We start from the raw sequence: 72089 nt of genomic DNA on the forward strand, positions 1-72089 counted from the left end.
AATTGTTGTCTAAAAAAACATTTCGAATAAAAAATGCATTACATAATATACTGATCAATGATGTATTATCATAATAGTGTATGATCACATAGAAAAAACCGCAGCTCCATCCTCATCTCTTATGGAGAGAACCTTACGTCCAACCTCCTCCACCATAGAGAGAACCTTGGCTCCGCCTTCCTCACTTGGGGAGATAACCTTGCGTCAAACCTCCTCCACCTTCCTCCCTTGGTGAGATAACCTTGTGTCCAACCTTCTACACCATTGAGAGAATCTCGGCTCTGCCCTCCTCCTGTTTGGAGAAAACATGTTCACGTCTTTTTTTATCTCAAAATGGCTTGCTCCGACAACCACTAAAAGTAAAAACTTTTTTCTAACGTCACAAATTTTTTTTGATAGTAACTAATGTTAAATTTCCCAGTATATTCGTGGAAATGTCTTTGACACACCATGATATAGCCCCTGTCTCTGTAACGCCTCGACCGCCACCTTGCTTAGTGAGCCCATGTCCATTCTCAGTCTATAGACTCACCTTCCTAAGGGCCCTACATCTATTTCGATGGCCGGTTTGTTACGTGGGAAGCTTTAAAAACTTGTTTGCCGATCCTACAAATTAACAAATGATCTTTTTATGTGTTTTGTTCTCACTCGCACAGTTCCGACAATCACTTCCAGGAAGGTCATCCATCATGAAATTCTCTCAGGACCCTTGACCGAAAAAATAAGTGCATTTTGGTGATATGTAGTTAAAATCAATTCTTTTAAACATTTCCGCAAACCAGGGTGTCACAGTCTTTGAGCTCATATGGATCTATCAACAACAATATATGTTTTCCAATATATCTATCTATGTTTGTTGTAAGCTTGTGTTTGATTAGCCTATTTTATCCATTCATTATGTTGATAAGCTTCTACTCGTTATCTCCCTTTGGAATTGAATGAATAATGGTAATAATTATGTTTGCAAAATAAAGAAGAGTTTATGACCAACCAATCAAGGTTGAAAAATTAGAAGAAAATTAATTCGACATAATTAAAAAAACAATATAAAATTATAAGCAAGGTATACATGAATCCCAAATAATTCAAAGATGAAAATATAAATTAAATAAAATAATTTAAAAATACTACAATAACTTTTTTAAAAATACAGTATTAAGAAAAGTAGACGCATATATTATTATTTTTTTGGGTCAACATATTAATCTTACATATTCCCAACTGAAAAAGGAGAAAGTAGAAGAAAATTTTGGTTTAAATAAATAAGAAAAATTTACCTTCCCATTAAAAAAAATTCTCAATTAAAAAAAGTTGAAAGTAGTGTTCTTGAATAACTTAAAATTAAAAATAATTAAATAATATTGTAATTTCGAATTTAATATATATATATATATATAATCTTCTTATAACTATTTTAAAAACTTTGTATTTTTTATAAATTCTGTAACTTTTGATAATTATCTACTTACATTATTAATATTTTTTTAAAACAAAATATTTTATTTTTGTTGTAATGAAATTCATCCTATTAAATATTAATTTTTACACATGTCAAAATCTGAGATTGATAACTTGACACATGTCAAAATCTTGTTAATGGCTAACTTTCAATACCCAACTTTATATATTAAGATTGTCAGTTCTTGTTAATACCCACACTTTTGCATATCAAGGAAAATTAATAGTTGATAAAGTGGGTAGTAATAAATATATTTTAACAGGAAAAAAAATCTATTTAGACTCCTTGATAGTAAACTAGAAAAGAAAAAAAATTAGTAAATAAAAGTAAAAACAATTACCCATAGTTGAATAGTGAAACAACCCGACCTTTTTTTTTTCTTTTTAATAATTAAATACAATATATAATTAATTACCCCATACTACTTAATTAAACAAACCATCCCACACACAGTAGCCAACCAATAATAAACCAACATCCAATTACATGCACAGCGGAAACATATCAATAATACAAAACCAATACAATAACATTTCTATCCATTCTATCCAGCAACCTAACATATCTCTATCCAAGGTTCCATCCTAAACAATATAACAAAGACCAACAACACACAAACGAGACCCTAGTTCATCCTCCTCCTCATCGCCATGATTCCACGTCACATACCTGCACACCACAAACAACAATTGAGATGCGTAAGTATTATCATAAATACTTAGTGAGGCCGTCCTCCCATCTACTGGGTTATACACACAAGCATATGAGACCCTCAAGTTTAAGCAAAACAAACAACACACAACAATACATCAAACCAGGAAACAAGTCTCGACTGAGACCAGTGTTGACCGATGCCTCACGGTGTCGATCGATGCTACAAACAATGGTGTCGACCGATGCTAAACAGTGTCGACCGATGCTAAACAGTGTCGACCGATGCCACTCCAAATGGTGTCGACCGATGCTTCCTAGTGTCGATCGATGCCTCCTCTGCAGACAAGATCTGCGCGAAACCGAACATCGAACTCTCCTTCCCAATCATCTCGCATCCGTCTCAAACTCACCCAATTACCTCAGAAAATCACTGGGAATCACAAAAGCAACAAACCCAAGCAACAAAACAACACAAACAGCAAAGAAAACACACAAACAAGAGAGATCTCATGCTTAGATCAACCATGGTCAAGCACTCACCTCAAGAACAGGAAGATTGAAATGAGAAACGTGGAAAACAACACCCCAGAAGCTCCCCCTTCGTGTCCAGCAACAGCTAACACTTCTACTGCCTCAGATCTCTCCAAAATCTCCAAGAACAAGCCCAGAAAAACTCAAGAGCGTTTCTCTCTCTTTTCTCTCTTTCTTTCACTAAGCGGCGACCAAATAACTTCCCAAAACCCCTTAAACTCGTCCTTAGACGCTTATAACACGATTTAGGGATTTAATTGAACCAAACCGAACCAATTCGGCAATTAATCAAACCGGCCAAACCCAGAAATTAGTGGTGTCGATCGATGCCACTAGGGTGTCGATCGACACTCCTTTCAAAATCACAAAATCCGGTTTGCGGATGTTACAATTCTCCCCCACCAATATGGATTCGTCCTCGAATCCCGCAAAACCGTCCAACTGTCAAGGACCTCCGTGCCACCGTCAACACGGCCCGCACGTCCCCGACCGGACTAAATACCGTCAGCCAAGGTTTCCCGTGCACTGTCACAACAGCCCGCACACCTCCGACTAAACCACGAGGTCTCCCTCTAGTCAATATACTCACATCAAATACACTATTTGCTCACAACTCAGTGCTTCCCCCGTCCGTGGTCGCAACCAACGAATCATGCCGGCTCGCTATCAGGCCAACCGCCTTAAGCTACGGCATCCAGGAAGTCACTCACACACACACTCCCCCCGCTCTCAGGTCGCAACCTTCGAGTCATACCGGCTCACTGCCAGGCCACAGCCTACAGCTACGGTATCCAGGGAGTCTCACATGCCCACTCCCCCCGCTCTCGGGTTGCAACCCTCGAGACATACCGGCTCACTGCCGAGCCACGGCTCACTGCCGAGCCACGGCTCACAGCTACGGTATCCAGGGAGTCTCAAAATCCCGCTCTAAGGTCGTCACCCTAAATGTTTCTATAGACTCAACTCTAGCAACCTAGCAATGCCAGACAACATCCAATCGAGTCTCTAGAACATCCTCCTCCTCATTGCCTTGATTCCACGATCACACTTTGCCTTTACCTGCACCACAAACACAAATTGAGATGCATGAGTATTTGATAAACACTCAGTGAGGCAATCCTCCCATCTAATGGGCTATACACACAAGCAACAATGATTCCAAAGTTCCAAACAAAACACACAAACCAGGAAATCAAACATCGTCTCGCTGGAAGGGAGGTGTCGACCGACACCAGCCTAGTGTCGACCGACACTGGCCTTGGTGTCGACCGACACTACCCCACATTGTCGATCGATGCCCAACTTGCTGGTGTCGACCGACACCAAGTGATGTCGATCGACACTCCCTCTGCAACTGCAATCCGCGCGAAGTCGAGAGTCGAATCTCGCTCCCAAATCTCCTCCAAATCGTCCAATACTCGAAACCCAAGCCTTATTCATCCGTAGGAACCTGTATCAACCAATCCCAGCAAGAAAAACACACAAACAAGCAACAAACAAGCAAGAACAAGGGAATCAAAGGTTTAGATTAGCCATGGTCATGCACTCACCTCTTTGCAGGAAGTTTCTGACCAACAATGGACGAATCCACACTCCCAGCAAGCTTCCCACACGTTCCTAGCCTTGAATCCTCACTCCCACAGCAAGATCTCACCCACAAAGCCTTGAAATCTCACAAAAACTCCCAAAAACTCAAGAACGATGTTTTCTCCTCTTTCTCTTTGTTTTCAGTGGCTGGACAACCACAAAACACGACCTAGGTCGTTCCCCCACTTAAATATCATGGTTTAATGGTTCTCCTCAAACCAAACCGACCAAAAATCGATAATTAAATCGAACCGGTCGAACCGGAAGACAATCGGTGTCGATCGACACCTCCTGTGGTGTCGATCGACACCCTCACCAATTTACCAAAAATTGGTTTGCGGGTGTTACAACCGTTAATGGGAGTCGTTCGACACCGGTGTTGGACCGCATTACAGATAAAAGGCTATCCGGCAACATACTTTTGGATTCGTTAATGGGCTTTGAATTTTGAGTGGGCTGGGTTTAACTGATGAGCATCGACCGACACCACTAATTGGGTGTCGGTCGACATCGAGAACAGACGTAAAAACGCTTTATAACCCTAGCCGTCTTCTTCATTCTTCACCTTCCTCCAAAACCCGACCAAACACTTCAAAACTTCATAACTTCTTCGATTTTGTTCCGTCTTGAGTGATTTTTGGTGCTAACCCACTCAATTTTCCCTTTTTTTTTTCCAGATCCAGTGTCAATTTCCTGGTTTGGAGTGATGTCACTCCAGAAAAAACAGAAAATGACCGGCGGCAAAGCTTCTTCTTCTCGCCAGTCCGTCCACCGTCAGCCACCGCGAGCTCCGGCGAGACCCTCCACCACCTTGCCTGACCTCTCTCTTCCTTCTCCCATTCCATCTCTCCCTCCATGGCCAAAGGAGGAACATGCCAAGATTAGCACTGAAAAGGAATGGGATGATGAACCTCTTGTTGAGGTTGGGAAGCCTGTATTTATCAACAGGCCAATGCTGAATCAGTGGGGGGAGAGTATGAGACAATGTTGTACAATGCTTTGTTAGAAGTTACTATCAAACCCACCAGGTTTGTTGATCCTGCTATTATTCATAGGATGGTAATTTATGCTGAGGTTTTAGGTTTGTTAGAGAAGATGCGCTTGGGAACTGTATGCACTAAGCAATATGATTGTTATCCGGATTTAGCGCGTCAGTTTATGGCTTTTATTAGTATTACTTATGAGGATGAGCAGGATCCGCAATCTTATGGCATAAGATTTTCTGAGATTTGTGATATCTACGAGTGGCCCCGTTTCTTTCAGCACACTTCTCTGCCCAAGCAGTATTTGGACGTTTCTACTCTTTGGTCTTTCATAGGCATTGGAGAGTATAACTCCAAGGAGTCTCTTCAGTCAAATGTCAGACATCCAGCGCTCAGGTATATTCATCGTGCCATTGGCAACACTTTCTTTTGTAAGATGGAACCAGGAAAGATGAGAGCTTCAGAGCTTCAGAGTTGTACTTGTTAGGCCTCGGAGTTGGTGACTTGATTCACCCTTTTACTGAGCGTAGTGATCCTGTAGCTATTAACTTTGGGGGTGTTTTTGCACATCACATGGTCTCTCTGCAGGCCAAGCCGTTTATGGGTATTGGTATTAAGAGTGAGTCTTTGGGGAGCCTTCTTACCGCGATTTTTCAGTTCAAGAACATATCTACCAACGGTTTCATTGTTATCACCAAGAGGAATCTCATGGATGAAGGTTACTTGAAGAGTGCTACTTGGCTGAAACAGGATTTGATGTGGAGGTTTTCTGATGACACTGGAGAGCATTTGATTCGGCTGCCGCGACCTGATCTTACCACCATTGGTGATGATGCGGAGCAGTTACGTTTTACTCCTACTGCTGATGACTTTGTTTCTTGTCCTCCTACTCATCTCCATCGAGTACCGCGGACTACTCCTGTTGTTGCACCTGCGGTTGACCCTGATGGGGGTTTTGAGGTTGGTTCTTCTTCTGGAACCACGGCATTTGAGTTTCCAGAGCCTCCACAACCTTTTGCTACCATGGAATAGGGAGCTTATCAGGAGTACCAGACCTCCACTATGCCTGCCATCTGGAACGCTATTGCTGAATTTTCTAGGTGTGGATGTGATGTTCATATATTTTACCTTGTTTTCCCTTAGTATATCACATCTTTTACATCTTTTGCTATCTATATTGACCATTATTGCATAACTTTAGGACTGTTCATGCATTAGAGTATAGTTGCATTGCATTTGCATCTTTTCTTGCATAAACAGGTGATTTTGGAGCCTAAGGAGCATGGAAGCAATGCTGAAGAGGAGTGAAGCTATCAAGAGGAGAAAGCAAGGAAGTTAGAGCTGAAGAACCAAGGTCCAGAGTTCCACTCGACCGCCCACTGGACCAGACACTCGACCGTGTGCAGAGAAGGACTCGACCGAGTGGAAGGAGCTGAAGAAAAGCCAACTCGACCGGTCACTCGACCGAGCACCTGGTCGAGCTGACCGAGCCGCCTAGCTATTTTGTCTTTTAGCATTTTTAGGGCTTCCACTTCTTTTTCTATATATGGCCTTGTACCCTTCAGCCACCAAAGAGTCCAGCTTTTTAGATATTCTAAAACCTAGTATTTACCCCTTTGGGAATTATTGCTTTTTGCACTTTTATTTTCTTAGATCTTTTACCTCCTTGAAGGACAAAAACAAGAGATTCCTCATATTTGATGGTTTCATAACTTTCAAAATATTGAGAATTCGAGTTTGATTCCTTCTTCAATATGGTAGATCTTTGCTTTATCTTTATATTGATGCAAGTTTCGGTATTTTTTGGGTTTATGACTTTGTTGTTCATCATGTGTGATTGTGAGTAGTTTCTTTAGCTCTTAGGGATGGTTTAGGCTGGATGGATGTTGTGGTTGTTTGATTTGGTCAAGCTTGATTGTTGTAGATCTCTTCTAGGCTAGATATTCCTAATGCTGATCCTATCACTGAGAGGGTAGAGTTTGATCTCAAGCCTCTTAGCATCACACCAATGTCTAAGGTGCAAAGATAAGGCTAGATCTAGAGATTTTCATTAGGCATGCTAAGAGATTAGATGTCTTGTTTGATTATTGACTATAAATGATCTGTTGCTTAATGCTTGCTTGTATAAGTTATTTGCTTTGTGAGAACAAGCCTAGAAATATATGAGCTTGATTGTTTCTGTCATGGGAGTGGATTAACATGTTCTTGGAGATCTTTGTCTAGAGATTAGCTCATATTGGTTGTGGTTTGTTGATTAAGTTAGATAACCACAATCTAAAGTCCAGCCCATGAATCCATCCCTAAGACCTTCCTTGTTTATTGATTTCCTAGCTTAATTCCTGTTGTTTGATCGTTGTTTGATTCGCTTTTGTATTGCTCTGTTTTGCTTGCATTGCTCTGTTTCTCGCGTTTGTCCAGCTCGACCCTGTACTCGATCTACACTCGATCGAGTCCTCGAGCTCATCCCCAAAATTCTTGTTTATGCTTTGTATTTGTCCTGTTTCATTTTAGTTGCATTTTTGTTGCATTCACTTAGTATCCTTTTCATTACTTGCCTTGAATTAGTTCATTACTTGCATCACCATAGCTTCTATTTCTGTTCTTGTTTCATCATAGCTTTGATTAGTCTGTTTTTTTTTTACATTTAGCATCTATCTTAGTATTTTACTTTCTGCATTTTACATTTCATCAATAGGTTGTTAGTGACAAACATCCTTCATATTTGGCTTGACTTAGACATTTATGCACATCCTGATTGCTTGCAAACACTCATTTAGGATTGACATATCTTATACTACAACAGCATAAGGGTAATTGAAACACCTTACACCCACCTGTTCATCATTCTTATCTCATCATCATTCCATCATTAACCAAACATCCATATCCACCACCATAAAAAGATTGTTACAATTTGGCGCCGTTGCCCATTTGAGTGTGTTTTGTGACAATTAGGATCAATAGAAGTCTAAGATTAAGTTTGTTTATCCATTTGTTCGCTACTGATCTCGCTTCTTCTCCTGCTTGTATGTGATTGAGTTTCAGGTACCAGCTCGACCACCAACTCGACCACCACTCGACCGAGTGAGTGATCGAGCACTTGATCGAGTCAAAAGCTGGATACAAATAGACATCACTTCCCAGTCGACTCGACCACCCACTCGAGCCTGTGCTCGACCGAGTGCCTGTTCGAGTCTGTACTCGCGCCTGTTGATGCAAACAAGGTCAAAGGGTCATCACAATCTTCAGAGACTCCTAGATCACATCAACCGACCACCAAGGGACCTAAGACAGCAGAGAACAAGGATCTATCAGGAACAAGAACAACAAGTGCTAATGGAGCAACAAGATCAACAAGCTCCAAGGGCAAGAAACATTGGTGCTGGAGATGCACCAAACACACATAACCAGAGAGCTGGTATTGTGCCTCCTACAGTAGCAAACAATAATTATGAGATCAAGAGTGGATTGATCTCCATGATTCAAGCCAACAAGTTCTATGGGTTGCCAATGGAAAATCCCCTAGACCACCTTGATGAGTTTGATAGGATATGTGGTCTCACCAAGATCAATGGTGTGAGTGAAGATGACTTCAAGCTTAGGCTGTTCCCTTTCTCACTTGGAGACAAAGCTCATCTCTGGGAGAAGACACTTCCAACTGGAGCAATCACCACATGGGATGCTTGCAAGAAGGCTTTCTTGGCCAAGTTCTTCTCCAATGCTAGGACTGCTAGATTGAGGAATGAAATTTATGGGTTTGCTCAAAGGAATAATGAGAGCTTTTGTGAAGCTTGGGAGAGGTTTAAAGGATTCCAGACTCAGTGTCCTCACCATGGCTTCAGCAATGAGTCCCTCCTAAGTACTTTGTATAGAGGAGTGCTTCCCAAGATCAGAATGCTTCTTGATACAGCCTCAACTGGCAACTTCCTCAACAAGAATGTGGAAGAAGGATGGGAATTGGTTGAAAATCTTGCTCAGTCAGATGGCAATTACAATGAGAACTTTGACAGAACAATAAGGTCCACCTCCACTGATCAAGAGGACAAGTACAAGAAGGATTTGAAGATGGTCAATGAGAAGCTTGACAAGATCCTCCTTAGCCAACAAAAGTCCATTCACTTCATTGGTGAAGAAGAGGTTCCAGTTCAAGAAGGAGATAGGAAATTTGCTGAGCTCTGTTATATGCAAAACCAGGGTGGATTCAAAGGCTACAACCAAGGAGGAGGGTTCAAGAACAACAACCTCTCCTATAGAAGCACCAATGTGGCCAATTCACAAGACCAAGTCTATCCACCTCAACAGCCTCAACAGCAAAACAACTATGCACCCAAGCAACAACATCAAGTGTTCCTGCCCCAATTGTGTCCCCCACCAGGGTTTCAGACTAACCAAGGCCAGGCAAAAGACTTAAGAGCAATGATGCAGCAAATGTTGATTGGACAAGCCAATGGCAAGATTGAGGAGGCCAAACAGTTTGCTGAGTTGAACCAAAGGCTCACATCCCAGTACAATGATCTGAACATGAAGTTTGAGGGTCTCAACTCTAGAGTGAAGTTTGTGGAGAGCAACCTTGCCTCTACTTCAGCTCCTAAGCCCAACCAACTCCCTGGAAAAGCAGTTCAAAACCCAAGGGAGTTCACTGCCAAAGCTATTCATATCTTTGATGAAGCAGTCACTGAGGACAGTGATGTTCAAGATGGGGAGGATTGGTCATTTCTTGAAGTTCAGACTGAAGTTTGTGCAAAGCAGACTGAATCCAGTATTGCACTCGACCAGGTGCTCGAGCCAGCACTCGACCGAGTGCCTAATCGAGTGGTCGATCGAGCCAAAGGATCAGAAGCTGTCAAGCCTGCTAAGTACATTCCTCCTGCTTACAAACCGCCTCTACCATTCCCAGGACGTTTCAAGGCACAGAAGCTTAAGGAATTAAGGGAAATCATTGAGAAAAAAGAAATGATGGCTTTGCAACAAGAGGAAGTGAAAGCTTTGAAGGAAGAGTTTGTGATTGAGAAACAAGAGGAAGTGATGGCCATACAAGAGGTTATCATTGCTTACCAAGAAGAAGAGAGAGGACCTGCCTTGGAACAGTATGATCCATATCCTCTCTATAAGGATTTTTTGCTTGAATTGTCAAAGAAGAAGGCTCATGCTCAAGATGAGAAGGATCTTAAAGACCTTGGAGGAGTTATCATCCCAATTAAGCTTAAGGATCCAGGTCCATTCTATCTGCCTTTCTCACTTAGCTATCTTCGCTAGAAACTAGTGCTTATGTGACTTGGGAGCATCTATCAGTGTGATGCCTTACTCTATAGCACAAAAGCTTGGGCACATTGAGTTCAAGTCCACCAACCTTCACATATGTCTAGCTGATGGATCAAACAGAGATGTGGTTGGCAAGTTGGAGAATATTCCAGTCAAGATAGGAAAGGCAAGGATTCATACAGACTTTGTGGTTCTAGAGATGGATAAGGAGCCTGAAGATCCTATCATTCTAGGGAGGCCATTCTTAGCCACTGTTGGAGCTGTTATAGATGTTAAGGAAGGTCTTGTGACCTTGAACATTGCTAAGGGGATAACCATGAAGTTTAACATCTATAACCCAACCAACCTTCCTACCATTGATGATCAACCTTTTACTATCATGGACAAAGGTAGTCATGAAGGCTTAAGTGATGAGGCAACTCCAAAGGCTAAGCTCTCACTTCAAGAGGATTCAGTGGAAAAGCTTAAGGGTTCAGTTCAAGAGTTGACTGGTATGGTGAAGGATCTCCAAGTTAAGCTGAGCAAGAGGTCTTTGAAGAAGGCAAGACCAAGACTCAAAATCAAGAAGAAATATGGTTTGTGTGTTAAGGGTGAAGTGATCAAGGGTCAACTTCACAGTGATCAAGAGGTGCCAGGGAGGATTTCATCACCTCCTTGGTATCCAAACCAAGCCTGAAAAGGCAACCAAAGTCAAGCTTAGTGACTCTAAACAAGCTCACTAGGGAGGAAGTCCCTAAGGTATCCTTTGTAAATATGCTTTATTTTCCTTGTAGTTTTGATGTGTTTTATTTTATGTTTGTGTTGGACAGGCCTTTCAATGAAAGTGTAGATGGGTATGGAGAGATTTGGACTTGGGGAAGTAGATTCGCAAGCCCACTCGACCGGCCCACGACTCGACCGAGCTGAAAAGAAACCAAGGCCCACTCGATTCCCATTTCTCTAGAATGATCGAGTGGAGGGAAGAAAAAGAAGAAAATCTTGAATTTTCAAACTTTGGTCAAGGAGCTCGACCACGTGCGGTCGAGTGTGGGGTCGAGTGGCAGCAAAAAGCAGGTTAAAGATTTCTATTTCAAATTTGAATGGTATGGACGCTCCACTCTTGTCTCCTTGTCCCCTTAGCTTCTTTAAATAGAGCTTGATTCGATCATATACCTCTCACACTCTCTCATTTGCTTAAAAACAAGTTAAAATCAAGTTCAAATTTCTCTCAAAGTTCATCTTTTTGCTCAAGCTTAGCTCTTTTAGTTTTTGGGTCACTAACCTATTAACTTTAAACTTTGAGTCTATTCCTCTCAGTTCTATTCGAAAATATCTTCAAGGATTACTAGGAAGTCTCAACAAGCGGCTGAAAGCTCCCTAGATCGTTGTGATGCTCGTCTTGAATCAAAAGGAGAAACTAGAAGAACCACTCGACCACCCACTCGAGCATGCACTCGACCGAGTGGTGGTCCGAGTAGCCGATCGAGTCGGATTCCAAGTTCAAGAAATCATTCAGCTGAGGAAGATCCTGAGAGAGCTGAAAGTTTAGAAGAAAAGGAGCCAACTCTTAGGGAGATCATGAGGAGAAACAAAGCCAAAGGCAAGAGGCCAGCAGTTGAAACTCCACAAGAGGAGGATGAAAGTGAGAGTGAGGAAGAAGATGAAGAAGAAGAAGGAGAGGATGATGGAGAAGCAGAATCTTGTGGTTTGACTAAGAGGGAACTTTATTAAGACTTCATGATAATGCAGTTCTTGGGGACTAGATACCCACACAAAGAAACCATGGAGAAGCTAGGCATTGATGAAGATGTGGAATATCTTTTTGAGAAGAGCAGCCTAACCAAGTTCATGGGGCTTTGCATGGAGGGTTATAAGGAAGAAAGCTGTGAGTTTCTAGCCACAGTCAAGTTGCACACCTACATAAGGAAGGATGATGTGTTGGGAGCTGGTCATATTGCCTTTACTATCAAGGGGAAGAAGTATGAGCTTCCAATGAAGAAGATAGCCAAAATCTTTGGCTTTGAAGTTGGGAGTAATAGGAGCTTGAGGATACCAAGAGAAGAGCTCTTTGCTGTTTGGGAAACCATTGGAGACAACATCACTTACTCATCCTCCAAGACCAAGAGTTCCAAGATAAGAAGCCCAGTCCTAAGGTACTTCCACAAGGCCTTAGCAAACACCTTCTTTGCTAGGAAGGAAACTGGAAATCTCAATGAGGGTGAGCTCAAGATGATTGATATGGCTCTCAATGGAATCATCCTTAAGGCAAGAGATGGAACCATCATTCTTGGGAGCACTGTGGAGACTGATCTTGTAATGGTGCTCATTGACCACATGATATATTTGAGAAGTTGGGTAGGCAAGCTACAAAAACAAAGGTTCAAGAGGAGCCCTAACCATTGGAGGGATCATCACTCCAATACTACAAGCTGCTAAGGTCCCACTTAGAGGAGAGAAGGTCTTGCCAAGATGGATTGATTCAAGCTATCTCACCTCTACTCTCATACTAGCCAAGGAGATAAATCAAGGAAATCACATTTTCAACTTTGAGCTTCCAACAGTTGGGAAAAACTAGTTTATCCTACCTAACCAAGAGCTCACCACCATTCAAGAAGGAGCAAATATTGACTTTTGGCCAGCTGATGAGTTCTTGTTTGATGGGATAGTTCAAGTAAGAGCTGAAGAAGCTAGAGATGTGGAAATGGCTGATGGGGAGGAGCAGTTTTACTTTGAAGATTATGAGCCTAACCCAAGAGATAGTAGAGGAGTGAGGGAGAATAGCAAGAGGTTGACACTCCTACAAAAGTGGAACAAGTGGTATGGGAAGAAGTTTGATAAGCTAAAGAAGAAGGTGGGCAATATGGCTAAGTCCATTAAGGGCCTAAAGAAGGAGATTGCTGAGTTGAAGAGTGGAAATTCTTCACCAACACCATCTAGTCCTTTGAGGAGGAGTAACTCAACTAGAGCACTTTCAAGAGCTGAAAACCCTGTGGAACCAGCTAGAGCTTCAATGTACGAGCCAATTCAGAGGAAGAGGAGTTCAAGTAGCCGAGAACAACAACTTTCGAGGCACTCGAGCACCACCTCGACCGAGCACCCCAGATGCACTCGGCCAAGTTCCAACCCAGAACACCTTATGGCTTCCCAGCTCCAGCTGTTTATCCAGGCTATCCAGTTACCCTCCTTTCCCACCCCAGTACTTCATGGATCCAGCACTCTTGCACCAGTTCTACCAGCAGCAAGGTCAGAATTTTGGCACTCGCAGTCCAACTCGACCCCCCCACTCGACGGGCACTCGACTGAGTACCAATCGATTGCTATAGTCGAGTTGCCCCAGTCTCCTTCTCCAAGTCATCAACAAGACCCCAACTACACTTTTGACAGCATGAATGAGGATGTGGACAGTTTCTTCCACAATCCTTGAGGTACCACTATCACCTTCCCTTGTAAATACCATAGCATTTCATATTGTGTTTTGTTTTAAGACTTGAATCCTCTTACAAATTTCTTTCACACAGAGGACTGTGTGATTTAAGTTTGGGGGAGGGTTTGAGATAGCATTTGACATTGTGTTTTGTTTTCTTATTTCAAATTTTTAGCATAATCATGTTAGTATTTGCATAGCATCTAAGGCATAGAAAAACCCTAAAAATTTGAAAATTTTTTGCAAAAATCTTTATAAAAAAAAAGTGTTCATGTAGTTGCATTGCATATTAGGATCTTGTTTAGCATGTTTCATGTAGGACTGTCAATTATTTGCATTAGATATCTATGATGAGTTTTGCCTTCTTAGCTTGCTAGATTCACCAAACTAGGATCAATGCCCAAGTTAATAGTACTTTGATGCTAGTTGAGTAGTTAGAAGCATAAGATTTAACCAAGCCTTGAATTCCTGCATTGCATTTTGTCTAAATTGAAGCATGTTGTGATTTGATGCCATTTCCTACCTATAAGAACCTAATATTGACTTTCAATTATCAACTTGTGCATTGCTTTAAACTCATGGATACCATATACATATTTGGATCATCTTTCTCCTTTTTACCACTCTTGTTGATCCAAGTAGCTGATTAAACCATTAAAATCAGTTTCCCTACCCATTAACCAACCCTTCTTTCAAGCCATGTTTATTCTTGTGTGTGTGAGGCCTATTTTTGGGATTGAGCTTGGTAGAAAGTGTTAGGTTTGAACTGACAAGAGTAAAGTCTTGTGTAGTTCTAGTTTGCATTTTTCAAACTAGATAGGACTAGGTGGTTCACTTGTTGGGTTTGGGACTTGGCTGTTTTGAAAAGAAAAGAGGAAAAAGAGAAAGAAAAAGGTAGAGTCTTTAAGACGAGAGTGTGTAAAATCAATGTCTAGTGAAAGGATGGGAAGTATGAGATTGTTTAAATGTGGTTCTAGTTAAAGAAAAGAAAAGAAAGAAAAGAAGAGTCTAGCAAAATGCTTGTATGTCTTAAGAATAAGAAGAAAAGAGAACCATAGCAAATAAGTAAGAATCCCCCATTCCACTAGAAAGATCAAATAAGAAACCTCTCCTAAGACTTTTAAATCAAAAGAGAAAAGGGTGAAAGAGAAGTGAAGAAGTTAAAGGGTAACACTAGGATCATTTGGGTTTAGATTGATAGGATAAACACTTTGGGTGCCTTTTGGATAGACAAGGTTTTGTTCTTGTATGTGTCTAAGTGTTCTTACCTTTAGCATTCTTCTAAAGCTCAATCCATTTTTTATGAGAGAACCTTGATATTGATAAGCCCCACTCTAAAAAAGAGACCATCATTGTCTTAAAACCTTTATCTCCAAGCCAAATGAGTTTAAGCATAGCATATAATTGATTCATGTTCTTGATTAATGAATGTTAAAGGAAATGGTTGATTTGAATGCATGTGGACATCTAAGGCTCAAATCAGTAAAGGTTGTGATAGGCTTGTCTAAAATCTTTAAGTACAGCTCATTCAACTTGCATCATAGTACTAGTAACTTGGACATTGATTCTAGCTGGTTTATTGGCAAGCTTTAGGAGCTGAGATCCCACTTTTAAACCTTACCTACCTTCTATGTCTTGATTATTTGCTTGAAGGCAAGCAAAGACTAAGTTTGGGGGTGTTGATGTTCATATATTTTACCCTGTTTTCCCTTAGTATATTCACATCTTTTGCATCTTTTGCTATCCATTATTGCATAGCTTTAGGACTGTTCATGCATTAGAGTATAGTTGCATTGCATTTGCATCTTTTCTTGCATAAACAGGTGATTTTGGAACCTAAGGAGCATGGAAGCAATGCTAAGAGGATTGAAGCTATCAAGAGGAGAAAGCAAGGAAGTTAGAGCTGAAGAACCAAGGTCCGGAGTTCCACTTGACCGCCCACTCGACCAGACACTCGACCGTGTGCGGAGAAGGACTCGACCGAGTGGAAGGAGCTGAAGAAAAGCCAACTCGACCGGTCACTCGACCGAGCACCAGGTCGAGCTGACCGAGCTGCCTAGCTACTTTGTCTTTTAGCATTTTTAGGGCTTCCACTCCTTTTTCTATATAAGGCCTACAGCCACCAAAGAGTCCAGCTTTTTAGATATTCTAAAACCTAGTATTTACCCTTTTGGGAATTATTGCTTTTTGCACTTTTATTTTCTTAGATCTTGTACCTCCTTGAAGGAGAAAAACAAGAGATTCCTCATATTTGTTGGTTTCATAACTTTCAAAATATTGAGAATTCGAGTTTGATTCCTTCTTCAATATTATAGATCTTTGCTTTATCTTTATATTGATGCAAGTTTCGGTATTTTTTGGGTTTATGACTTTGTTGTTCATCATGTGTGATTGTGAGTAGTTTCCTTAGCTCTTAGGGATGGTTTAGGCTGGATGGATGTTGTGGTTGTTTGATTTGGTCAAGCTTGATTGTTGTAGATCTCTTCTAGGCTAGATATTCCTAATGATGATCCTATAACCGAGAGGGTAGGGTTTGATCTCAAGCCTCTTAGCATCACACCAATGTCTAAGGTGCAAAGATAAGGCTAGATCTAGAGATTTTCATTAGGCATGCTAAGAGATTAGATGTCTTGTTTGATTATTGACTATAAATGATATGTTGCTTAATGCTTGCTTGTATAAGTTATTTGCTTTGTGAGAACAAGCCTAGAAATATATGAGCTTGATTGTTTCTGTCATGAGAGTGGATTAACATGTTCTTGGAGATCATTTTCTAGAGATTAGCTCATATTTGTTGAGGTTTGTTGATTAAGTTAGATAACCACAATCTAAAGTCCAGCCCATGAATTCATCCCTAAGACCTTCCTTGTTTATTGATTTCCTAGCTTAAATCCTATTGTTTGATCGTTGTTTGATTCGCTTTTGTATTGCTCTGTTTTGCTTGCATTGCTATGTTTCTCGCGTTTGTCCAGCTCGACCCTGTACTCGAGCTACACTCGATCGAGTGCTTGCTCAAGCTCATCCCCAGAATTCTTGTTTATGCTTTGTATTTGTCTTGTCTCAACTCATGTTTCATTTTAGTTGCATTTCTGTTGCGTTCACTTAGCATCCTTTTCATTACTTGCCTTGCATTAGTTCATTACTTGCATTACCATAGCTTCTATTTCTGTTCTTGTTTCATCATAGCTTTGATTAGTATGTTTTCTTTACATTTAGCATCTATCTTAGTAGCTTTTACTTTCTGCATTTTACATTTCATCAATAGGTTGTTAGTGACAAACATCCTTCATATTTGGCTTGACTTAGACATTTATGCACATCCTGATTGCTTGCAAACACTCATTTAGGATTGACATCTCTTATACTACAACAGCATAAGGGTAATTGAAACACCTTACACCCACCTGTTCATCATTCATATCTCATCATCATTCCATCACTCACCAAACATCCATATCCACCACCATAAAAAGATTGTTTCAGGCTGCATTTGTCCTACTAGGCGCAGATCACCATCCCCTCCTGCCGGTCCAGGTGCTGATAATGCCTAGCTTCTAATCATGGTTTTCTTTATCTTTTTCCTTTTTAGGTTGAGTCATTTTTCTTCTTGCATTGAGTCAGTTTGAGTTTGGATTTGTATGAAACTAATGAAATATCTATCTATCATGTTGCTTTTAACTTGTGTTTGAGTGCTTCTTAATAGAGTAATCATCCAAGGATTACTTACCAACACAATCTAACTGCAACTAACAAAGGATTTTCGATCATGTTTCTGTCCGCAGAGGGTGTCAATCAACACCTTCATGGCGTCGGTCGACACTGTGAACTTCACAGAATAACATTGGTCGACCCATGGGTAACCTGTAACCAGTTCATCTTTTCATTACAATTTTCAATACATTTTTTTTTAACTTTGCTTCTCTCTTTCTTGATAACACTGGAGACAGTGTTGTTTAAGTCTAGGGGAGGTGTCTACTAACTACTAACTATGTTTTTGTTTCTATTGTGTCAGTCAAAACCGTATTTTGTTTTTATTGAGTCAAATTTTTCAAATTTTTCTTTTGGGAATTATGATATTTAACTAACAGTTTCTGTTCTTTGGCTAACACTCTAATGACTCTTGATTAAGTTTGACCTCAGAACCGAAGTGTGGAAAAGACTATGAGCTGTATGAACAATCCCGAAAGCCTTATTCAATGGATATCTGGTTAAATTAAAGTTTTCTCAATTTTTATCAAGATTTTAACTGGACTTAATCTCTTACTTTGGGAGTTGGAAATCAGTGGACTAGACTTCTTCTTTGGGCCATACAAGACAGTGCAAGTTTTCAAAATACGTCTCCCCTCTCTCTTCCCTTCAGTTCTCTAAAACAAAAGAGAAAGATCAGAAAAAAAATGGAGAAACAAAAAAAGAAGAAGGATATAAGTGAGCTGAGGGATGTAGCGTAAACTTGTGCATACTTCTATAAAAAATTGTTTGATAAAAAAAGTAAAATGATACTCTAGAAAATTAGAGAAAAATGAACCCCTTGTAAGTGAGAAAAGAGATAGGAAAAGAGATGTATGAAGAATGTCTTGGCAAGAAGATAGACCATATGCCGCTGATCGATATTCCCAAGGTAAGAACTCGCTTTTATTTGCTTTAATTTATTTAATGAGATTACAATGGCGAAACTAGAGACTCCAGAGGATTGTGGGATTTGAGTAAGGAATGTTGATGCTTTTTATTGACAAATAGTATGAAGTAAATTTTGAGAGTCAAGGCGATGAAGAGTGTGAAGATCAGTTTCTTGCAGTTGAGTGAGTTCATATGTTTTCAAACGTCTTTCACAGGTCTAAGTTTCTGTTTTGCTTGAAGGCAAGCAAAAGCTAAGCCTGGGGGAGTTGATATATCATGGTTTTTACGGTTTTTAACCATGATATAAGTGTGCCCATAGAGCATCATCCAACTTCTTTGTCCAATCCTTCCTTGTGATACCTACTGTTTTCAAAAGAATTGCCTTGATTTCCCTGTTGGAAACTTCAAATCGACCACTAATTTGAGGATGGTAAGGAGTAGCAACCTTATGCTTCACTCCATGCTTCTTGAGAAGAATCTCAAAGACCTTCTTGATCAAGTGTCTTCCTCCATCACTTATGACCACTCTTGGAATACCAAACCTTGGAAAGATGATTGTCTTAAACAACTTCAACACCACATTTGCATCATTAGTAGGACTAGCTATGGCTTCTACCCATTTAGAGACATAATCAACAGCCACAAGTATGTAGTTATTACCATATGAAGAAGGGAATGGTCCCATGATGTCTATACCCCATACATCAAACACTTCAACTTCAAGAATAGGAGTTTGAGGCATTTCATCGCTCATGCTGATGTTTCCCTTTCTTTGACATAAATCACACTTGGAGATAATCTCTTTAGTGTCCTTGAACATTTTTGGCCACCACAAACCAGCTTGAAGGATTTTTGTAACTGTCTTGAATGTGGTGAAGTGACCCCCATAGGCTGCTCCATGACAAAGTTCTACTACCCTTCTATCTCTTCTTTAGAAACACATCTTCTATAAATTTTGTCCTACAAAAAGCGAAGAGATAAGGTGCATCCTAGTAGTAGTTATTGATGTCCTTAAATAACTTTTTTCTAGCATATCCCACCAATTTTGGTGGCTAAAGACCACAAGCTAGGTAGTTAACATAATCTGCATACGAAGAACTATTCTCTTCTAAACTTATGACCTCTACAAGCTTTTTCCAAGTCTCATGGCTCTTATCTAGAAGTTGAATTGCCATTAGCCGCTATTCCAGAAGTGAATCATTGATTGGAATCTCATTGTCAATCCTCAATCTAGATAGATGAAAAGCTACTCAATTCTCAATGCCTTTCTTGTCTTTAATCTCCAAATCAAACTCTTGAAGCAACAATATCCAACTCTTGAGCTTGAACTCCAATCTAGAGCTTGAACTATTGGAGCACTAACCAACTCCAGATTTGGAGATTTGGAGATTAAAGACAAGAAAGGCATTGATATTCAAATGGTAAACTAGATTTGGAGAGTGTTCCATATAAAGAAAGAGTTGGTTAGTGCTCCAATAGTTCAATATCAATCTGGAGCTTGAACTATTGGAGCACTAACCAACTCTTCATTTATCTTCTTGAAAGCTTGTAGACACTCCTCATCAAACTCAAATGCAACATATTTACACAACAACCTTGTAAGAGGCCTAGCAATCTTTGAGAAGTCTTTTATAAACCTTCTATAAAACCCAGCATGGTCCAAGAAGCTTCTCATTTCCTTGCTGAATTTGGTGGTGCTAGATTGGTCATCACATCAATCTTAGCTCTATCAACCTCAATGCCCTTCTCTGAAATCTTGTGTCCCAACAAAATCCCTTCTTTCACCATGAAGTGACACTTCTCCAATTTGAAACCAAATTGGTTTCTTCACATCTCTTTAAAACCCTGCAAAGATTAGAGAGGCAAGAAAAAAAGAATCTTCATATACAAAGAAGTCATCCATGAATACTTCAACAACATTTTCAATGAGATCCGAGAAAATGGACATCATACACTGTTGGAAAGTAGCGGGTGCATTACATAGTCCAAACAGCATTCTTCGATATATGAAGGTACCGGGACATGTAAATATCGATATACGAAAGAATCCTGAGTAACCGTCTAAAAAGCAATAATGACTATGGTTTGCTAACCGTTCTAACATTTGATCAATAAACAGTAAAGGAAAGTGATATTCTAGAGGCGGCATTAACTTTTCTATAATCAATACATATGTGATGTCCAATTATAATCCTTGTAGGAATTAACTCATCTTTATCATTCTTAAGAACAGTGACTCCTCCTTTCTAGGGTACCACATGTACCGGTGAAACCCATGTACTATCTGATATAGGATATATGATACCCGTATCAAAGAGCTTTAGAATCTCTTTCCTCACTAGATCTCTTAGGTTAAGATTTAACAATCTTTGTGGTTCAATGGAAGTCATTGATTCATCATCTAAATGTATCCTATGCATGCAAAGAGATTCAAAGATTCCTTTAATATTATCTAGTGAAAAACCAATAGCTCTCCTTTAGTTCTTTAATTTACCTAGGAGAGTAACAGTTTATAGTTCACTAAGTTCTTCATTGATAATAACAGGATAAGTAGAGTTTTGTTCCAAGAAAATCATACCTTAGCCCTTTAAGAAGTGGTTTAAAATCAATCTTGGGTGCTTTAAGCTCACTCAAATCATCATTTGAGTCCCATTCAACTGAGTTCACCACCTGCTCTTTCAACTCAAGGAAGCTTCCATTATCACTTGAAGGCTTGCGAGAGTCAAGAATCTTCTCATACCCTTCACTATCTTCCTTTAGTAACCCAAACTCTCCTTGTTTAACAGTCAAAGTGTTTTGGGGCTCATCTTCTATGGCTAACTCTTCCAAAAGCTTATCAGCCAAAACATCCCTTTCTTCAATGTAGAAAGCTTGTCTTTTAATTTTAGGCTTCCTCATCACCTTGTTGATGTCAAAACACAGGGCTTCCTTTCCTAAATTCAAATGAATCTTTCCTCTTTACACATCAATCATAGCTCCTGCGGTTCTTAGAAATGGGCGTCCCAAGATGAGCGGGTCCTTTGGTTCTTCATACATTTCTAATTCAACAAAGTCAGTTGGAATCTCAAAATTCTCTACCATGACAGGTAAGTCTTCAAGCAGTCCTACCGGGGTTCTAACTGACCTATCCGCAAGAACAAGGGAGATTCTACACTCTTTGTAGCGAGTGAAACCTAATCTTTTGGCAACCGAGAGAGGCATCAAGCTCACACTAGCCCCAAGATCACATAAACAATGGCTAAAAGATAAAGGTCCCAATGAACAAGGAAGAGTGAAACTACCAGGATCATCAAGCTTCTTTGCTACTATCTTGTTTTGAATGATAGCACTACACTCATGGGTTAATATAATCATTCCTTGAGGAACTTGTCGTATGATGGGTTCAGCAAGAATGCATCAATGAGTGGCATTGTAATAGCAACATCTTTCATTTGTGCATCAAACATAGCTCTATACTTGTCCACTTGTTGTTTCTTAAACCGACCAGGAAATGACAATCTTGGCTCATAAGGTGGAGGCACAAATAGAGTCTCTTTGGCAGCCATTTGACTCTTCTTGGAAACTCCATCAATGATCTTGTCCTGCTTAGGATCCTCCACCACTTTACTCTTTCCTTTGTCAACCACAACCTCTTCAGCTTCTATGTCTTTACCATAATCTTGCTCTATCAACTCATCTTCAACTTCAATCTCAACCACAACCTCCCCTTCTTTAGGTTCAATGTCCCTATTGAGCTATTGAGTTGACAACTTCTTATCACTTCTCAGTGTTATTGAAACGACCTAACCCTTTTTCTAATATTAATAACTAATAATCTAGTGATCTCATAGTCACTAACATCCTAACCCCAATCAAACAACAGCGGATAACATAAACGATACCATTAAACCAATGAATTAACCAATAACCAAATATCCAACATTAATTCCATAACAAATAAACCAACAAACCAATCTAACATAAAACAAAGAACCAACAATCTTAGACAACTTTCTAAGGATTCAACTCTAGCAACCTACAGAAGCCAAACAACAACCAATCGAGCCACTAGAACATCCTCCTCTTCATTGCCTTGATTCCAGGATCACACTTTGCCTTTACCTGCACCACAAACACAAATTGAGATGCTAGAGTATTGTCATAAACACTCAGTGATGCAATCCTCCCATCTATTGGGCTACACACACAAGCAACTGAGATTCCAATGTCAAACAATTATCAAACAAACATAACAAACCAGGGAAACAAGTATCATCTGCTCGCTGAAAAGGGAGGTGTCGACCGATACCAGCCAAGTGTCGATTGACAGGGGCTATTGGTGTCGACCGACACTACCCCTCAGTGTCGATCAATACTGCTCCATGGTGTCAATCGACACTAACTCCGCAGATGCGATCTGATCAAAGCCAAGAGTCGAATCTCGCTCCTCTTCACCTCCTATATGTCCATAACTTGACCAAAAGTCAGATGAAACCGTAAGAACCCTATAGCAATCATAACAAGCAAGACAAAGGTAATCTCAGGCTTAGATCAGCCATGGTCATGCACTCACCTCTTTTGTAGAAAGTTTCTGACCCAAACTGACGAATCCAACACCCAAGCAACCTTATATTACGTCTCAAGCCCTGGATCTTCACTCCCACAGAAAGATCTCCAAGGAAAAGCACCAAAACTCCAAAATCTCCCAAGAACGCTCTCTTGCTCTCTGTTTCTCTCTGAAAAAGGGAAACAACACTGAAACCACGACCTAGGTCGACTTTCCACTTAAATAACCCCATTTTAAGGTTTCACTTAAATCAAACCAAACCAAATCGACAATTTAAATCAATATGGTCGAACCAAAAATTGATGGTGTCGATCGACACTTCCTTTGGTGTCGATCGACACCCATCCCCAAAACCAACAAATAGATAAGATTTTAAAATTAAACAGAATTATTCTACTGAACAAAACCAGGGCCGACCCATAAATTACCTCTTAATCGATGAATCCCAAAAAAAATTTCAAAAAATCCGAAACTTCGCTGTCCACCAACAAACTTCACAGTCGACCCAGGAACTTTCAAGTGGACTCTTCCTTTTCTTCCCCACTTCCGTTGTTTATTACATCCTTTTACTCTTCGCCAACATCTTTTAGAATTCGCCTCGCTCCATTGTTATTGTCGATTTGATACCTATCAACAAGTTCGTTCTTTAGTTCCCAAATCATACCACAACATAATCGTCATAATTTATTGAACATAACATCTTCTTAAATTAATTCTACCAGAATTGTTGACAAAAGCCACTTGAATCACTACTCCGGTTCAAACGACACAAACGACTCCTTGGTTTCTATTGTTGTTTAGGGTTTAATGTTTCATTGTGTTTTTATTATTAATTATTTTTTCCATTTATAAATGAAAATGACACTTTTGTAGTTACGAAATTAATACATGGTTTAAAGTCTTTTTACAACAAATTAGTACTATTCTAGTAAGTAACACTTTATATGTGCTAGTCTAGTAATAAACCAAAATATATGCACTACTTTAGTAATTCTTTCAAAATGAAATATTTTCAAACCTGCTATATTACTTCTAATAATAAGCTAATAAAAAGTATTTTTAAATAAAAATAGCTGGCATAACGCCTCTAAAGGTATTATATCTAATATATTTTTTTCTATATTTCAAATTTTATTCACAAAAGTATTCTTATATTACTAACCGCACGTTCTAGATATGTTCTTTCTTTTTTTGGACAAAATTCTTCCAAATTTAACAATCTATGAACAAATTAAGCTAGATAAAATTAGTTTTAATAATAAAAATAACTTATATGTATATATATATTATATTAAGTAATAAGCTAATGATAATGCACCAACTACACACAGAAATATAAGGATCTATATATAGATAAACACATAGTAAATTGATAAAAGATTTATTGCCTCTAATTTGGACTTAGTGATAAGAAACCTAATGAATAGGGAAACCCTTTCGTTGCTATATAAACAGTCTTTGTGCCAACAAACTAGACAAACCATACAAAATAAAAGAAAAAAGATAATGAGGAAATTGAAATTATCTTTGATAGCCAATGAGAGATCAAGAAAAAAAACATTCATGAAGAGGAAGAAAGGGATAACGAAGAAACTTCACGAGTTGACAACTCTTTGTGGTGTCCAAGCTTGTGGGGTCATCTACAGTCCGTATATGTCGGTACCAGAGGTTTGGCCATCAAAGGAAGGTGCACAAGAGGTGGCAATGAAGTTTATGGAGATGCCGATGGAAACAAGAAACAAAAAGATGATGGATCAAGAAACGTATTTGCGGGAGCAGATTACCAAAATCAAAGAGCAAGTAGACAAGCTGGCTGTTGAGAATCGGGAGTTACAAGTTAAACGATTTATGTTTGATTGTCTTGAAGGAAAGATGTCGGAGTATCATTATGGTGCAAGTGACCTTCACGATTTGCATCGCTATATTGATCAATATATCAATCAGCTTACTCAAAGGATGCAAATTCATTTAGAAAATGGTGAGTCTTCTTCTTTATCTCCTCTTCCTATTGGAGTTGCGGATATAGATCCTTCTGCTGTTGCAGATTTTGCTGTTGGTGTGAATACAGCCGCGGTAAGTGCTGCTAGAGAGTTTTGTGCTCATATTCCATACCAAAATATGAATATGAATCAAAATCTGCAAGAACCGGTTCAATATCATACTTCGCATGATTTTTATGGTCATATTCAAGGAGTCTACAATAACATGACTTGGAATCATGATTTGAATTTTCATTTAAATCATAACATGAATTTGAATGTAGATCTGAATTCCAATCAGTATCTGAATCAAGAAAACTCATTTAATGATATGATGTTGGCACAAAATGTGGGTTATGATGGAGGACATGCTAGAATTCCTTTGATAGATGGAAACCACTACAACTATCACCAACAACCAACTGGTGATCTTGCCATCACCAATCACATGCCTTCCATCACCTCCTCTACCACCTCTACTACCAGTGTTTATGCTTCATACATTAACAATAATCTTTAATTAAAAGAAGCATATTTTTACTGTAGTTTTCAGTTGTCTGAATTTATGAGTTTTATTTTCTTCATTTCAGAAAAAAATATTTAATGTTGTCTTTATTTTTATTCTTTTTTCAGTTAATTGTTGTTGGCTAAGGGTTCTACCTGAATGCATTTATCTTATTTTGATTATTAAGAAATGTATTTGTGCATCATAGCATATCAATTTTAGTTTTATTGAAGAAGTTTAGTTTTTTCGAAATAAAATAATTAGTTTTTTTGAAATATAATAAAACAATTAATCAGGTACAACCAAAGATGTGGGCAAATTAACTAGAGTTTGTTTTTTCACAAAATAACTTATTCTTATCATCATATTTGCCACCCAAAAATGTGGGCAATTTTTATTTTTATTTTGTGAAGTAGTATGTTTAATCACCATCAAAATTAGTTTGACTTTTCAGAAAACGATGATATTTAGTGCTAAAATTCAAAAAATAAAGAGCATGTTAAGTACCCACATTCGTAGACACATTTCAGTGACCAAAATATCTATTACATTTTTGTGGTTTATTCATTATAGTTCCTTTAAGTCTGGTACTAAATTCAGGATAATGATTCAATGAAACTACCAGACGCGTTTTAAAAATAATAGAATTAAATACTCTATTATATTTAATTACACCCAAAAATAAACCAACAACAAACCAATATGCATAGCGGAAGGAAGATATACCAAACCAATTCTAATTTATTATGAATATAATATCCATTATAACCAATAAAAATCAGTAAACTAAGACCATCTCCACTAAAGAACTTGTATTCTCCACTATAAAAGTCCTAGTTCTGACGCAAGAAACAAAAAATTATAGTAGATCTTACGAAGAAGAAAAGAAACTCTAATTATAACAGTATGGCGTAAGCTTGTGACGTTCTGCAAGTATCTCAGAAAGATACTTGCCAACAGAAAAATTGCAAATGATCCAAATCAGTATGACCTTGAGCATACAAGAATACATGAAGTTCCACTCCTTTTCACTTAGCAATCACGTTGATAAGCGTATGTAAGAAAATGTCAGATCTTAAGCAGAGTGGAGTATTTATAGCTTCACGAAGTCAACCATCACAAAACGAAGAAAAAAGCTGATTCTATAAGATATTGAGGCACTAACAATCCATTACCCAATCGAGGCTAGACAAACAGGGTTCCTAGATTTAGATAAATGTTTTAAAATTATAAGCATAAGAATTTTTATAGAATCCAGTACACAATTGCAGTAGTTTGAGCTAAAATAAAGAGCTTAATTTGCAGTGGTGGGTAGATAGCAACTCATATTTGAAGATCCAAATCAGTAGTACAGAGATAGAACAAAAAAAAGAAAACAAGTCAACAACAACACGAAGAAGAATAAGAAAAAAAAAAATATTTAGGTGACTGAGAAGGGTGCAGAGTGAGATGGTGATTGATTTAAATTACTTATCTTGCTCAACGGGGAAAGAAGGCTGTGATCGGAGACCACCACCATAGAAGTTAGGTGACTGAGAAGCCGACGGAGACACAGTAAAAGGCGTCGATACGTAACGAATCTCCCTCCACCAGTAACACCAACACCTCTGCCTCCACCACCACCACCACCAAGTGAAGTCATCATCATCAGCACCACCACGACGGTTGTTACCAGGAGAATTAAACAACTGAATAGAGATAGAAAAGAACAGAGCTGGGCGTAGATCGAGGAAGTGCAGTGGCGGCGGAAAGCCGGAAAAATCAATCATTCAAGGTGAACTAATTGATTTTTATGGAATTTAGGTGTGAATCGCCGGTTACGTCGAGAGGGAATCGCGAAAAAGGAAAGAAGAAAATGAAAAAAAAAAGTTGTATTTTTTATTTATTTATTATCTAACTAAATATGGGTTGCTTCCGTTGCTATCTTCAGAAACGATTCTACGAGAAATAGGTTATATTTTAAGGTTTTTGATTTATTTTTGAACAACAAAAGTATAAAGTAACTTCCAAACTAGGTTCCAATAATAATAACAATCCAACAACATACAAATTAGACCCTAGATAATTCTGCTCTTTATCGCTATGATTTCACGGCACACATTATCTGCACCATATAGACAATGAGATGCGTGAGTATTACCAGAAAAATTTTATGAGGTGATCCTTCCATCTACAAACTATACACACAATCAATCGGAATAACAACCATAAATAAAACATAAACAAATAAGCCAATAAGCAGAACATCTAAAAACAAATTCATCATCTGTAACGCCCGAACCGTGCTATGGTTGGACAAGCCAACAAACAGCTACGAGCCACTACGATTGAAACTTTATCAAGGTGGTCCGGTCAAGGTTTGGAAGTGTAACGCCCGCAAACCAAAATCCCGGTTTTGGGTGTGCATTGGTTGATGCAAGGTACTTTTTTGTGGGACAGCTTGAGTTAAACGTATGTGTTGCTGCGTTTTGGGTTTTGGAAAACCCTAAGGTCGGCTATAAAAGGAGAATACTCGACATTTTAGAGAGTTTTACCCACTTTTTTTGTTCCAGAGAAAAAAATAAAGAGAAAAAAACATTTTTGAGAGTTCTCTATGATTTTAAGGAGATTTCTAGCCAGTTCTTGTGAGATCTGTCAATGGGAGTGGCGATCTGAAGCTGAATACGTGAGAGGAGCTTGTTAGGAGAGTATTTTCGTGGGTATTAGAATCATATTCGTCATTGCGTGCATGACCATGGATGATCTAAGCGATTAGATTTGTGTTTTTATGTGATTTTGGGTATTGAATGCTTATGTGCTCCTATGTGAGTGTTTATTGTGAGTATTGTGGCCTTTGGAGGTTGGTTTCGGCATCATAGAGCCGAGAGGGGACGGAGGAGATCGTGTGCAGTGATGTGTTGCATGATTGCATTGCATCGATAGACGAAATTATAGATTTGACGGCAAAGCGAGGAATTGCATCGGTCGATGCAAGGAGTCCATCGGTCGATGCAAGGACGTTGCATCAGTCGATGTAAGGAGTGCGTCGGTCGACGTAAGTGCGCAGAGTCAAAGCGTGTGTCCAGAGTTTTCTGGTTTGCTTGTTTCTTTCTGTATTGATTGTGTTTATCTTTTCGCTTGTGTGTATAGCCCAGTAGATGGGAGGATTGCCTTATTATAATACTCACACATCTCATTTGTGTTTTTGGTGCAGTTAAAGGAAAAGTGTGATCGTGGAATTACAGCGATGAAGAGGAGGATGTTCTAGTGGCTCGATGATGTGTTGTCTGGCTTCTGTTAGGCTGCTAGATTCGAGTCGTTAGAATGTTTCTAGGTTGTTGGTTTAATGTTTAATGACTTTGTTGGATGGTTTATTACTATTTGTGATGAATTGATAATTGGTTTATTGGTTATTGGGTTAATGGTATCGTTTTATGTTATTTGTTGTTGTTTGATTTGGGTTAGGTATTTAGTGAGTACGGGATCATTAGTTTAATAAGGTATTAAAAATAAAAAAAATGGGTTGGATCGTTTCAGTTTGGTATCAGAGCCCTTACGGTTATAGGTACGGTTCACTGTGTTTTTGTTGTTGATGTTTGGATTTGCATGTCTTTGATTGATTATGTGAGTTGGTCGATTATGTGTGGCATGGATTCCTAGAACATCCTCTACGAGCCTTCAATGAGATTTCACGGTAAGTTGTGTTCTGTGTATGGTTTTCGATTTTTTTTTTAGCCTCCTGTTCATGGTAGTGTAGTAGTTAGAGGTGGTGCTGTCACTTGTCGTGGATGAGGACGTGGTCGTGGACGAAATCGTGGATGCATACGTGGTCATGGTAGGGGCAGAGGCCTAGTTGTTAGTGCCACCGTGGACCAGAGTGTGATAGTCGAGGGCGTCGACGAGTCGTAGGAATTCCAGGAGGGGTCCACAACCTGGCAGACGATGCTCACTTGTGGTGGAGGTCGATGGCTGCCAGGAGGGTGCAGAGTGAGATGGCTTGGGTTGATTTCGTGGAGGAGTTCAACCGCTAGTATTTCCCTCGAGAAGCACTAGACCATATGGAGGTGAAGCTTCTGCAATTGTCTTAGGGGACTCGGTCGGTTCGTGAGCTTAATGTGAAATTCAGTCGACTTGTGGTATATGGGGGCGAGAAATGGAGTATGAGGAGTCTTAGGTCAGGAGGTTCATGTCGGCGCTTCAAAATGATTTGAGGGTACATTTTGGAGGGCGGAGTTGGTTAAGACCTCAGCTGAGATCAAGGAGAACATCCGTGCACATGTCGTGACGGTCAGTCCAACGGTTCAGCCAAGAAGGGATAATCATCATGGAGGTTCTGGCAAGGGCTGCAAGATTGTGCAGGGAACCAAGAGCAAGTGGGAGGCTATGCAGAGGCCAAGGGGTGTGGGATGCTTTGGGTGCGGTAGCTTGGATCACAAGATGGCGAGCTGTCCACAGAGGAGTGGCCCAACGGCAGCTTGAGTGTGTTTTCACTGCAGGGAGTCTGGGCATATCAAGGCCAAGTATCCCAAGTTGCACCAGATGGCGGTGGCAACAGCGCAGCATGGAGTGTAGCCAGGAGTGATGGAGTGTAGCCAGGAGTGCAGCCGATGGCACAAATCAAGCAGGCGCCGCGGGTGTACTTGACCGTGGAGACCAGTGGAACCATTGTCGATGCGATCACATGTATAACTTCTGAGACTAAGACCTAGTGAATCCTAGTATTTTAGACTAAGACCTAGTGAATCCTAGTGTTAGGTTTCTTAGGACATAAGATTTGTATAGGGACCTTATTAGTGGGCAGGTTTAGGTCCCACGTCATGTTTGATTCTAGAACAACCCATTGTTTCATTACCCGTAGTGCGATGAGAGCGCCAATATCAGAGGAGATCCCGTAGAGTGAGCGGGAGGTGAGTGATGTGTGTGGTTTTTCACTCCAAATCTTTTACCTTAAAAAGACCATAAGACGGCTGAAAGTGCACAACTAATCGGTAGTAGTATTTAAGGATCAATCCTACACAGAGAGAGTTGTTGTCTAGAGAATCCGTCGGAAGAGAAGTAAGGCTATGATTCAATAAAAAGGGGTTTTGGTTGTCACGGTCGTAAGTAAGCAAATAACGTAAATAAAGCAAGTAAAATAAATGAGACAAGCATTGGGCATCAAGAGAAATCGCAAAGGTTTGATGATCTATCTATCTAGGAAAGTTTAGGATTAGTTTGTTTATCTAAGACTCGGACTACGAAACACGAAAGAACCATTAACTTATAGGTCACAAGCTAACCGCCTAAGATCTCTATACTCCGTTACTCAACTATCGCAGGCAACGACGCATAGATCAAATCATTTAAAACAGGTTTGATTCTAATCCATGAAGTTCCATAGGTATGTGGTATGTGCTTCCTATGACACGACACACATCTTAGCTAGGTCAAGCACATATGCAAGTTTTTAGCGACGCACACACACTTTAGATCATACTTAGTTCATGACGCTAAATTAAAGCATTAAGCAAAAACTTAGAATTAAAGTATAAAATAAACAGCATATAAATCTAACAAACCCTAAGAATTGTCACCTAAACTAAGATCAGTTTCCCCCTTTGATTATCCCTTTAAACCCAACTAGAAAACTACTCTAGGATGTTTAAGGGAATCATCAAAGCAAGGTTGAATAAATTCATAAACACACTACAAGAAATATATGTATTCTTAGCACACGAAAAAACTCTATTATATCGTTTAGATAGCGATTTCGTAAACGCTGTCTTTGCCGGTGCTATCTTAGAAGGCGTAAATACAATAGCACTTTTTCTCTATGCTATTATTTGTCACTCTATAATAGCGTCTTGTTATCGTTATATGAAAATTATTAGTAGCATTTCTTATTTGTTATATTATAATTAATAGTAGCGGAATATTTGTACTACGATTTTGTAAACACCAGCTATATATTTTTGCTATAATATATTTTGTATTCTAAATTTTATATATTTAATATATATATATATATATATATATATATATATATATATATATTAAATTTGGTCAAACAATATAAATTTAAATATATATTTTTTATAGAAAATCCATAAAACATATCAAATTTTACAAATATTAATCCAAACCAAATCTTATACAAAAACATCAACTACTCTACTCTACTTTATGAGATAAAGGAAAAGGAGAAACAAACTTCCCCTCTAGATGAAACAAAGTTTATTTTCTAAAGCTTACCGTATTTCTGAGCAATCATCTTCTAAATGCTCCTCTTCTTGCTTAATAGGTTCCCAGCTGATCTTTACCTCTTCTCCCCCGCACAATTCCACAACCATTTTCTTTCCAACAGTACACAACCGTTCTGGTTCTCTCTCCCTGTGAAACTCCGACTGGCGCTTCATTGTCGAAGACTTGTTCTTGCTGCAATTTAAGAAAGTATGACCCAAAATTTGGGAAGATATCTTCTACATCAAGCTGCAAATTTAAATCAACTCAGATGATAGGAATGAAAAAGAGAAAGAAAACCAAAAACTGTAGATAAGTTCTCAAACCAAAGAGCTAACTGTAGATAAGTTCTCAAACCAAAGTTCTAGAAGTCTTTGGTAAAAACTCAAGCTTGGTGCTTGGCTGGTGCTATTCCTTGCTATACTCACTTATCGAACTCTAGTGATCAAAACGCTAAATTCATGTTGAATCGTCGTCCTTAACAGAAATAAACAACAGTTATTAACAAATAAAGCTGCAACCCTTTATAGTACCAAAACATTAAAAGCCAAGTGAATATACCTTGTAAGCACCAGCATAAAACTCATTTCCGAGCATGTCCTAAAGCTCATCACGTAATCAGCTTCAACCTCCAACTAAACACACAAACACATGAAGAAGAAAGAAGTATTAATAGTCTAAATTTACAGATAATGATATAGCAAAGTGATATGCTTTTAGAGAGCTTAGATTGAGTACCTTCGGTGACTTTGGTGACACTGAGGAGAGCCGAGTTGAGCCTTCTTTAAGCCACCTACTACCCCAATAACCTTATGAACACATAAAAAATTAAATAGTCTGAAACTACAAGAGACTAAGCCAAATATACACTAACACGTACCATGGAGATTGTAGTTACCCCGGCATAACCAGCCATACAAGACTCAACCACAATAGCTGACACTTGATCTGAGAGAAACCCACCAAAGAAAAAGAAAAAGAAAAACAATCTTGCACATAAGTACTCAAGAATTCTGAAAAGATGAAATAACAAAGCAGTTCCAGGATTTTAAAAAGAAACCTTTCTCCATCGAGACCAAAACAGATGGAGCTAGACATTTGAAAAAAATGACCAGAGATATACCCACGTGGCAACAAAGCTATTGATGCGCTACGCCTTCCTTCACTTCTCCTTCATCATTCTTCTTCTTCTTCTTATCCTCCCTCATCTGCAATCACACCATTTCCGTTACCACAACATCATTTAAAAATTCCAGAATCAGTTTGCAAAATAGTGTTTCAGATAACTCACAAGCAGATTGATTGTATCAACTAGAATATCAACATTCCACGACTTTGGTGTGGGAAGTTCAGATGTTGAAAAGGTGGTGTTATAGGTCATACTCGGAGCTTTCAGACAAGAGAAACCAACATCATCAAAATCAAGACATACCAATTGGAGAATTCTTGAGTTTCCAAGACGAGTTAAGCAAGAGCAGGCTCATCATTCAATCACTATCAACTGAAAAAAAAAACAAAGCATTGCACTAACATAGTCAAAACAGGGGATGAGAGACGCGAAAAGGCGACTCAGTGGATCAAATCAGCATTGGCTACCGATATCAAGCAGATAAATCAAACTCGTTTTCAGCAGAATCAAAGTGAAATTCATGCTCCTACTGCGGAACAGGAAAATAAAATAAAATAAAAGGGATAACAAATGAAAGCAACTAATAAGCAGCACCTGAAAACATCAGCTTCAAGAACGTCAGAGAGGATAGGTGTGACTGTGAGAACAAAACAGAACTTGACCCATTGTTGCTTGATAGAAAAATCGATTCTTTACTCGACCAAAGTTTTCGGCTGTGCGCCCGAGAACCACACGACTTGAATCGAAGCAGATCTTTCTCGGTTTTGAGATCCCAACGTCTAATTTCGTCGATAAATCCACCGCTTAGAAAAAACTGACCTTCTCCCACGGAAACCAGTTTCCCTTCTCGATCTGGAGATACTTAAAATCCAATAATGGTTGAGACTTGAGAGCTAGGGTGAGTGAAAGAAGTGAGACGGAAGAGGGAGAAGAACAACTAAGAATTTGGGATGTAAGAAACGGATTTGGATATGGACATAGGAAGAGTTTGATTTATGGTTTGAAGGTGGAGAGACGTATCTTATTTTTGTTTAAAAAAATGAAATAATCATTTTCTATCTTTTGGATTCAACACTTAGGGCATCTCCCTATTCCCTCAAATTTAAAGTTTTATGTCCTCCAAGAGATACTTCAATATTTCATAATTTGGAGTTTTAAAACTCCAAATTCGAAGTTTCATCTTTCTTTTTTGCATTTCAATCCCTATATGTATTTCATAAATAATCTCATAAATTATGTTTTTTATCATTTTAGTCCTAAAATTTTATCACTTCAAAGTATTTGACATATATTCTTATAAATTTAATTATTACATATAAAATTAATTAAATATGTTTTAAATAAATTTAAAATATTAATATGATAAAAGTTTTAATGTATTTCTAAGAGTTATAAAATATTATATGTTTTCTTGTATTATAAAGTTATAAAATATTATATGTTTTAGAGTTATACAATATTATATGTTTTAATGTATTATCTATTATAAAATATTAAAATTAACATTTTAATGTATGTTTTAGAGTTATTTATAAAAGTTTTATGATTTTAGAGTAATTATGAATAATATAAGAACTATAATGTAAAATACTTATTTTAAAAACTTCATATATGAAGTATACTCTTAGAGAAAAATAGCTTCATACTTCATTTTTGAAGTTTGCATACTTCATTTTTAAAGTATCTCTTGGAGATGCCCTTAGGCGGAAAAACAAAAAATTTTAGCTAAATGTTACCACTTTATCAAAATTTTGGTTTGTAAACTCGATTTTAGTTTTCCGCACACTTAATTTAGGTATAGTGTTTTAAAATCGCTATTATAGAGTTTCATTTTTAAAATTTTATCAACGATAACACTTGCGAAAACTGCACTATGCTTTTCTGCTATCAATGCCTATATTTCTTGTAGTGACATAAAAGAATAAATAGTAAGAATAAGGTTTAGAGATTAATTCTTAAAATCGAATACAAGATGTAAAGACTTCTCCTTATGAACACTAGTGTATCAAACGAACAAAAGAAAGAGAAAGAGTTGGTGAACTTCAAAGGCTTCAAGGAGAGGAACGAGAGAGAGCTTCTGGTCGTCGGCTGCTCCTCTGGTCGTCTCTTGGCTGCTCCAATGATTGCACACTCTAAACCCTAGGGTTTAGATGAGTATTTATAGGGTTTTGAAGGCTTAGGGTTCTGTACGGGTAAAAACATCTTTTCTTGTTGAGTGCAGGACAAGGGACGGCTGAGGAAGGTTCTGGACCGTCGTGACTCCTCTGGACCGGGCCGCCGTGAAAGTTGCTAATCGGACCGTCATCAAAGTGCACTTGCTTCAAACTTATCTTCTCGTCGGTTTAATACACGTTCTGGTAAATCAGGCATATCTTCCAATTGACTGAACGAAATAGCTTGATTTCATTTGGAGGAGAACGATGACTCTTCCATCTTTCCATAGACACCAATATCGTCAAAATGTGAGTTATGGAAGTTTTTCAAAAGTATCTTGTACTGTAAAACTCTGAATCTATTCTGAAACGTATTTTCCTTATCTTTTGGTCCTTTTTGCTATAAAACCAGTAAAACCTTCTTTAAACCTAAATAATGTCATTAAAGCCTTTAAATCATGTAAAACTCTTCCTAAATTCATACTAACACTATAGCTAAACTAGGTAAATTAATGATGTTATCAGTGAGTTTCTGAGAGTCCTTGGACGGGCGAGGGATGTGGATATTCATATAGCAGGGGAGTTGAGGCCAGCGGATTTGATTATCAGTACCGTGGAGTTGTATGATGTTATCATGGGGATGGATTGATTGCGTCGTCATAGGCTACATCTGGATTTTCATCAGGGTAGAGTGGTGTTTGAGCGTCCAGAAGGGAAGTTGGTATTTGAGGGAGTAAGACCGACTTCAGGAGTCTTGTGATCTCGGACATGTAAGCCGGGAAGATGATCGAGAAGGGGTGTGAGGCCTATCTGGTTACAATCTAGATGTTGGAGTCACTAGGGCAGTCTATGATTGGCGGCATTCAGGTTGTTGAGGAAATTGAGGATATGTTTCAGTCGTTGCATGAGTTATGACCATCGCGGTTTGATCCCTTAACGATTGAGCTGGAACCGGGGACTACGCCGGTATCCAAGGCGCCTTACAAGAAGGCTCCAGCAAAGATGGTAGAGCTAAAGAAGCAGTTGGAGGATCTTTTGAGGAAGGGATTGATTCATCCTAGTATTGCACCGTGGGGAGCGCTGATGTTGTTCGTTAAGAAGAAAAACATGAGTTTGCGCTTGTGCATTGATTATCGGGGTTTGAACTGGGTCACTTTGAAGAACAAGTACCCTTTTCCCATGATCGATGAGTTGTTGGATCAGCTGAGAGATGCTACTTGGTTCTCCAAGATTGATCCGTCGGTATATCATCAGATTCCGATAGATGAAGCAAATGTGAGGAAGACTGCTTATAGGATGAGAAATGGGCATTATGATTATGTGGTGATGTTTTTTGGGTTGGCTAATGCACCAGCAGCGTTCATGAGGTTGATGAACAGTGTGTTCCAAGAGTTTTTGGATGTGTCTGTTATCATCTTCATTGATGATATTCTGGTGTACTCTAAAAGTTCTGAGGAGCATGTAGTACACTTGAGAGCAATGTTGGAGAAGCTGCTGGAGCAAAAGTTGTATGCCAACTTGAGCAACTGCAGTTTCTGGCAGAGGGAGATGGATTTTTTGGATCACATTGTCTGCAGAGAGAGTTTTTGTGGATCCAAAGAAGATTGAGGCCATCATGGATTGGCCTAGACTGCCAAATGCCACGGAGATCAGGAGTTTCTTTGGTTTGGCGGGTTACTACAGGAGATTCGTGAAGGGTTTGGCGAGCAAGGCACGACCGATGACTAATTGACAAGGAAGGATGTTTTGTTTGTTTGGTCACAGGAGTGTGAAAAGGGCTTCACAAACCTGAAGGAGATGTTGACTACTACGCCAGTGTTTACACAAGCATTCAATCAACATCTACAACACAAAGCATACAACGAACCCGTACCTAGAACCGTATGGGCTCTGATACCAAACTGAAACAACCCGACCCTTTTTTTTTTTTTAATATCCTAATATCTAGTGATCTCATACTCACTAGCAACCTACCCCAAACAATAACAGCGGATAACCAATAAAGAATCCAATAAACCAATAACGAATAAATGAATGACATAATATCATTTCAGCAATAATCCAAAACATAAAAACAAAGTCATAGAACCAGCCCCTGTTTTAAAAATCGGGCGCCTAGCCGATTACGCATCCGCCTAAGCGCTGATCGGAGCATACCCGCGGCGATTTTGACCAAATTGGTCATATTAGTCGGTACCCGACTTATTACCCAATTAAGTGATTAAAATCGGATATTCGGCCGATTTTTAAATTTAAAAAAATTGTACTGTACTACAAACTGGCCTTAATTATATCAAGCCCAGTTTTAAAGTAACTAAAATCATGAGATTTGGATTTCTGTATTTTTAACTAAACAAATCCTCCAGAATCCTAAAAATTATTAAAATCCTAATCCACAAAAATGTTTTGAATAACAGTGGATTTTAAAGTAGATTTTTAAATCATCTGTTCAATAACAAAGGATTTTAATGGATTTTAAAATAGTTTTTTAAATCACCAGTTCAATAACAGTGGATTTTAATAGGCTTTTTAAAATCCATGATTGAATAACATAGAATTTGTAAATTTCACACAAATCACTTAAAATGTCAAGTTGAATATACCTCCTAAGTTTCTAGTTATCAGTTCTCTAGCAGCCGATATGGGATACTGCCTTTATATGTTTTTAAAAAACAATTTATTAAATAAAACTATGATCTGTACGCGAGTCAGTGTGTTTTCTTTTAGCACCTACGTGAGTTAATAATGTATGCACAAGGGTGAGTGTTATTTTCTGTCATATTACTATTTTCATAATATATTTTTCTTGTACAAGCTTTATTTTGTTTTATTATTTTATTATAAATGGAGCAATTATATTATAGTGATAGATAACTAATATATTAGAAATATACATTAGTTAGAATCTTACTATATTTTTCAAATTTTGTTTTAACTGAAATTTATACTATAATAAAATTTATTACATAACAACTTAGATTTTTAACATCATATATTTATTATATTAAATTATAAATATATTAATTATTAAAAACTAGTCCCCGATTAATCCCCGATTTTTCTTCTAGGCGCTAACCTCACCGCCCGACTAACGCCTAGCGATTTTTAAAACAGGGGAACCAGCAATCCTAACATCCGTTATAGACCACTAAGTTCCATTCTAGCATCCTAACAAAGACAGAGAGCAAACAACCGAGTCTCTAGAACATCCTCCTCTTCATAGCCTTGATTCCACGATCAAATTTTGCCTTTACCTGTGCCACAACACAAAATAGAGGCGTAACTATTATCAGAAATACTTACTGAGGCAATCCTTCCATCTACTGGGCTATTATACACACAAGCAATTGAGATATCTCTAACCAACAAACAACAAACAACAAACAAACCAGGACAATTGCATCGATCGACACTGATTGGGGTTGCATCGACCGATGCAAGCCTCCATCGACCGATGCAAGACTCACCTGCATCGACTGACACCAACACTGCATCGATCGATGCATGTTTGACATTTAACGAAATCTCTAATTGCATCGACCGACACCTCCACATGGCATCGACCGATGCTCTTAGACCATCTCCAATGGTTTTCCCTATTTTTTCCTCTATAATAGGGGAACTCTATAATAGAGGTGAGTTTTACTCCAATGGTTTCTCTATAAAATAGAGATTGCTATTTTTTTCTCTATTTATAGAGGAACCTTTGTTAAAAAAAAAAATAGGATTTCTCTATAAATAGAGGAAAAAATAGCAATCTCTAATTTAGAGTTGAAAATAGAGGACCATTGGAGTAAAACCATCCTCTATAATAGAGAAACCCTATAATAGAGGCAAAAATAGAGGACCATTGGAGATGCCCTTAGGTCAAATCGCACCGTCTTCGCATTGCATCGATCGACGCACATGCCGAGCATTGTCTTCCCCGAAGCTCCTCACCAGATCTCCGTACCTAAACCACCAACACATGATCCAATGCCACAAAAGAGCCTCTCAAAGCCCCAAGTGACTCATAAATATTCTAACAAGCCAAGGAATCAACCACATAACACATAAACAAGAAAATCAGAGAAATCTCAAGCTTAGATAAGCCATGTTCATGCACTCACCTTTGCCAAAGAAGAATCTGACCCTACACCAACGACTATGCGCTCCTAACAAGTTCCTACAACAATCCCAGCTACAGATCTCCCTAAGAACAGCCACAAATCACTAAACTCTCATGAACGCTTAATAACTTCTTTCTCTCTTACTTTTTTTCCTCTCAAAAACGGCTAATTTCCACTAATGACGACACCAACTCGACTTAAGGGTTTCCAAATCCCAAAACACAGCTAAACACGTGTTTAACTTAAGTTGTCCCGCACAAAACCGACCTTGCATCGACTGATGCAACTCCTCGATGCAACTCCTGCATCGACTGATGCAACTCCTGCATCGATCGATGAACATCCCAAACTAGGAATCCGGTTCGCAGATGTTACAATGCGTCGGTTATAGAAGTGATACAAAGTACGAGCTTTTGACTCTGCGTCAAAAATTTAAACTGTCGTAAAACTCAATAAAACCGATGAAATTATATTGACGTATATGTTAACGTCATTTGATCAACCGAAGCCAATATAATTTGTATCGGACGCTGTTAAGTCGGTCTGAAAACCGACGTCAATACTTTTGTGTCATTTAGTAACTGACGTTATCATAAATATAAAACGTCATTAAAAGCCGGTTATCTTATTGTGAGGGGTGCGTCGGTCGATGCAAGGGGGTCTGCTTCGATCAACACTAGGAGTTTGTCGGTCGATGTAACCTTCGCCAGGTGTCTGTGTCGATCGAGGGTGTCGGTCGACATAAACCTTTCAGCAGGCGGATGACTTTTGCTGTTCCTATTTTGATTGTTATTTGTTGCTTGTTGATTGGAGATTCTCAATTGCTTGTGTATAGCCCAATAGATGGGAGGATTGCCTCACTGGATATTTATGATAATACTCACGCGTCTTAATTGTTGTTTGTGATGCAGGTAAAGGCAAAGTGTTATCGTAGAATCAAGGCAGTGAAGAGGAGAATGTTCTAGAGGCTTGATTATTTGTTCTATGCTGTTGTTAGGTTGCTAGAATGGAACATAGTGGTCTTGAATGGTTGTTTAGGTTGCTGGTTCATTGTTTTATGACTTGGTTTTGCTATTTGGCATTGATGGTTAGATGTTATGGAATTAATAATGGTTATTTAATTCATTGGTTTAATGTTTGGTTATTTCCGCTGTTTGTTTTGAATGTGGTTAGGAGAATAGTGAGTATGGGATCACTAGTTTAATTTTATATTAAAAAAAAAAAAAAAAAAAAAAAAGAAAAACGGGTTGGGTCGTTTCACTCCAACATCAGCCAAACCATGCCCCAAACATCAAAATAACAGGCACACAAGAGAAAAATCAACCACACAATTACATAAAGAGAGATTTAATCGCTTATATTAGTTATGGTAGTGCACTCACCTCTAAAACACAAAGTGTCTAACAAAGAGAACGACACATACAGCCACATCAGCCTCCTAACCGTCACCACACACTCAAATCTCCTTCTCCATAAATCTTCCAAGAGCAGGAACATAAAACTCTCTCTTCGATCAAATAAACTCTCAGGAAACTTTCTCTCTTCTCTTTCACAAAGGAGGAATAAAAAGAGACTCCTAAACCCCTAAAATGTTGAGACTCCCTTCTTAAACCAAGTCCTAAGGTTTTCTTTCAACCACACCAAATCGGAGAAACATAAATCAAACCACAATCCAAATCAGCTTATGGTGGCAAGCGATACCACCTACCACCTATGGTGTCGATTGATACCCCCAACCAAAAACCAGTTCGCAGACGCTACATTTTTCTTTGTTAACTAGTCACTTTTAATATCGTCGGTTTTTATTTGAACAAATTAGCAACAAAAACACAAGCGAATATTATTGACAACAAAATAGAAACTGATAGTAAAAATATAATGTAAGTGTATGTGGGCAAGCTCAAGTTGAAGATGAAGTTTAGGAAGTTGTACAAAATATGTCTGCACAAGCTTCTGTCTCGGCACAGGCATCTGATGTATGCTCAAGACTCTGTCCTACAAAAGAGCATCAAAGGCATGTTGATCTTGTCTGTATGTCTTGGTTTTGAAGATTTATGAAGATATATTTAAGCCACGTTTTGGGATATTACTTGGAGGTAAAGCACGAAGAAAAAGGAAGCACGAAGAAAAAGGAAGCTTGAAGATATTTAGAAGATTTAATGGAATTAGGAAATATTTGTTTAACAAAGAATAAAGTTAAATGGAATATTTCCTCTTGATTTTAGGAAAGTTGTTAGCCTTGGGAGAGGCACGAAATCCCTTAAATATAGAGGGTCTAAGACTTAAAAACTTATTTCTCTAGAACGTGAAAAAAAAAAAGGAAAAACCTTGTAAGCCTTTTGGCATCTTTGGAGAGAAAAGGGTGAGGGTTTTGTTTCTAAGTGAGAGTTTTGGGTGTAGATCATTGCTGTTAATCTTAGGGATATCTTAGGGAGTTGGAAATATATTGGAAACAAGCTAAGAGAAGATCTTAGGGTTGTGTAAGTCCAATATTGAACGCTAACTGTCATTTTGTTCAAGAACTATTTTCAACAAAGGTTGAGGACGTAGGCATTTGCTGAGCCTCATTAAAAATTGTGTGTCTCCTGTCTCTTCTACATTAACAAGTGGTATCAGAGCGGGCATCTGTGCAGAGTCTAACTCAACTAACAGGTGAAGATCTTGGGAAGAAGAACATGGAGGCACAATCAATATTATTCATGGCAAACAACTTATTGATGTTAGATCCAAATCATTATGGGATGTGGAAGGTGTTGATGATGCATATAATTAAAGGAATTCATAAAGATGCATGGACAGCAGTTGAATGTGGATGGGAGTCGCCAAAACAGGCTGTTGTTGTTGTAGATTCTGACGGGAATCAAGTGGCTGTTGAAAAACCCAAAACAGAGTGGTCAAAGTCTGACAAAGCATTGTCCACACTCAATTCACTGGCACTTTAAGCAATATTTAATGGCGTTCGCAGGGATCAGTTCTCATTGATTCAAGGTTGTACATCTGCTAAAGAGGCTTGGGAGATTTTGCAAAATATCTTTGAAGGTACAACAAATGTGAAACGCACAAGGTTATATATTCTTGCTTCTGAGTTTGAGAACCTTAGAATGTATAAGTTTGAGAACATTACTGCTTTTAGTGGTAGAATATATGCTATTGCGAATAAAGCTAGAGCTCTTGGAAAGAATTAATAAAACAGGAAGTTGGTCAAGAAATTGTGGAGGGGTTTAGCTCATAGATATCATCCTGTGAAAATTGTGATGGATGTTGCTCTTGATATAGACAATATTTCTTTTGAGGAGGTAGCCAGTAAATTGTTGAGCTATGAGTTGCACTACTTATCGTCTGATGTAGGTAAGAACACATAAGGGATTGATGTTTGTTCAGTCTGTGATAATGAAGAGAACACAGAGGCTCGTAAAACGGAAGAACTTGAGAGTCTTGTGGTGAACAAAGGACGCAAAAGTTTGAAGATTACAGCCGAACAGAAAAGGAATAAGGTTCAGTGTCATGTGTGTCAGGGCTTTGGTCATTTTAAATCAGATTGTCCTTCAGTGAGGAAGAAAAGGATCAAGAGTCCGCATTCGCCAGAAAGGAAGAAAACACACACAAAAGCCTCAAACAAATAAGTTAAAGTTTGTTGCTCTTTGTGGCTCAATGGAACTTGCTGCTGATAAGTTGGAAGTGAAGTCTGATAATGGAACAACTTGTTGTACGAATCAGGACTCTGAGCCAGTAGAAGAAGAACTTAATTTATCGCTGAATGATCAAATCAACACTCTGAGGAAAGATTTGATACAAAGGAAAAAGGAAATTCAGAGGCTTGTCATAGAGAAGAATGACTTGTCAAGCAAAATTTCAAATCTGGAAGAAGATCTAGCTCTGGAGAAAGTAAAGTCTTGTGATTTAGAAAAATGTTTAGAAGATCAGTTAAGAAGCATCAAGATGTTGAGCAGAGGAACAAAGGATCTTGACAAGATTCTGACAACTGGTAGAACATGTAATGTCATATGGGATTTGGGTTACCATGGAAGTGATTCTAGTACAACTACTCAGTTTGTTAAAGGAGCAACCTTGGCTTCAAAGTCTGTAGATGCAAGTCGCTGTCTATCTCCATCAAAGGTCCGAAACGTTTTTTTCAGCAAGGAGACAGGTGACAACCGGCTGAAATCTTGGCAGGAGTCTGTACACAACAACTTTAAGAGAAGAGTGATTGGTTGTTGGTATTGTAGGAAACCTAGTCATATCAAAGCTCAGTGCTACAAGTTCTTGAAGAGGGTAACACAAGTCTTGAGAAGGAAGAAATATTACAAAGAGGGTCAAAGATTCAATCAAGTTTGGATCAAGAAGCATGATTTATATCGTCCTGAAGACTACACAAAGCATGCATCAAGGGACATACGTTTGTATTCTAACAGTGGCTACTCAAGGAATCATAGAGGTGTTCGAAGCAAGAGACGACATCTAAGACATGTGCATGAGAAATTCCAAGATTCAGGTCAATGGACAAAACGTTGGAGACCGAGATGTTGAGCCAAAGGATGTCGTCTCACAGACCAGATAATAAGAAGAAAGACAACTGTCTGTTTGACGACTGATCTGATGGTTTGTCAAGGTAAACTTGAGCTCTTAAAGTTTTTTTATGAGTTTTTCATTCAAGCAGGGGGAGATGGTGTAAGAAGAATATGATTCTTGATTATGGGGGAGTTTCCATGATGTTGTTTGATTTTGGAGGAGTCTTCAAGAGGTTGTGTTATGGATTTCCAAGAATCATGAAGTGTTGTGCTTGAGTTATAAAACTCAGTAAAAAAGGGGGAGAATGTAAGTGTATGTGGGCAAGCTCAAGTTGAAGATGAAGTTCAAGAAGCTGTACAAAATATGTCTGCACAAGCTTCTGTCTCGACACAGGCATCTGATGTATGCTCAAGCCTCTGTCCTACGAAAGAGCATTAGAGGCATGTTGATCTTGTCACTGTGTCTTGGTTTTGAAGATTTATGAAGATATACTTAAGGCAGGTTTTGGGATATTACTTGGAGGTAAAGCACGAAGAAAAAGAAAGCTTGAAGATATTTAGAAGATTTAATGGGATTAGGAAATATTCGTGTAACAAAAAATAAAGTTAAATGGAATATTTCCTCTTGATTTTAGAAAAGTTATTAGCCTTGGGAGAGGCACAAAATCCCTTAAATATAGAGGGTCTAAGACTTAAAAACTTATTTCTCTAGAACGTGAAAAAAAAAAGAGGAAAAACCTTGTAAGCCTTTTGGCATCTTTGGAGAGAAAAGGGTGAGGGTTTTGTTTCTAAGTGAGAGTTCTGGATGTAGATCATTACTGTTGATCTTAGGGATCTCTTAGGGAGTTGGAAATATATTGGGAACAAACTAAGAGAAGATCTTAGGGTTGTGTAAGTCGAATATTGAATGCTAACTGTAATTGTGTTCAAGAACTATTTTCAACAAAGGTTGAGGACGTAGGCATTTACTGAACCTCATTAAAAATTATGTGTCTATTGTCTCTTCTATACTAACCTGTAATACAAGTACTCGATCTAGGTAAATTTTTGTTATAAAAATCATATACTTTATAAATAGTGCAAACTTAAAAAAAAATAAAGAAATCAGGTAAACATTTTAAAATATATAACCACATTATATAAAATATGCTTTAGACCTCATACATTCTAGGACTGGCCCAGTGTACAAACTTTGAACCTACTAATGTGTAATTTGTTCTATAGATTGACGCAAGTATTTATTGTCATATTGGATTGTGATAAATTCAGAAGGTTTTCTAAAATACAAAATGTTGAATTTGTGGATAAATCTTATTTTTCTTAATAGATTTCTAAACAATATTTAATGTTCTGATTGGAAGATTTACATACTATTTATTGGCATATTGGATTTTTAAAGTTTTGGAAAGATATCCAAGTCTAAATAGAAAAGGCTGAATTGGTGGGAAAATCTTATTATTTTGAATGGATTTATAATTTCTAAATACTAATTAATTTTTTCTGTTACTTATTCTAAATATTTACATAAGTCTTTATTGTCACATTGAATTTTAATGGATTTCTAAATATTAGTTTATATCCATAGGTTGAATTTTAAAATCATTATGAATTATCAAGTTTTTATAAATCTTATATACATTTCCAAATTTGACCCAAAAATATATATATATATATATATATATATACATTTCCAAATTAATTAACATATACAAAAAAAATACCCTCTTAAGATAATTTATTTTTGAACAACTTTTTAAAAATATATTTAAAGATATGTAGGGTATGTGTGTCTTAGTAGTGAAATTAACCTCGAAATAATATATTTCCCTCTGTTTGATTGGGATTTTTAAGGCATCCAATTAAGAATAATGATGGTCATGGATAAGAAATAAAATTATTAAAATCAGCCCAATTACGCACGTTTTCTATATACCCATATATACAATTGTCGGTTCTTGTTAATACCCACACTTTTGCATATCAAGGAAAATTAATAGTTGATAAAGTGGGTAGTACCCTTCCTGCTGGAGGATTTTTCAGACCGAAGCGCTTTTTCGAATCTGCTGGAAGATTTTTCAGTGCTCCGGTCTTCCTACCCTCCTTCACCCTAGCTAGGATCCCACGAGACTTCAACACAAGGGCTGATTGCCTTGCTCGGTCTTCAAGACCTTTACTTTCTGAATCTACTTTTGTAAACTCTTATCTTCTTATTTGGGCCACCAATCTTGGAGTTATCTTTTAATTTTATTAATGTTTGGTCGAAAAAAAAAGTGGGTATAAATATATTTTAACAGGAAAAAAAAAATCTATTCAGACTCCTTGATAGTAAACTAGAAAAGAAAAAAAAAAGTAAAATAATAGTAAATAAAAGTAAAAACAATTACCCATAGTTGAATAGTAAATTTACTTCTATAGATATAAATATTTCTTTCCATTCAGTTATTACCAGTTATGATATCTTTTAGAAGGTATGATATAGATTTGTATATGTTTGAATTGTGATAAAATTTCTTTTTTTTTTTTAAATTGTGATAAAATTTCCTTATCTTAAACAATCAGATTATATATATATAAGGAGCACTAGTCCCTTCAAAAATTATAACAAATATCAAAAACAAAAGCAAAAAAAAAATTAAAAAAAAATAATGACGAGAAAGAAAGTGAAAATGGCTTTCATTGAAAATGAGACAGCAAGAAAATCAACATTCAAGAAAAGAAAAAGAGGTGTTCTGAAGAAAGCTCATGAGTTGGCAACTCTATGTGACGTCCCCATCTGTGTTATCGTCAACAGTGCATACGAGTCGAACCCGGAGGTGTGGCCATCGAGAGAGGCGGCTGACAAGGTTGTGTCCCAATGGAGGATGATGTCGGTGATGGACCAAACCAAGAAGATGGTGAACCAAGAGTCCTTTCTCCAACAAAGGATCACCAAAGCCACCGAGTCTTGGAGAAAGGCCCGGAGAGAGAACAAAGAGCTGGAGATGAAAAACATCATGTTTGATTGTCTTAGTGGCAAAACTTTGGTTTCTCGTCTCCCGAAATGTGATCTTCGAGATTTTGGTTCTGTCATTGAACAACATCTCAAAGATGTTACTCGTAGGATGGAGATTCTGAAGAGGAATGATGATGAATCATCTTCGTCCCTTGTTCCTATTGATGTCGCTACAACATCAAGTGTCATGCCTATGATTGAGATGGGTTCTTCATCATCAAGTGTCATGCCTATGATTGAGATGGGTTCTTCATCATCAAGTGTCATGCATATGATTGAGATGGGTTCTTCATCTGTTGGATTTCATGATAAGATTCGTGATCAAATTCAGAAGACTTTGAATATGAAGAACACCAATAAGGATTTGGATCTGAATAAGAAACAGTGGTGATCAGAATTTGATTGTATCTTAAGTTTTCGTTATTTAAATTTTCAATAAACCTTTATATTTGAGTTATGTGTGTTTTAGTTACATGTTTGGGTTGGTCTTGACATGTTGTTGTATTTTGTCATGAATGAAATTTCATTTTCTCTATTTAATAAATGTTTTGCCCATGATGTTATCTTGCTAACGAAGTTATTTATTAAACTTTACCCATAAAAACGATCGAAGTTGGATAAACTCTTACATCAAATAAGTACTTAAAACATGTTTATCAGTGAATCTAAAAATCAAGAGCTAGGATTATGAGAGACAATTTTATTAATCCCCAACTTTTGGTTGTTTTCTTCAATGTTTCATTAATTTAATTAAGGATATATAATCTTCAAAACTATAAAATAATTTTTAAAACTGTCAGTATCTTCGGGTTGAATATGATTTTGTAAACCAGAGAAAATGAAAGTCAAATTTAAAACTTTTATAAAGGTTTACTAACACTAAAACTAAAACTAATTTAGCTAAGTTAACGTAAATAGGAACTAATCTCGCCAAAAAACAAAGAAATTACAAATTCTCTTGGCAATTTAAAAAGTAAGATTGACCAAAACATGTAAATCGAGATTTTTACAATTCTTTACTATGTTTTTTTATAAAAAAAAATATTTATTCTATAATTTTTTTGGGCTAAGTTAACGTAAATAGGAACTAATCTCGCCAAAAAATAAAAAAATTACATATTCTCTTGGCAATTTAAAAAGTAAAATTGACCAAAACACGTAAATCAAGATTTTTACAATTTTAAACCATTTTGAATATAGAAAAATTATTATATTTTAATTACTATAAAAATCAAGATTTGTTAGTTTCTACAATAATTTCTTTATTTTTGAATTATAATAACACACGATCGTATATTCACAAAATACACACATTTTTAAACATTTTTATATAGGGAAAATCCCACAAAAAAACCTCAAAGTGACACCAGCTTCCAGTTTAAACATTGAAGGTTTTGTACTTCCACTTTTATACCTTAAAATGATAATATTGCTAATATAATACCCTAAATTAGCTTATATGTTCGTGACATCACAAAATTTAACAGAATTTCAGAATCTGTTAACAGAACTGTTAACAAAAGTTATCTCAGTTTAATTATTCGATTTATTGGCCACGTGCATCTGTTTTTTTTTTTTTTAATACTACTACATAAAACAAAATTTTAAATAAACTACAATTATTAAAAATGCTAAAATCCCCAAATCGTTTTGGGGGAGTTCATAAAAAAAAAAAAGACTCGACGAAAGAGAGAGACGTAGAGTAGAGAAAAGGAGAATCAAAGAATATAGCATTCCACTGATCGAAATGGGGTAAGAATTGTTTCAGCCTATCAGTTTTAGTTGATTATTACTGTTTATGATCTTCCCAATTGATTAGAAAGATTTCTGGGTTTCTGATTTTGACTTTTGCGATGTAATGTATCGATTGAATTCGTGTTTCTGGGTTTGAGTGGGTGGTTTCGTATGAAAATTGCAAGTGTTTTCATTTTTTTTTCCTTTTTACGAGACTAGAGATTGATGTTCTGCTTTTTTTTTTTCATTTTGTTATTATACAGTGAGGAGATGATTAAACTAACAATCCACTATGGTGGAGAAATGAAGAAAGTAGAAGATGATTACAACTATCTTCATGAATTAGGTTGTAAAATTGTCTTCTGGAAATTGGCAGAGGTTGGATGGATGAAGTTTGAAGACTGCTGTAGGTCTGAATGTGTTAAGGCCCCAATAAGTATCATTTGGTTCAAAGATGCAAGAGAGGAGATGAAGATGTTGCAGTATGTGTTTGATAGCTCAAATTTTGACATGCCCGAGCTACATTCTTCTGCAAAATCAACAGGTGAGATTGATGTATTTATTGAGCATGGTTGTCCAGATCATTTGATTGGTTCTGTTGATGGAACAAGTATAATGGCTGAGGGGATGGGAGAAAAAGGATATGAAGCTGATGAAGATGAGAGGATGGAAGAAGAAATGGATTATGAATCAGGTAATGATGATGACAGGCCGCCAAAGGAAGAAGATGACCCTGAGGAATCTGAAGATGAAACACATGTAGTTGAGAAAGAGGTTGATAACAATGAAAAAGAAGTAGTTAGTGGAACTGATATGTTGAATGAGAATCAGAATGAAGGTAAGGGTCAAACAGAGATCGATGATGCAGATGACGTTGTGATAGATGCAGGAAATGGGGCTAATGATGATAGGTTTCAGACAGTGTTTGACGAAGGTACAAAGACAACTGCAGAGTTTGATGAAGCTATGCGTAAATTGGCTGAAGAAGATGCAAAAAAAAAAAGACGAAGAAGAAGAAGAAACAGATCCAGAGTTTGGCTTAGAGGATGTAAATTATCCAGATACTCCAATAGAGTCAGAAGAGGAGTGGGAGCAATGGAAGAATCCACAACGAGAAAAAAGAAATCAGAAGTATCATGGAGATTTAAATACGAAGCCCTATATCTGGTTGTTTCAAACATTCAACAGTGGATTGGAGTTTAAAGATCAATTATTACGTTATTCTTTGAATACTCAATATGATATAAAGATGGCCAGGTCAGAAGCAAGTAGGATAGCTGCCATTTGTCGCACAAAGAAGTGCAATTGGAGAGTGTATTGTTCAGTGGAGCCTAGATTGAATAAGTGGATGGTGAAGGTATGTCACTACAAGCACAATCATGGAAAATCAAGTCGGGTATCAATGTTGAAACAAGGTGTGATTGGAGGGTTGTTTAGAGAAGAGATAAGAAGGAATGTTAACTTACCAGCTGCAGCGATAAAAGACATTATCAAGGAACGCTATGACATTGTTGTTAACATATCAAAGTGCTACAAAGGAAGACGAATTGCTCTAGATTCAGTCCTTGAAGCTCAATCAATACAATTTGGCAAACTATGGGATTATGAGAAAGAGCTTAGAAGGTCTAACAAGGACATCACTACTGAGATATTAACAGTTGACATCAATGGTAGACAACAATTTAATGGTTTCTACATTTGTTTTAAAGAGTTTCGGGAGAGTTGGTAGAAGTGTTGTAGACCTGTGATTGGCTTGGATGGTTGCTTTTTGAAGTGGGATTTAGAGGGTGATTTACTTGCAGCTATTGGTAGAGATGCAGATAACAAGATGTATCCAATAGCTTGGGCAGTTGTAACAGGGGAAAATAAAGATACCTGGGGCTGGTTTTTGCAGAAGCTTAAGTTGGATTTAAACTTGGGAATTGGCAAAAATCTTACCATCATTTCTGATAAACAGAAGGTAACATTTTGTTTTACTTTGGAAATTTATTTAAGAAAATTATTTTGATTGACAATTCCTAAACCTTAATGTCTTGACAACTATTTCAGGGTCTTGTTATTGCGGTTGCTGCTGAACTTCCTCAAGCAGAGCATCGTATGTGTGCAAGACATATTTATGCTAATTGGAAGAAGTCTTTCAACAGGTCAGAGTATAAAAACTTGTTTTGGGGTGTTGCTTACAGTTACCATGAAGGAGAATATGAAAAAAATATGCAGATGGTACATGCATATGATCCTGCTGCATATGAGGCGTTGCTTGTGATAGAGCCAAGAAGGTGGTGTAGAGCATTTTTCAACCCGGAATCTCATTGTGCTGATGTCCACAACAATCTCTCAGAAGCTTTCAATAGGACTATTAAAATGGCCAGAACAAAGCCTGTTATAACAATGTTGGAGGATATACGAAGACAAGCTATGACAAGGATATCTCGCAGGTGGTTAAAAGCATACAAGTTAGACTCTCATCTCACACCTATCACACTTGCTATATTGGAGAAAGCAAGAAAGGATAAGAAGTATTGTAATGTATTGCAAGACATTACGCAGCAGCAAATACTTGTATGAAGTTACAGAGTTCAACATTGGTTATTCAGTTGATTTGGCAACACATCAATGTGCATGTCGCCGATGGGATTTGACAGGTATTTTCTGTGAACCTGAATTTGAGTTTAATTTTTTGATGATATTAATATAAGTCTCATTAACTATGTTTGTTAGGCATATGATGCAAACATGCTGTATGTGTTTTAGACGACAATCAAGATAATCCAGAGAAGTATGTGGCTGATTATTACCAATCCTCTTACTTGAAGAACACATATGTGGATAATATAAAACCTGTCAATGGTGAGCAACTGTGGACGAAAACATGGAAACCTCCCCATTGGGATCCCTAATATTCGCAAGCCAAGAGGTAGACCAAAGAATCGTGACAGAAAAAAAAGAACCTTTTGAATCACTCCAAAATGCAGGAAAATCAACTAGACATGGGAGGATACCACATTGTAGCCAATGTGGTCAAGCTGGTCATATTAAAAGTGGTTGTAAAAATGAAACTGTTGTTGTGGAGGGACCAAAAAACAGACGTGGTAGACCTCGGAAACTTCCATTAGTTGAGGTACTTTCTCTCTCTTTTTTATTTGACCAATGCTTGATAATTGGTTTTAAATTTTCTCTGTTTTATTTGTGTGAATTAGGTTCAGCCACTACGTCAACCAAAGACAAGGAAACCTAGAGCCAATTCAGCTGTTAGCTCTCATCCATTACCAACCACTGAATCCACCACAATCGATCAAACTTCTTCTGCAATTAGCTCTCAACCGTTTCAACCGAATCAATTATCTTCTGCAGTTCATGCTTCTTCAAGTACACCACAGCCTTCAGTCTCCTCCAACAAACCAAAAAACAAGAAGCGTGGACGACCTTTAAAGACAAGAAAAGTGGAAAATGTTTCAAGAGGAGTTGGAACATTTTATAGTCCATTCACAGGTCGGCCATTTCAAGTGTTTGGAGACAAGGTGTATGATATGTCTAACAATGACCATCAACCTCCTCTTTGAATGTTCATGTCTTTCAGTTTCAGTTTTGGGATGAAAACTTTATGGTTTTTGTGTTGTCAATTTTAGATTTTGGGACAAAATATGTTTTTTTAAACAAGTTCTGGGAATTTTTTACTATGAATTATGTGTGTTTTATATTTATTTATTGTTTTTTTTTCCCTAAAGTTTTCCAGATTATCTATTCTAATTTATATAAAATAACATTTTATTAACACAAACAACGTTAACTACTGTTAACTGTTCTGTTAACAAATTAAAATTTCCGTAAAACTTCTGTTAACTTTTGTGATGCCACGAACGTGTAAGCCAATATGGGGTATTATAGTAGCAATATTATTACTTTGAGGTATAAAAGTGGAAGTGCAAAACTTCTAAGGTTTAAACTGGGAGCTGGTGTCACATTGAGGTTTTTTTTGTGGGATTTTCCCTTTTTATATATCAACATTGAATAATTAAATATTATTATCACTCTATTTTATATAAGATTTCTGTTTTACAGTACACGTCTTAATAAATTTTATGAAATTATATCTAAATAATATCAGTCACATATAATATAATAAATAACGTAAATAATATATCAAGGCAATGAGTAATTCTTGGATCACAAACAAGGTTTGAGGAAGACAACTTAATTAACAGCAATTTTGGTAATTTTTCTTTTGTTCAACATTTCTTTAATTTAATTATAGGAATTAAATCGTCAAAAAATTAATATGTACTAATTTAAAAAATCGTCATCTTATTATTTTTGACCAAATAAATCATCTATTTTGCATAGATTTTGCTGAACTACAGCTAGTGAAAAGCAAATTGAAAAATCTATTATTTTTGACTAACATTGAAGCTATATTTGGTTAAGTTTAACGTGAACAAGAACTTCTCTCGCCAAAAACAAAATTACAAATTACCTTGGAAAATAAAACTCTTAGAATTTTAATGGCCAAATCACTGAAGTTTCATTTTTTTAGTTTGATATTTTTTGTGAATTGAAACAGCAGACAGAATTTGTATTCACAAAAACATAAATTTTTTAAGTTTCTCATTAATCTTCTATAAACCTTGTTAGTATCAAAACCGAATAACTACGTACATTCACTATATTTTTATAATTTAATAGTTTCTACAATAAATGTCTTAATTTACACAAAACATAAATATGTATTTTGATAAATGTCTTAAATTACAGAAACATAAAATTGTATGTCGTTTATAATCTATTAAAATATGATAAAATATCCTCCCTCCATTTTTTATAGAATGATTTCCTGAGTTTATCACACATATTAATAAGAAACATTTAATGTTAACTTTTTTTAATTCATTTGATTTACAAATAACACCACATTCAAGAAACTTATATTAACTCTATTCTATATTATAATTATTATTTAATAATAGACCAATTAAATGTAGTTATCTAATTGTAATTAATTATCAAGTAAAAAGAAATGTAATAATTAGGGTCTAAAATCAACGATCGGTAGTGTATACAAACATATATAAACGATCAAAAAGTTTTTATTAGTAAAACTTAAAATCACATATTAGGTTTCCAAGAGAAAATTTTCATTAATGAACGGGGAGCCCGTTGCACGTTTTTTTTGTTTGGCCGGCCTATCTTCATAAGTATCCCCTATTGTCAAAGTAAGTGATGCTAGTTCTAGAGCCATTGATAGTCCAATTTAATACTATGTTAAACTGATTAACATTATAATAAAATTAAGTCAAATTTAACATAAATACGATTTTACCTCATCAAAAAAAAAGATACAAATTCTATTGAGAAATAACATTTTAAGATTTTTATTGTCCTAAATGCTTAAAATAAGTGTTTTAAAAGTTTTCTATTTAATTTATGTTTGAAATTATATTAATGAACAATATGTTCATATAATAGACATGTTATAAAGTTTTTCCTCTTATAAATATTTTATAAACCATATTACATATCAATATTAAATAAATTAATAAAAATTTACAAAAAATAGAATTAATAAAATAAATATATATATCAATATTAATGGCTTTTTCAGAAAACATAAAATTGTATTAAAATAAAATCCTTATAACAGTTAAATAAACAAAATAATATTTTCTCTATATATTTAAAAAGAGACATCAATTCTTACATGTCAAACTAATAACTATTCTCAGTTTTTTATTTTTCTTTGCTAAGTTAGACTATATCGATTTTTAAACACTTTTATTCCATAATATTTATCTTTATTATTCGAAAATAATTGCAAACATGTATAAATATTAACTAGAACTTATGAAAATTACATATTTTAAGTTTTTAAATAGTAAAAGCTTCCCTTATAACCCTTATAACACTTTTATTTAACAATTAAATGCATTTCAACACCATGCAATTATTTCACATGTATAACTTCTGAGACTAATTTCAGTACTTCTGATTTATGAATTGCCTGTGATAAATGTTAGGTTCTTAGCACATGAGTTTTGTGTACGGACCTTATTGGTGGGCAGGTTGAAGTCCCACTCTCACATTTTTTTGATTCTGGAGCAACTCATTGCTTCATTACCCTGGAGTGCGCCGAAAGCGCCAATATCAAAGGAGATCCTAGAAAGCAGTTGGGAGTTGTTAGATTCGCGGGAGGCCAGTTTCTAAGGGTGTTTGGATGGGCGAGAGGTGTTGATATTCAGATTGCAGGAGAGTTGATGCTAGCAGATTTGGCTATCAGCCCCGTGGAGTTGTTTGATGTCATCCTTGGTATGGATTGGTTGCATTGATACTGAGTACATATGGATTGTCATCAGGGTAGAGTAGCATTTGAGTGTCGAAGAGAGAAGTTTGTATATCAGGGAGTGAGGCCGACTTCGGGGAGTCTGGTTATGTCGGCTGTGCAGGCAGAGAAGATGATCGAGAAGGGGCTATAGGCCTATCTAGTTACAATTCCAATGTTGGAGTCAGTTGGGCAGTCTATGGTTTGAGGTATTTGGGTTGTTGAGGAGTTTGAGGACGTGTTCCAGTCGTTGCTGGGGTTACCATCATCTTGGTCTGATCCCTTCACGATTGAGATGGATCCAGGGATTTACGGCATTATCCGAGATGCCTTACAGGATGGCTCCAGCAGAGATGGCATAGTTGAAGAAGCAGCTGGAGGATTTGTTGAGCAAGGGATTCATTCGTCCTATCATTTCAGCGTGGGGAGCACCGGTATTGTTCATCAGGAAGAAGGACAGGAGTTTCTGCTTGTGCATTGATTATCGGGGTATGAACCGGGTCAGTGTGAAGAACAAGTACCTTTTCTCAGGAACGATGAGTTGCTGGATCAGTTGAGAGGTGCTACTTGGTTCTCTAAGAATTATATGGCGTTGAGTTACCATCATATTCCGATAGATGAGGCAGATGTGAGGAAGACGGGTTTCAGGACAAGTTATAGGCATTATGAGTTCATGGTGATGCCTTTCGGCTTGACTAATGCACCAGCAGCTTTTATGAGGTTGATGAACTGCGTATTTCAGGAGTGTTTGAATTTTTTTATCATTATTTTCATCGACGATATTCTGATGTACTCCAAGAGTCATGAGGAGCATGCGGTGCATTTGAAAGCATTCTGGAGAAGCAGCGGGAGCATAACTATTTGCTAAGTAGAGTAAGTGCATTTTCTTGCAGAGAGATATGGGATTTCTGGATCATACTGTTTCTGCAGAATGATTTTCTGTGGATCCGAAGAAGATTTATCATAGATTGGCCTAACCACAAAATGTCACGGAGATCAGGAGTTTTCTTGGTTTGGCAGGGTACTACAGAAGGTTTGTTAGGGATTTTGCGAGCAAGGCACGACGGATGACTAGGTTGACTAGGAAGGATGTTCCTTTTGTGTGTTCACTGGAGTGTGAAGACGGTTTTGCAAGCCTGAAGGAGATTCTGACTACTACACCAGTGTTAGCATTGCAAGAGCAGACTAAGCCTTATGTGGTTTATGCAACCTATAGCATTATAAACAAAGAGGCATTACTCAACAAACAACACAAGGTTTGAAAGAAAAGGCCGGGGTTTAAAGGTATGGCAAGGGATTGGGTCAAATAAATAGAGAGAGAGATTCTTAACCCAAAATTAAGTTCCATGAGCTAGCATTCATAGCCCATAAGCAATATATTTTAAAGATCAAATTAAATTCCAAATAATATAGAGATGCAGCAATGATCATACAAGCTTCACACAAGAAGAAGATGCTTTCAAGTGACACAATGCTTTAAGCTTAGATTCTTCATTTTTTACCAATGATTAAACAAGCACCAATGAACTATAAATGAGGGCTGTGGGTTCAATCCTAAGACTCTACTTCAAACATGGCAAATTCATCAACATTCCAAATGCAAAATGCATACTATATGCTTCTAGACTCAATCCTGAAGACAATAATAAATATGCAAAACTACATGCATTTGTTTTTGATTTTTTGAAAATTTTCATTTTTTTTTATTTTTCTCAACACATAGCTATTAACAATGCATCATACACAAAATAAAAATCAAAACAAAACACAATGTTAGATGGTTAGTCTCTCCCACCAAACTTATTTCACAACGTCTCGTTGTAAAAAAAAGTCGGGAAAAAGACTAACAGAAAAATAAAAACGAAAATAAGAAAAGACTCTATGTACAATGACTTGGAGTGTACCTCTAGTTCATGGAGGAGTAAAGGGAGTAGGAAGAGTTGCTATTGCATGGTGTTGGAGACTTCTATGCTCTCCTCTTCCTCCTTTGTCACCTTTCATAGGCTGAAGCTCTTGGTGGGTCATGAAAGCCAATAGCATTGCTAGCTTCCCCATGGAATGAGTGCCTCTCCATCTCATCTTCAACCATGTCTGCTGGCCCCTCACTTGAGTCCACAACCACCTGGATTAGGGTTAGAGCAACTTGCAATGGCAAGCTTTTCTTCCACATGCTTCAACTTTTTGTTCAAACCCTTCATTCCCTTTACAAGCTTCTTGATGGTCTTCCCTTTCCATTTGACAAATAGCTGGAGAAGGTGGATGTGGGTGTGCGCTTCTCTAAGAGCCTTGTTAGTAACAGCTTCTTTAAATGGTAGGAAGTCGTAGCACGCACTACCATAGACTGGACTTGGAGGAGCAGTTTGTCAAGGGTCTTTGGTTGGATCCTCCCTACATACTTCTTCTTTCTATGAAGCTTTGAATGGCATGCAGACCCATCATCCTTGAGTTTATAGAAGTAATCATCTGCAATGTGGCAGCTTGTTACAAACTGGTGATAAAGAGATGTGACATCTTTTTGAGGGAGTAGGAGCCTCTTCTTTTTCATGCTGCGCCAAATGAAACCTATGTATGCATAGAAGCCTCTCTCAGTCTATCTATCCAAATATGTAGTCTTCTTGAGATAAACTAGATCAAGCCTTGCAATTCCATGGTCAAATGTACCAAGCTCAATGCCCTTCGCTTCTAAAATGGGAGTGACAAGCCCGCCCATACTTAGAACTGGAATACTATCTGTTGTTGTTCATACCCAGCTTTGGTAATGAACCATTTTGTGTAGGAACACTGCCGCAACACAAGTGTCTTCGGCATTGGTCATTGGCGGATGCGCGATGTTGTAACCTCTTATGAATGTTTGCAGCCCTGCTATAAGACAGCCAATCTCATTGGCTTGAACTGTTCAAGTCTCTCTTCGGGGAAAGGGTATATGAGAGAGAACCTTGTGGGCATATCTCACTGTAGGATGCATGATGCTTGTGCTATTCACATGACCAGCTGTGTAGTTGCCTATGCCAATGCTTCCCCAAAAGTCATCATACTCCTCTGGGTCAGTGTAATACTCAAGCCTTGTACATGGTTGGAAAACATAAACAGTCCCCAACTCTCCAAAGGTCATCTTGTTTTGCTTCCCTTGAACCTTAAACTCAAAATGCCCAAGACCTTAGTCTCCTCCACCATCTCCTCATCATAGTAAGTGTAACGCCCGTGAACTGGAATCCCAGTTTAGGGGGTGCATTGTTATATATCATGGTTTTTTACGGTTTTTAACCATGATATAAGTATACTTTTTGAGTCTTTTGATTTGTGTTGTAGGATGTTTTTGAGTTCTTTTAGGTTTTCTAGGATTTTGGCATAGATGGAGCAAAGTGGAGCAATTTGGATCATTTTGAAGCATTGAACCAAAGAAATCAACTTGGAGTCGATCAAGAGTGATGGTGTCGATCGACGCCACCCTAGGTGTCAGTCGACACCCAAGTAAGCCGACACACAAAGCCTAAGTTTTGGAAGATTTACAAAATATCCCGAAGTTTTCCATAATTGCAAGACTAGTCCCTGACGTGTTTTAGGACATATCTTATTATATAAAGTTTGGTTCTCAAAGTTAGTAACTTACCAGATCGTGACACGTGTTAGTTTTAACGATCAGAGATTAAAATTAAAAACTCACGAGATCGTGACACGTGTCAGTTTTAACGATTATATATCCAAGTTAATAACTCATCAGATCGTGACACATGTCAATTTTAACGATCAAAAATCACATATCAAAGGTAGTAACTCATTAGATCGTGACACGTGCCAATTTTAACGATCAGAAATCACAGTTTTCAAGCTTGGTAAAACGATGCATAAGATAATTGTAATTTTATTATATTAAAAAAAAACTTTATTAATCCTAAAAGGAAAAAAAATTGTAAATACACCCCTCTACATAACCAAATAGATGATGATATATTTTTCACCAAACAAAATAATTTTGACTAGCTTTGTTTTTCTTGGTAAAATTTTCATTCTTTGTTTTTTATTAACCTTTTGTTTGACACATCATCGTTCTTGAACAAGTCTCGAAGGCAATTTGTTTGTTGTCTAATCGAAGCAACTATATAAAAAGATTCCTAGATATTACCATGTGTTTTCGTCGTCGTTTCATTGAATTTTGTTTCGTTTCTCAGTTTCATTCATACTACGCAATCTTTGACTTTGAAATGTTAAAAAAGTTTCTTATGCATAATAACTAAGGTCTTTGGGATTACAAATTTCTCACAGTGTTATTATGATTTCTATTAACTTGCAGGACAGGTAGCATAAAAAAAAGATGAATACACAAATGCAATATAACAACAGATATTAAATAACACTAGATCAACTAAACAGAAAGTGTTCTTATCGTCGAACGATAGTACGTCTTACAAGAAAGTGGGAAGCAAGAAATTTTTTTATAGGCTCATTGGAATAAATTTGCTCATAAAATAGAAAATGGATTAAGGAAAATATACTGAAAATTATTAATTCTAAAAAATGTAAATACTCACTAGATCGTCTCATATTATTTATCTAACAAAATAATTTATCAAAAAAATTGCTTTCAACTTTGTTCTATTGGTAAAAGTTTTTTTTTTCTATTGATCAAAGTTTTTTAATAGGAAAACAAATTTTCCTTAAATTTTAAACCAATATATACTCTTACTTTCTACCTTTTGAGTTTGGAATAGGTAAGATTAGTATGTTGACCCAAAAAAATGGGAGATTGATATATGCATCTTTTTTTTATAATAATGTATTTTAAATTATTGTAGTAGTTTTAGACTGTTTTATTTAATTTATATTTTCATCTTTGAATTATCTGAGATTCATATATTACCGTGCTTTTAATTTTCTATTATTTCATCAATTATGTCAAATTAATTTTCTTCTAATTTCTCAATCTTGATTGGTTTGTCATAGACCTTTTTTTTTTATGCAAACATATTTGTTACCATTCGTTCAATCTCAAAAGGAGATAAAGAGGAGAAGGTTATCAACTTAATGGTTGGATAAAATAGCTAATCAAACACAAGCCTACAACAAACATAGATAGATTGGAAAAACAGAAATTATTGTTGATAGATCCATAGGAGTTTGGAGACATATGCTACATCATGGGGTGTCAAAGAAACTTCCATGAAATACATTGGGAAATTTAACATTAGTTACTGTCAAAAGATTTTGTGACGTTGGAAAAGGGTCTTTAGTTTCATTGGTTGATGGAGCAAGCCACTTTGAGATAGCTAAAAGACGTGAACATGTTCTCTCCACACAGGAGGAGGGCAGAGCCAAGGTTCTCTCTATGGTGGAGGAGGTTGGACGCAAAATTATCCCCCAAGGGAGGAAGGTAGGGGAGGTTGGACGCAAGGTTATATTCTCTCAAGGGAGGAAGGCCCCTTACAACCAACACAAGATAGATAGAGACACAAAGAGAGAGAAACATTAATCCCTAGAGTGAAAGCGACCTGACTTGGTCTCCCAAGAAGATACCAAACCCGTGACTCTCTTCTTCCTTCTCGCCTAACGGCTACAAGGAGGTTCCCGATCCTTCTCTTGGGCCTTAGATCATTGTGGCCTCTTTCTTCACTCCATGGGACATGGTAAGACTCGGCCTCTTATGTAAGACACGGCCCATTAACCTACTTGTACGGACGACGGTACGAACACCTCCTAGCTTACTCGATCTTGATCAATACTAAACTCCCTTCTAACTTTTTAATATCTATTGCTTATTATTCAGAAAGATGTTTTGTGTTTCATTGAACATGTCTGAGTAGTTTGCTTGTTAGGTTCAGGGTTTTTCACAAAGTTTTTATTGATTATTAGATCTGTTTATTTAGGATTCATTATCTTCTTAGATCTTCATCATAGGTTGTTCTTCATATTAATTCTTGATTGATCACCTAGAATTAATAACCTAAGAAAATATATTAATATGAGAGTATAATTAATTTTTCTGATAAAATCTTTGATGAGCAAAATTACTTTTTACAAAGAGATTTGAATTAGTAAATTTGTGAATAATCTAAACTTGTTTTCAAAGCTGGTTTTTAACCTGAACTTTACAAGGAGATTTGGATTTTCGGGTTTTAAACTTAGATAATATTTGCAGTGAGAACTGATTTATTTTACAAAAGAGTTTAGAGTTCTAGATATAATTTTAATTGCTTGGATCCTAATTAATTGATTGATTTAATATTCTGTAATTTCCTAAGAAATTCCCTAGACCTAGCTATATAATCCTTTGAATTTACGCAACTTATTTTAGTATTTTGCATTGCATTTATTTTAATACAAATCATTATGTTTAGCGTAATTATAACACTCTGTAATCTATTGTGTGATCTGAGTCGTTGTGGAATTCGACACCTAAGTACTATAGCGATCTCTTAATTTGAGAGAGTATGTCAGGGTTAAATTTGAGCATATCAAATTTTGGCGCCGTTGCCGAGGACTCTTTTGATCTACCATAAGATTTGAGTTTTTAGTTTTGTCTAAATTTTTCTTTTTATTTGCAACTAACACGCTTTTGTTTCTCTTTTCTTGTGTGTTTCAGATTTATGCCTCCTAAGCCTAACACTAAGAACAATAAGACTGGTCCAACTGTGAAGCATTCAAACCAATATTTGGGAAAGTTAGAGCGTGAAAACCGAAAAGCAACCAAATTTTTGGAAATGGTTAACACAATCATTCTGAGACCTGATGAGGTTGGTGTTTTGAGGGATCAAGATGGCCACTTGCGCAATGAGCAGGGCCAAAAGATTGATGCAGAAGGCAACATGATTGCTGACATTATTGACGCTGAGGAGCAGGCCGATGGTGTCGACCGACGCCAACAAGGTGTCGATCGACACCCTCCTTCAGCAGACACACGTGGAGCTGCCAACCACGTTAAAAACCTGGTTCTTGATTGTTCTTTTTTCACTGACCGATTTGCTAGATCTTTGTGTGATCTTGGTTCTAGTTTCAACTTGATGCCAAGATCAGTTGCCTTCAGCCTGGGAATGACAGACTTCAAGCCTACCAAGATCACTTTTATCCTTGCGGATCGATCAGTTCGTATTCCTGATGGTGTTCTTGAAGTTGTTCCAGTTAAGATTGGCGATTGCTTGATACCTACTGAATTTGTGGTATTAAAATATGAAGAAGAGCCTAAGGACCCCCTTATCCTAGGAAGATCATTCTTAGCCACTACTGGAGCTATAATTGATGTCAAGAAAGGGCAGATTGGACTTAATGTTGGTGATCTACAGATGCATTTTGACATGGACAAGCTGGTCAAGAGGCCAACTATTGATGGTCAGACTTTATATGTGGACACATTGTCTAATCTTGCTGAAGAAATATTCAAGGATCTGCATCCTGAGGATCCACTAGAGAGGGCATTGGTTGCTTAGCTGAAGAAGCTGAGAATTTAGATGACATTATTGTTGGGTATTTCAAGCTTCTAGAAGCTCATGAGCAAGTGAAAAAGTTGGTTGGTCAAGAGGAGTTCCAAAGCTTGATCTCAAGCCAATTCTCTATATCATGTTATTGTTAATGCTTCCTTAAAAAATGCAGAGCTCACTTTATTGCTAAGCAAGCTGCACAAGTTTTGCAAGGCTCTTGGTTATTCTCTTGATGACATTGCAGGGATTTATCAGACTTTATGCATAGGATTCATCTTGAGGAGGGAGCTAAGACATCTATTGAGCATTAGAGGAGGCTGAATCAAAATTTGCAAGATGTTGTTTAGAAAGCAATCATGAAATTGCTAAATACTGGGATCATCTATCCGGTTTCTGACAGCAATTGGATTAGTCCAGTACATGTTGTTCCTAAGAAGGGAGGAGTCACAGTGGTAAAGAATGACGAGAATGAGCTAATCCCATAAGGACAATTACTGGCCATCGGATGTGCATAGACTACAGAAAACTGAATGCCACAACCTGGAAGGATCACTTCTCGCTTCCCTTCATTAATCAGATGGTTGAGAGGTTAGCCAATCATCCATACTACTGCTTTTTGGATAGTTACTCAGGATTCTTCCAGATTCTGATTCATCCCGATGACCAAGGGATCACCACCTTCACTTATCCCTATGGCATTTTTGCTTACCGCAGAATGCCTTTTGGTCTCTGCAATGCTCCTGCGACATTTTAGAGATGCATGATATCTATCTTCACTAATATGATTGAAGATTATATGGAGATATTCATGGATGATCTTTCAGTTTATGGATCTTCATTCAAGAGCTGTTTGGATAATCTTTGAAAGGTACTAGCAAGATGTGAAGAGGAGCATTTAGTGCTTAACTGGGAGAACTGCCACTTCATGGTTACAGATGGTATTGTGCTTGGCCACCGGTTTTCAGAAGCTAGAATAGAGGTTGACCGCGCTAAGATAGAGGTGTTGATAGGTCTTCAACCACCAGAAAATGTGAAGTCAGAAAGGAGCTTTCTTGGGCATGAAGGGTTCTACAGTTGTTTTATTAAGGATTCAGCATGATAGCTAGGCCACTTTCTGCTTTGCTGTGTAAAGATGTCAAGCTTGAATTCATGAACGCCGCATAGATTTTGAGAGGATCAAGCAAGAGTTTGTGAGTGCTCCAATTGTTCAGCCACCAGATTGAGATTTACCATTTGAGGTAATGTGTGATGCTAGTGATTTTGCAGTTAGAGCAGTGCTGGGACAGAGGAAAGATAAGAAACTTTATGTTATCTACTATGCAAGCAGAACACTTGATGATGTACAAAGAAACTATGCAACAACAGAAAAGGAGTTGTTGGCGGTGGTGTTTGCTTTTGAGAAGTTCCGGTCTTATTTAATCGATTCCAAAGTTATTGTTCATACTGATCATGTTGCATTAAAGTATTTGATGCAGAAGAAGGATGCTAAGCCTAGACTTTTGAGATGGATTCTTCTTCTCCAAGAGTTTGACATTGAAATCAGGGATAAGAAAGAAGTTGAGAATGGTGTTGTTGATCACTTGTCAAGGATTATGATTGATGATGATGTTCCAATCCATGATTTTTTACCTGAAGAACATGTTTACTTTGTTGATACAGGTTTTCAGACTGACAACGTGATGAATACACCTTCGGCTAAACCAGCATCGACCGACACCACCTGGGTGTCGGTCGACAGCACCTACGAGACCAAAGTATATATTCGAGACAATATTTCAGCATCGACCAAAACCACCATAAGTTTCAGTCGACACCTCTCTTTTACCGAGACAAATTGGCCACTTGATGGAGATGTAGTTGCTGTGGCTAGCTCCAACCAACCTTGGTATGCTGATATAGCCAATTATCTTGCTGCAGAAGTAGAACCAGAAAAATTCAGAGGCTATCACAAGAAGAGGTTCTTGAGGGAACTTAGAAGATACTATTGGGATGAGCCATACTTGTATAAGCATTGTAGTGATGGAGTTTACAGAAGATGTCTAGCTGAGACTGAAGTTCCTGATGTTCTGTTTCATTTTCATGGATCAGATTATGGTGGACTCTTTGCTACCTTTAAGACAGTGTCCAAGGTTCTACAAGCAGGGTTTTGGTGGCAACAATGTTCGAAGACGCTCATGAGTTTGTCTCTCGATGTGATGCTTGTTAGAGAAGGGGACATATTAGTAAGAGATATGAGATGCCACAAAATTTCATCCTTGAGGTTGAAGTTTTTGATTGTTGGGGCATAGACTTTATGGGACCATTCCCTTCCTCTTACAAGAATCACTACCTCCTAGTAGTTGTTGACTATGGCTCCAAGTGGGTTGAAGCAATTACAAGTCCTAAGAACGATTATGCTATGGTTCTTAAGCTGTTTAAGACCATTATCTTTTCTCGGTTTGGAGTGCCTCGAATTGTTATCAGTGAGGGAGGTAAGCATTTTATCAATAAAGTGTTTGACAAGCTGTTGAAGAAGTATGGAGTTCAACATAGAGTCACTACTCCATGTCACCCACACACTAGTCGACAAGTTGAGGTTTCCAACCGTCAGATTAAGGAGATTCTTGAGAAAACAGTAGGTGGTACAAGGAAAGATTGGGCTATGAAGTTAGATGATGCATTTTGGGATTATCGGACCGCTTATTAAACACCACTTGGCACTACTCTTTTCCATCTACTTTATGGGAAAGCATGTCATCTTCCAGTGGAATTAGAGCACAAAGCAGCCTGGGCTGTTAAATTGATGAATTTTGATGCCAAGACAACTTCAGAGAGAAGGCTAGTACAGCTAAATGAGTTGGATGAGTTGTGTTTTCATGCATTTGAGAATTCTACGCTGTACAAGGAGAGGACAAAGGATTATCATGATAAAAAGATCATCTCACGACACTTTGAACCTAATGACCAGGTACTTCTATACAACTACTGCTTGACGCTGTTTCTAGGTAAGCTATGTTCCTCTTAATCCGGTCCTTTTACCATTCAAGAGGTTAGACCATATGGAGCCATTGTGTTGCTAAACTCTAAAGGAGAGAAATTTACTGTTGAAACGACCGACCTTTTTTTTTTTTAATAAATAATAAATAATATATATATATATATATATATATATATATATATATATATAAATAAACTACAACTAGTGGTTCCATACCCACTAGCCACCTAACCACATTCACAATCAACAGCGGAATAACAAAAAAACCAATATCCAATAATAACCAATAATAATTCAATAACAATCCAATATCATAGCATAAGCAATAACCAAATACCAAACAACAAGAAACAATGAACCATCAACCTAGCAATGTTTCTAATGACTCAACTCTAGCAACCTAGCAATGCCAGACAACATCCAATCGAGTCCCTAGAACATCCTCCTCCTCATTGCCTTGTTTCCACGATCACACTTTGCCTTTACCTGCACCACAAACACAAATTGAGATGCATGAGTATTTGATAAACACTCAGTGAGGCAATCCTCCGATCTACTGGGCTATACACACAAGCAATAATGATTCCAAAGTTCCAAACAAGCATCAAACAAAACACACAAGCCAGGAAATCAAACATCGTCTCGCTGGAAGGGAGGTGTCGAAGGCTTAGATTAGCCATGGTCATGTACTCACCTCTTTGCAGGAAGTTTCTGACCAACAATGGACGAATCCACACTCCCAGCAAGCTTCCCACATGTTCCTAGCCTTGAATCCTCACTCCCACAGCAAGATCTCACCCACAAAGCCTCCTAAAAACTCAAGAACGATGTTTTCTCCTCTTTCTCTTTGTTTTCAGCGGCTGGACAACCACAAAACACGACCTAGGTCGTTCTCCCACTTAAATATCATGGTTTAATGGTTCTCCTCAAACCAAACCGACCAAAAATCGATAATTAAATCGAACCGGTTGAACCGGAAAACAATCGGTGTCGATCGACACCTCCTGTGGTGTGGATCGACACCCTCACCAATTTACCAAAAATTGGTTTGCGGGTGTTACAACCGTTAATGGGAGTCGTTCGACACCGGTGTTGGACCGCATTACAGATAAAAGGCTATCCGGCAACATACTTTTGGATTCGTTAATGGGCTTTGAATTTTGAGTGGGCTGGGTTTAACTGATGAGCATCGACCGACACCACTAATTGGGTGTCGGTCGACATCGAGAACAGACGCGAAAACCCTTTATAACCCTAGCCGTCTTCTTCATTCTTCATCTTCCTCCAAAACCCGACCAAACACTTCAAAACTTCATAACTTCTTCGATTTTGTTCCGTCTTGAGTGATTTTTGGTGCTAACCCACTCAATTTTCCCTCTTTTTTTTCCAGATCCAGTGTCAATTTCCTGGTTTGGAGTGATGTCACTCCAGAAAAAACAGAAAATGACCGGCGGCAAAGCTTCTTCTTCTCGCCAGTCCGTCCACCGTCAGCCACCGCGAGCTCCGGCGAGACCCTCCACCACCTTGCCTGACCTCTCTCTTCCTTCTCCCATTCCATCTCTCCCTCCATGGCAAAAGGAGGAACATGCCAAGATTAGCACTGAAAAGGAATGGGATGATGAACCTCTTGTTGAGGTTGGGAAGCCTGTATTTATCAACAGGCCAATGCTGAATCAGTGGGGGGAGAGTATGAGACAATGTTGTACAATGCTTTGTTAGAAGTTACTATCAAACCCACCAGGTTTGTTGATCCTGCTATTATTCATAGGATGGTAACTTATGCTGAGGTTTTAGGTTTGTTAGAGAAGATACGCTTGGGAACTGTATGCACTAAGCAATATGATTGTTATCCGGATTTAGCGCGTCAGTTTATGGCTTTTATTAGTATTACTTATGAGGATGAGCAGGATCCGCAATCTTATGGCATAAGATTTTCTGAGATTTGTGATATCTACGAGTGGCCCCGTTTCTTTCAGCACACTTCTCTGTCCAAGCAGTATTTGGATGTTTCTACTCTTTGGTCTTTCATAGGCATTGGAGAGTATAACTCCAAGGAGTCTCTTCAGTCAGATGTCAGACATCCAGCGCTCAGGTATATTCATCGTGCCATTGGCAACAGTTTCTTTTGTAAGATGGAACCAGGAAAGATGAGAGCTTCAGAGCTTCAGAGTTGTACTTGTTAGGCCTCGGAGTTGGTGACTTGATTCACCCTTTTACTGAGCGTAGTGATCCTGTAGCTATTAATTTTGGGGGTGTTTTTGCACATCACATGGTCTCTCTGCAGGCCAAGCCGTTTATGGGTATTGGTATTAAGACTGAGTCGTTGGGGAGCCTTCTTACCGTGATTTTTCAGTTCAAGAACATATCTACCAACGGTTTCAGTGTTATCACCAAGAGGAATCTCATGGATGAAGGTTACTTGAAGAGTGCTACTTGGCTGAAACAGGATTTGATGTGGAGGTTTTCTGATGACACTGGAGAGCATTTGATTCGGCTGCCGCGACCTGATCTTACCACCATTGGTGATGATGCGGAGCAGTTACGTTTTACTCCTACTGCTGATGACTTTGTTTCTTGTCCTCCTACTCATCTCCATCGAGTACCGCGGACTACTCCTGTTGTTGCACCTGCGGTTGACCCTGATGGGGGTTTTGAGGTTGGTTCTTCTTCTGGGACCACGGCATTTGAGTTTCCAGAGCCTCCACAACCTTTTGCTACCATGGAATAGGGAGCTTATCAGGAGTACCAGACCTCCACTATGCCTGCCATCTGGAACGCTATTGCTGAATTTTCTAGGTGTGGATGTGATGTTCATATATTTTACCCTATTTTCCCTTAGTATATTCACATCTTTTGCATCTTTTGCTATCTATTTTGACCATTATTGCATAACTTTAGGACTGTTCATGCATTAGAGTATAGTTGCATTGCATTTGCATCTTTTCTTGCATAAACAGGTGATTTTGGAGCCTAAGGAGCATGGAAGCAATGCTGAAGAGGAGTGAAGCTATCAAGAGGAGAAAGCAAGGAAGTTAGAGCTGAAGAACCAAGGTCCAGAGTTCCACTCGACCGCCCACTGGACCAGACACTCGACCGTGTGCAGAGAAGGACTCGACCGAGTGGAAGGAGCTGAAGAAAAGCCAACTCGACCGGTCACTCGACCGAGCACCTGGTCGAGCTGACCGAGCCGCCTAGCTATTTTGTCTTTTAGCATTTTTAGGGCTTCCACTTCTTTTTCTATATATGGCCTTGTACCCTTCAGCCACCAAAGAGTCCAGCTTTTTAGATATTCTAAAACCTAGTATTTACCCCTTTGGGAATTATTGCTTTTTGCACTTTTATTTTCTTAGTTCTTTTACCTCCTTGAAGGACAAAAACAAGAGATTCCTCATATTTGATGGTTTCATAACTTTCAAAATATTGAGAATTCAGTTTGATTCCTTCTTCAATATGGTAGATCTTTGCTTTATCTTTATATTGATGCAAGTTTCGGTATTTTTTGGGTTTATGACTTTGTTGTTCATCATGTGTGATTGTGAGTAGTTTCCTTAGCTCTTAGGGATGGTTTAGGCTGGATGGATGTTGTGGTTGTTTGATTTGGTCAAGCTTGATTGTTGTAGATCTCTTCTAGGCTAGATATTCCTAATGCTGATCCTATCACTGAGAGGGTAGGGTTTGATCTCAAGCCTCTTAGCATCACACCAATGTCTAAGGTGCAAAGATAAGGCTAGATCTAGAGATTTTCATTAGGCATGCTAAGAGATTAGATGTCTTGTTTGATTATTGACTATAAATTATCTGTTGCTTAATGCTTGCTTGTATAAGTTCTTTGCTTTGTGAGAACAAGCCTAGAAATATATGAGCTTGATTGTTTCTGTCATGAGAGTGGATTAACATGTTCTTGGAGATCTTTGTCTAGAGATTAGCTCATATTGGTTGTGGTTTGTTGATTAAGTTAGATAACCACAATCTAAAGTCCAGCCCATGAATCCATCCCTAAGACCTTCCTTGTTTATTGATTTCTTAGCTTAATTCCTGTTGTTTGATCGTTGTTTGATTCGCTTTTGTATTGCTCTGTTTTGCTTGCATTGCTCTGTTTCTCGCGTTTGTCCAGCTCGACCCTGTACTCGATCTACACTCGATCGAGTCCTCGAGCTCATCCCCAGAATTCTTGTTTATGCTTTGTATTTGTCCTGTTTCATTTTAGTTGCATTTTTGTTGCATTCACTTAGTATCCTTTTCATTACTTGCCTTGAATTAGTTCATTACTTGCATCACCATAGCTTCTATTTCTGTTCTTGTTTCATCATAGCTTTGATTAGTCTGTTTTTTTTACATTTAGCATCTATCTTAGTATTTTACTTTCTGCATTTTACATTTCATCAATAGGTTGTTAGTGACAAACATCCTTCATATTTGGCTTGACTTAGACATTTATGCACATCCTGATTGCTTGCAAACACTCATTTAGGATTGACATATCTTATACTACAACAGCATAAGGGTAATTGAAACACCTTACACCCACCTGTTCATCATTCATATCTCATCATCATTCCATCATTCACCAAACATCCATATCCACCACCATAAAAAGATCCTTTGGCTCGACCACCAACTCGACCACCACTCGACCGAGTGAGTGATCGAGCACTTGATCGAGTCAAAAGCCGGATACAAATAGACATCACTTCCCAGTCGACTCGACCACCCACTCGAGCCTGTGCTCGTGAAACATGTTATTTGTTGGTTGTGGTGAATGATGGTGTATGCAATGATGATATATGAATGGAATGATGGGTGTTTCAATTCCCCTTATACAGTTGCAGTATAAGAGGTGTCAATCCAGTCTGAGTGCTTGTGAACAATCAAGATATGCATATGAATCTAAGTTAAGACAAATATGAAAGGATGTTTGTCACTAACAATCCTATGATGATAATGATAAAATGCAGAAAATAAACTACAAGAGCTAAGAACTAGATGCAAATAAAACAGAATGATTATGAACTAAGAATAGAAACAGAAACTGTAAACTCTAGATATGAACTAATGCAAGACAAGTAATGAACTAGATGCTAAGTAAATGCAATGGAAATTAAACAGGAATGAAACAAGACAATCACAAATCATAAACAAGAGTTCTGGGGATGAACTCGAGCAGCACTCGACCGAGTGTAGGTCGAGTGAGTGGTCGAGCTAGACAAATCCGGGAAAACAGAGCAATGCAATAAAAACAGAGTAAAGCAAACACAGATCAAATAGCAAGCAAATAACAAGATTGAGACTTTAAAATCAATAAACAAAGTAGGATTCTGAGGATGGATTCATGGGATAAACTAATCATTGTGGTAATCTAACTTGATCAACAAATCTCAAGCAATGCTATGAGCTAACCTCTAGACATATTAATCCAAGACAAGTCTCTCCCACTCTCATGGTCAAGAGACAATCAAACCCATGCAATCCTAGACTTGCTCTCACAATGAAAAGAATCTACACAAGCATGCATTAAGCAATACATCTCAAACCAAACATGACCTCTAATCTCTTAGCAAGCCTAATGGTAAGCTCTAGATCTAGCCTTATCTATGCTTCTTAAACATTGGTGTGATGCTAAAAAGCTTGAGATCAGATCCTACCCTCTCAGATATAGGATCAGCATTAAGAACATCTATCCTAGAAGAGATCTACAACAATCAAGCTTGATCAAATCAGATATACCACAAGATCAATCCATCCTAACCCATCCTCAAGATCCTAAGAAGACTACTCACAACAAGACATGATGAACAAAGTCAAAAACCCAGAAAATATTGAAACTTGCATGATTAGATAGATAAGATAAAGATCTACAACTTTAAAGAAGAAATCAAACTCAGAATCTCAATACTTAGAAAGTTATTCAACCAACAAGTATGAGGAAATTCTTCTTTTCTAAGTACAAAATCCAAAAAAAGAAATAAAAATGCAAAAGGAATAATATTCCTAAAAAGGTAAAAACTAGGTTTAGAATATCTAAAAAGCTGGACTAAAAAATCTAGATTGTTTGGTGGCTGCAGGTACAAGGCCTTATATAGGAAGGGGAGTGGAAGCCCTAAAAATGGGAAAAGTCAAAGTGGTCCACGAATCGGTCAACTCGACCAGTGCTCGGTCGAGTGCCAGGTCGGGCTGGCTTCTTCTGTGTAACTCCACTCCGTCGAGTCCATCTCCCACTCGGTCGAGTGCTTGGTCAAGCTGGACTCCGGATCTTGGTTCTTCAGCCTTGACTCCCTTGTTTCCTCCTCATGATTGCTTCACATCTCTTCTCCATTGCTTCCATGCTCCTTAAGCTCCAACATCACCTGTTTATGCATGAAAAGATGCAAATGCAATGCAACTACACTCTAATGCATGATTAGTCCTAAAGCTACACAATAATGGTGAAAATGGATAGAAAAAGATGCAAAAGATGTGAATAAACTAAGGGAAAACATGGTAAAATATATGAACATCAACACCCCCAAACTTAGTCTTTGCTTGCCCTCAAGCAAATAAACAAGACATAAGAAGGTAGATGAGGTTTAAAAGTGGGATCTCAGCTCCTTAAGCTTGCAAATAGACCATCTAGTATCAATGTCCAAGTTACGAATACTATGATGCAAGTTGAATGAGCTGGAATTTAAAGACTTTAGACAAGCATATCACAACCTTTACTGATTTGAGCCTAAGACATCCACATGCATTCAAATCAACCATTTCCTTTAACATTCATTAAACAAGAACATGAATCAACTCTATGCAATGCTTAAACTCATTTGGCTTGGTAATAAAGGGTTTTGAGACAATGATGGTCTCTTTTTTTAGAGTGGGGCTTATCAATATCAAGGTTCTCTCATGAAAATGGATTGAGCTTTAGAAGAATGCTAAAGGTAAGAACACCTAAACTCATACAAGAATAAAACCTTGTCTACCCAAAGGTACCCAAAGTGTTTATCCTAGCAATCTAAACCCTTATGATCCTAGTGCTACCCTTTGCTTCTTCTTTTCTCTTTAACCCTTTTC

At 37.7% G+C, this 72089-nt stretch overlaps 1 protein-coding gene, 1 long non-coding RNA gene, 1 other non-coding gene and 4 pseudogenes across 19 annotated transcripts; 4 read left to right on the forward strand and 3 right to left on the reverse strand.

Moving 5' to 3' along the window:
* Positions 1-8946: 8946 nt before the first annotated feature.
* On the reverse strand, positions 8947-9053 carry LOC147919230 (small nucleolar RNA R71). Its single transcript, XR_015594259.1, has one exon. It is a non-coding gene; the product is annotated as a small nucleolar RNA R71 (small nucleolar RNA).
* Positions 9054-21454: 12401 nt separating this feature from the next.
* Positions 21455-21850, reverse strand: LOC147919231 (uncharacterized). The gene has a single exon (XM_087503901.1). It carries the CDS (start codon positions 21848-21850, stop codon positions 21455-21457), a length of 396 nt encoding a protein of 131 aa, XP_087360027.1.
* Positions 21851-24478: 2628 nt separating this feature from the next.
* On the forward strand, positions 24479-25716 carry LOC147919232 (agamous-like MADS-box protein AGL90 pseudogene; annotated as a pseudogene). The gene has a single exon (XR_015592941.1). The product of XR_015592941.1 is annotated as an agamous-like MADS-box protein AGL90 pseudogene (transcript).
* A 5843-nt stretch (positions 25717-31559) lies between these two features.
* LOC147919233 (uncharacterized) lies at positions 31560-33929 on the reverse strand. 15 transcript variants are annotated; one of them, XR_015592966.1, is made up of 9 exons: positions 33448-33929; positions 33157-33225; positions 33016-33057; positions 32848-32932; positions 32605-32672; positions 32463-32533; positions 32286-32359; positions 32063-32201; positions 31560-31973 (listed from the first exon to the last, which is right to left on the reverse strand). It is a non-coding gene; the product is annotated as an uncharacterized LOC147919233 (long non-coding RNA). The 15 variants fall into 15 exon arrangements; XR_015592959.1 differs by having other exon boundaries at positions 32051-32201; positions 32785-32932; positions 33448-33928; XR_015592973.1 differs by having other exon boundaries at positions 32051-32201; positions 32463-32517; positions 32852-32932; positions 33448-33926.
* A 12285-nt stretch (positions 33930-46214) lies between these two features.
* On the forward strand, positions 46215-47170 carry LOC147919234 (agamous-like MADS-box protein AGL80 pseudogene; annotated as a pseudogene). Its single transcript, XR_015592943.1, has one exon. The product of XR_015592943.1 is annotated as an agamous-like MADS-box protein AGL80 pseudogene (transcript).
* A 1944-nt stretch (positions 47171-49114) lies between these two features.
* On the forward strand, positions 49115-51044 carry LOC147919235 (uncharacterized; annotated as a pseudogene).
* Positions 51045-51063: 19 nt separating this feature from the next.
* Positions 51064-52005, forward strand: LOC147919236 (uncharacterized; annotated as a pseudogene).
* The last annotated feature ends 20084 nt before the right edge of the window (positions 52006-72089 follow it).

The sequence above is a fragment of the Camelina sativa genome, chromosome 20 (assembly GCF_030686135.1).
Source record: "Camelina sativa cultivar CO46 ecotype springtype chromosome 20, ASM3068613v1".
NCBI lineage: Eukaryota > Viridiplantae > Streptophyta > Magnoliopsida > Brassicales > Brassicaceae > Camelina > Camelina sativa.

Coding starts and splice junctions, on each gene's coding strand:
- LOC147919231 (XM_087503901.1), bottom strand. CDS start 21,850: ATGATTATATTAACCCATGAGTGTAGTGCTATCATTCAAAACAAGATA.